The sequence below is a fragment of the Neopsephotus bourkii genome, unplaced genomic scaffold (assembly GCF_033783945.1).
Source record: "Neopsephotus bourkii isolate Nb327-2 ecotype Australia unplaced genomic scaffold, CSIRO-AGI_Nbou_v1 NB_168, whole genome shotgun sequence".
Classification (NCBI taxonomy): domain Eukaryota; kingdom Metazoa; phylum Chordata; class Aves; order Psittaciformes; family Psittacidae; genus Neopsephotus; species Neopsephotus bourkii.
In genome coordinates this window covers 9,419,225-9,491,313 of record NW_026900684.1, presented here as the reverse complement: position 1 = coordinate 9,491,313, position 72,089 = coordinate 9,419,225, and the positions used below count along the sequence as shown (strand labels likewise).

The window sequence follows — 72,089 nt, the reverse complement described above, 5'->3', positions numbered from 1 at the left end:
CACAGCAATTTAATTCATTCTGAACAGAAGGAAAGCATTAAAGATGTCCTGAAGTAGTTTTGAAAGTAGAAAAAAGGAAGACCTATCATAACTGGTAGCATTAATCTTGAATATTCATTCTTGATTTGAATGTCTTTGGAAGAAGGGCAATGTAGTAACCTAGATAGAACTGGTAATATTTAAATTTTTTGTTTAAGAGTAGATTGCTTCCATGGAAAACCCACCATGTTGTTTTCTCTGCATGAATGAATGAGGAATAAAAAAGATGGCATGAGGGTAGGGAAACAGTCTTTTAATTGGAAGTGGTTTAGTCAAAATCTTGGGGGATACCATTTGGTTTTACTTTCTGGCTTGTTGGATTTTTTTTCTTGTTTTCCTTCCAAAACCTCAAGAAACAGGAAGACTTTAGAAGGACAGAGTCTTCACCTTGCTTTCATTACAGAATCTCAGCATTCCAATTTATAGTTTGAAAAAAATATTTGAAAATTAAAGTGGGGACATGAAACTTTTCAGCTACTTTTTAACATTAAATACATTTTTGCAGGCAACTACAGAAAAGTGCATTCTCTGAAAAAAAAACGATAAAGTTTTATTCTCCAAAGCCAAGCAAGCTTTGATAGACTTGAAGAGAGTCTCAGAGCATAGCAGAGTCCTTGGAGATGTTCTACGAATGGGTTAGGACCCAGATATATTCCAATTCATGCAGTATGTTACCTGAGTAGAAAGTATGATAGAACCAAGAGTTAGTTACTTGTTGCTAAATATTTCTTTGGTTCTAATTCTCTACAGTCAAACTGACATAAAGTCAACAAATCTAAGTTGAAGCCAGAAAGTATGGTACCTGCTCTTCAATGCATCGCCTTTAATTTGATATTTGAACACTCAGAAACTATTGGGAACTGGCAGTAGAGTCATTTTTGCTGAATTTGTCCTGTTGCTTTAGTTTTTGAGGTTGATTTTCTTTTAGAGCCTGGGTGCTCCAAATCAAAACCTCTAAGATGTTTGGCATTAGTATGTATAGAACAATTTTACCTATATTCTCTGTCAAGTAAGAGGCAAGTCTACTCATATCAGCAAATGAGTGATAATAGGTTGCACTAAACAGAATGAAGAACTTGCACCTGCAGTTAAATAGGTAATTTAACATTTAAGAAATGCAGTCGTATTTACGTGTAATATATAGTCATCTACAGATCAGATTACCTTTTCCCTAATAAATGCTGGTGATTTGTGTTAAATTACTCTATCTCCCCGTGTGATACTTGCATACTGGTTTCTGCAGTATTCTGTAGAATTATGCATACTCATTGAGATAAGGAGATCTAACAATAAAACCAGTTATTGTACTGGACAAAACAGGTATTAATTAATTACATTATCTCTAAGGAGGAAGATTCTGTCTTCATTTAAAATCAGATTTTAAGAGAAGTGATTAAGTATAGCTGTCGAGGACTTCATCTATAATTAGACACGTAGAAATTTTTTCTCACTGTGTTGTGCTGCGTTGTGATTTTTAACTGCAGGATCTGCAGAATTTGCATAATAACAGAGCAGTGTGGTTTGGTGGAGTTTCTGGTTTTGTGTGGTTTTTGTTTTGTTTTGTTTTGGTTTTTGTTGTTTATTTGGTTGGGGTTTTTTTGTTGTTAGGCATGTGAAGTACCCCTGATATTTCATTCATGGATTTAAGCTTATGTCTGTGCCTAAGCTTTGAAAGACTCCAGTCATATGCTTCTTAAGAAATATGTTAAGAAACACCCTATGTATTTATACATACAGCATATGACGAATTCTGAAGGTCTTCTAACTTGTCTGAGCTTAATTCAAGGTAGAATTCCTCTGAGTTTAACTGAATTCTGAGAACAGGTTTCATTTTGAGTTCTTTTCATTTCAACACATTTCACAGTAGCATTACATAGTTCTAATTTACTTTCAGCCCAGTTAGTGAGGTACAGTTGATATTTGGTCTGCTGTCAGGATAAGCCAGCAGGATAAGGTCATTTGTCCTTAGATTTCACCTGAGAGGATCTTAACTTTCTGGGAAATTTAATCCAGACCTTCCTCCTGTGGTAGATACTGATTTTTCTAAAAATACTGTGACAAAAATATTATCATAATGCTTTATGATTTCCTTATTCCAATCTCTGGAACAGACTTAATGTCATTTTATTTTTGATAACGCAATGAGAAAATACCACATGTGACAACATATATTTATAGAATTTATGGCATAGAAATAAAATTAGCTCATGACAACATTTTGCATGAGTATTTTTACAGGCATGTTGTGCTTGCTAGTTGTTTTACAGGCAAGTATCCAATATATATTATATCACATCCAGGAAACAGCAGCTCTTTGCCAGCCTTACTTCTGTCATGCCAAGTTCTGTGTTTGAAGTGGAAATTATTTGCTAAACTCTGATTTGTGTAGGCTATTAAAGCATGTTATACATTGGCAAAGACAGATACAGAGATAGCTGATCTTATATTTGCAGGATAAAAATACGGCATATTTTTGATAGAATGGCATTTCTTGTTAATGCAGGCTCCAGCTCAGTCCACGAGCTGTGAAAGAAATTAACACACTGAAGTTCCCTATCCATCTAGCCACCAGGAGAACTACCTGGGGTTTGGCAGGATGGGGTGGGGGAGTTCGTTTTTGTTTTTTAAAAGCATGACTGCAGTAAAAAAACAGCTGGGGTTTGTGTTTGGGAATTGAACCCCTTTCCAGGCATGTGGTCCTATATGTTATAAGGATGATGATAACTTTATTCTTACATTCAGCTCTGACTGTAAAGCCCTTGACAGTCTGTGTTCTACTTTCGGTCAGAAAACTTGCTGCTGTTTGTCTAGTTCTGAAGTGTACCGTGCTGAGGTGAACAGAATTTTATGGAAGTTTCAAGGTATCTTTGTAGAATCGTAGAATCACAGAATGGTTAGGGTTGGAAAGGACCTTAAGATCATCAAGTTCCAAGCCCCCTGCTATGGGCAGGGACTCCTCACACTAGACCATGTCGCCCAAGATTCTGTCCGGCCTGGCTTTGAACACTGCCAAGGATGGAGCTTTTACCAGTTCTTTGGACAACCTGTTCCACTGCCTCACCACCCTCTCTGATAATACCTCTATAAATGTATTTTGTAAAATACTGTACCATGGAAGTTAATTGTTATGATACATACTTGAATTATCAGATTACCAGCATCTACTTTCTCTTTGCTCTTCCAGTAGTAACTGGTATTTATGGTCTGAACGGGGCATAGTAGTGGTCTCTCGGTAGTCCCATCATAACTGAGGTGGGCCTCATTGTTTGTTGCAGTTTTCACTAAAGTAAAACGTATTTCATCCTACTGTTGGTCTCCCAACCCCCTTTGCCCAGTAATCTCCTCTGCCCCATACGTGATGGACAAAGGTTGGCTTGTTTGTGTTTTGGGGGCAGACAATCCCCAAATAGCCTCTCTTGTGGCATTCAGGATCTTGGAATTCAGTAGTCTTTCTGCCGGGGAAAATAAAGTAATAGCGTATTAAGAAAATGCTGTAGAATCTTCGTCACCTTAAAAATGTTAGAGTATTTTCTTAGAGCTATTTGGGGGATGTAGTGTAAGGGAAAAGTATTAGGGAAATTAACTTGAAGATAGAGTAGGTCCAGGTGAAAGTGTGGAAGACTTCACATGTTTGTTAAATATATCAAACTGACAGCTCAGAAGAGGCATCAGAGCATATTTACAAAACTTTGGGCTTGATCCCAGCTGTAGTTTTGCTGCAGTTACAGTTCATGCTGCAAAGTTTTGTCCCTGTGTTGTGATATTTCGCTTTTTTAACTTCTATGGGTGGTTCCTTCAACATCATCAATCTTGGTATCGTGAAATTCTGATAGACAATTACACAAGGTTTTCTCCTTTTGATGACTTCCTGATATAACCCTAATTGTAAATGAATAATGGTTACTTATAAGACCTGAGTGAAAAATACATATGTTGTGGTTCTTACAAGCTGCAGGTGGGAGGAAGCACGTTTTAAACTGTGACAGGTGATGGAGAACTTACACAGGTGCTTTCTTCATATTCCCAGCAAAAGCTGGTCCCAGTATGGCCATGAATTCTGCTCAGTGATACTGGCCTTTTTAAACAACTTTTACATGTCTGATAAGTAAGAACAGCGTACTAAAAGAAAAGGAAATTTCCTTTTGATATGGTGCTTGCTCCAGCAAAGTTCAATCAATGCAAAACTTTACCACGAGATGGCGGTGTAGGTGCACTTTTTAGCTTTTCTAAGCTAAACGAAACTGTCCTGCAAAAACCCCAAAGTAGTGTTGGAATAATCTAGCCATGTAAAAATCTAGGAATTCCAAATCAGGGCTTTTATAATGCAGATAAGTATGTTTTAAGTAGAGCCGAGAGGCATCCAAAGACCTTATTTTTCAGACCCATGTGCCATTTTTGATATCATAAAATGTTCATCAGGGATTGTAGTGATAGGACAAGGGCAAATGGGTTTAAACTTAAGCAGGGAAGTTCAGGTTAGGTATAAGGAAGAAGTTCTTTACTGTAAGGGTGCTGAGGCACTGGAACAGGTTGCCCAAAGAACTGATAAATGCTCCATCCTTGGCAGTGTTCAAGGCTAGGTTGGACAGAGCCTTGGGTGACGTGGTTTAGTGCAAGGTGTCCCTGCCCATAGCAGGGGGTGTTGGAATTAGATGATCTTAAGGTCCTTTCCAACCCAAACCATACTGCAGTTCTATGTTAATGTATGTTCTGCCAGACTTTTTTTTTTTCTTTTTTTTTTTTAGGCTGTCCAGTAGGAAAAATAAGGAACAGCCATGTTTTCTTGTGGCCAAAGGATGATAGTTTTTTGTGCTTGTTACTTTGTTCATGACATCCGAGTGTTTTAATTTCTACAAAACCAGTGCAACCGTTCAAAAGAAAATGAAGGACTCTGAAAACATTTGTATTTAGAATATTTTGCATTATCATCCTTAAGTGCTTGAAAGAAATTTTCTAGCTTACTTTCTGCATCATATAGTAATAAATTACTGTAATACAATGTGTATTTGATACTAATAACATGGTTATTTATCTTAGAGTGGAGAAGAGAAATTACTTTTCCAGTGAAAAGGACAATTTATGAAAATATAAGGCTTCAAATTAAATGTGATTGTGTTATCTCAGTTCTTTGGAAAATGTTAAGGGGAAATCTGCTTATCGTAAGCAGTCAGCAACTGTGTTGTCATGTCTTACAAATGTAGAAAATGGGCAATATATTTTGAAAATATCACTGTTGGACTGATAAAATAGATTTTTTCAAACGGGATAGTTAATGGTACTTTTTGTTTGAATTTAACTCACTCAATATTTGAAAATAGATTTCTGTGCATTATTGTACAGTCAGGATTTTGGTGTTTATACACCTGTGGTCCTTTCTTTAGATACCTCTTAATCTGTGCAATTCTTAGAGGCCTGATAATGCATTCAATCTGGTTATTTGCTACTGTCTGTGTTACAAGTTTAGAAGCAAGGCAGAATTATGCTCTTAAATAATATAAACTGTAATATACAAATATTCCTTGCATGTTGTTCAAGTTTTTTACTGTGCTTGTGGAATTGAGTTGTTTTTGCCTATACTAATGGTGTCATGGTAAGAGTTAGAAGTGAAAGCCCTTTAAAACAAGGAAGGTGGAGAGGCAGAGAGACTGGAGGTTTGTCAAGCAATAATTGTGACTGTAGAATGTGTTTTGGAAATTGAACTATAAATGCTCTTCTGTACATGTCAGTGATCGATAAATGGCAGGAAAGGTTTCTAAAGTTAAACTAGATTTCCTGATTTATTTTTTTGCCTTTCTCTCAAAAAGGAGAAAAACTCTATTACCTTACATTAGTCTTACATAAAATAATCTTACATAAACCTTCTGACATCTAAGAATTTCTACATACCACATTCAGTGATATGTCTCTCTAATCAGTATAAATAATCACTATAATAAAAATTGTCCAATAATATGTGCTCCAGCTGGCTTTTGCACACAGTGCTTGAAACTTTTCAGTTAAGTGAGCTCAGTTGTAATATGTGAGTTATTTAATTTTCTTGACTTGGATTAACTCCCATCTGTGTTCCCAAGGACCTGAAAAGGCAAACATACAGCTACAGAACAATAAAGGTCAAAACATGGTCAGTGTGCCTTGCCCAAATAGGGCATTAAGAGCATATTGAATCTCTAGTGTATTATTTCTCTTGATTTCAATTATTTCTCTTGATTTCAATTTGTAGAATTGTCATTGAAGAAGAAGTGATAGAAAGTTCCTTGGGGTTTGGTTTGGTTGGTTTTGGTTGGTTGGTTGGTTGTTTGTTGGGGGGCGGGGGGGTTAAGAGTGAATGGGAACCAGATGATTTCTACAGAATACAATTTGACAGTGTAACAAATGCAGCTGGGCTTTTAAATCCCATTAGTTCATTGGTAATCTGTTTTGCTGTAAATTTAGTGTAGCAGTAATGAAAAGCCAGAATGTGAAAATGTTTCCTACAACTTGATTTGACTGCAGCCATGGGAAAGTGGGGAAAAAATAAGGGGGAGCTTCAGTAAGAAGGAGCTATCTGTCATCACCATTTAAAATGTAATGCTGTTTATCTGTATCAAATACCTTGCTGTGTTGTAGCAGAGCACAATACCTGTGCTACAGGCTTGGAGGACTAACCAGTTTAGCTTTGTTCTTCTGGCCTATTTATTATCTGGTTGGCAGAGCTAAATCTGTATGGTTTTCAGGGAAATGTTGAGGCTTTTAGTGCTTTACACAGGTAAGTTACTGAATGTTGCAGCTGTTGTGTGCATTATGTGTCTCCATAAGTGCATTAAACATACGATAGAAAGAATATCTTGTTGGTATATGGAAGATAGCTAACAAAGAATGTTTGGTTAATCCCAACAACCAGGATTTGGTGCAAATATGTTTACTATTTTGGTGCCCGGTAGGATTTGTGTTATGTTACCCAGATTATTGAACAGCTTCCATATACTGCTTAAATTTATGCTGGCTTCTGAAGCTGATAGGATGTTCAGGAATTTCCCTAGGTGGCTGGCAATTATTGTAGTGAAAAGTGTTTGGCAATCAGTGAAGTCATGGAAACTTACTGTACAGGTTAACTACTGATGTTTGTTTAGGAGATTTTAGTACCTTGTTGAGGTCTCAGTCACTGCCCTGAGGAAATTTACAATCAAAGATACTTAGAGATAACAAACCTACATTGCGTTTAATTGGTTGAAAATTGTTAGCCAAGCCAAGCATGACACATCAGGCATGGCAGATATCATATACCTTGCATTCCAGTGTTAGTTAAGCCAGTGAAAACAATTTGCCTATTTAAATTGAATACAGGAGGAATTAAATTGGAATTGGGACTGGACAAATACAGTGGAAAATGAGGTAACTCACACTGCTCAGTAAAAACTTTTAAAAGGGGTAGATTTTTATATTCAAAAAGCAAATGGAAGTCGGAGATAGGATTATTTTATTCTTCAGAGCAAACTGTTTACACACACAAGTGGCCCAGAGAAGTTTGACCTTCATTATTGTATATAAAAATTAATCCTGGAAGATTTTCAATTATTCATCAGCATTTTGAAGATGAAAAAATAGATATCAGCTTTTTGTGGGAAATGACTTAATCTGACTGCCTTCAGGATAGATTTTTTTTTTTCTTTTTTTTCTTGAAGGCAATTTGCCTCATTTGGTTTATTGGGTCAGTGACAGCCCAGACTTGAAGCTGAGTCACAGTGTGTCAATTACTTAGCGACCTCAATGCAAGCCTGCTCTGTGCTCAGTTTGCTCTGCTGAACTCACTACTTCATCACATTGGTGTCAGTACTTCATGGAGCGTTCAAGTGCAAGTCTTGCATAGTTGTGTGCTAAAATAGGCTATTGAATTTTAATGAAATTTAAAGCTGTCCTTTCTTATCTGACAGTGGTAGTGATGTGTTTTGTCACTTACAAGAGAGTCACATAAAGTGAATGTCTTGTCAGTAAAACCATAACTATCTCTATAAAACAATTGTTACAGATCCATCATCAAGGTCACCCAATTCTTGCTTGGTTTTACTGAACAGATTTATCTTGGCTTAGTACACTTAGATGCAAAAGGTAAAAGTTGAAAAATAGTTTTTCTTTAATATTAAATTTGAAGGTTGGTAAGCAAATACTGATTTGCTTTCTTCAAATTCTGCATGGTCTGCAAGAAGAGGTGGAGGGAGGATCTGAGGAGCTACAGGCCTGTCAGTCTGTCCTCGATGACAGGAAAGGTTATAGAGCAGATCAGCTTGAGTGTCATTATGTGGCATGTACAGGACAACCAGGTGATCAGGCCCAGTCAACCTGGGTTTAGGAAAGACAGGTCCTGCTTGACTAACCTGATCTCCTTCTATGACTAGGTGACCTGTTTAGGGGATGAAGGAAAGGCTGTCGATCTTTTCTACATAAAGTTTAGTAAAGTCTTTGACAGTATTTCCAACAACATTCTCTTGGAGAAACTGGTTGCTCATGGCTTGCATGTGTATACCCTTCCCTGGGTAAAGATCTGGCTGGATGGCCAAGCCCAAAGAGTGGTAGTGAATGGAGTTAAATACAATTGGTGGGCAGTCACAAGTGGTGTTCCCCAGGGCTCAGTACTGGGGCCCGTTCTGTTTAATATCTTTATCAATGATCCAGATGAGGGGATCAAGTGCACCCTCAGTAAGTTTGCAGATGGCACTGAGTTGATTGGGAGTGTTGATCTGTTTGAGGGTAGGACGCCTCTGCAGAGGGAATGGGACATGCTGAGACCAATTGTAACTCAACAAGGCTAAGTGCCAGGTCCTGCACTTGGGTCATAACACCCCATGCAATGCTACAGGCTTGGGGAAGAGTGGCTGGAAAGCTGCCCAGTGGAAAAGGACCCAGGTTTGTTGGTCAGCAGCCAGCTGAATGTGAGCCAGCTTGTGCCCAGATGGCAAAGAAGGCCAAAGGCATCCTGGCTTGTATTGGAAATAGTGTGGCCATCAGAACTAAGGAAGTGATAATTTCCCTGTACTTGGCACTGATGAGGCTGCACCTCAAATACTGTGTTCAGTTCTGGGTCCTTCACTACAAGAAAGACATTGAGATGTGGAGCAAGTCCAAAGACGGGCAGTGAAGCTGGTGAAGGGTCTGGAGCACAAGTCTTATGAGGAATGGCTGAGGGAAATGGGGTTGTTTAGCCTGAAGAAAAGGAGGCTTAGGGGGGACCTTACTGCTCTTTAGAACTACTTGAAAGGAGGTTGTATTGAGGTGGGTGTTGGGTCTCTTTTCCCAAGTAACAAGTGATACATGAGGTAAAGGCCTGAAGTTTTGCCAGGGGGAGGTCTAGATTGGATCCTAGGAATTTTTATTTTTTTCACCAAAATGGTTCTTAATGGTTCTTGGAAGAGGCTGCCCAGGGAATTGGTTGCATCACCATCCGTTGAGGTATTTAAAGGATGTGTAGTGAGGGACATGGTTTTGTGGTAGACTTGGCAGTGCTAGGTTAACAGCTGGATTCGATGACCTTAAGGGAACATGCCATCAGACTCAATGAAGGTCATTTCTTAGAATAAAATAAAGTAAAATTAAATCTGGTTTTGACTGTGAAGGAAGAAGGCTGATTAGTAGTAATTAGGTTTATCCTCTATGGTAACTACATTTGTGAATATTGGGTGTAATAATGTAGGTGAACCATCCTGTCTGGTAATCACACTTTATGTTAAATTCAGTAAGCAAAGTTTTTTGATATTTCATTTACTAAAGGGAGGTATGAGAAGAAGGAAAAAGTATATTTTTATAATGAGAAGTATTTGTTTCTTCTGTCTTATCCTTCTCAACTCCATGTACAATAAAAATAGAATGAGATTTTTTTATTATTTTATTGCTTTTTACATTCATATTATTCAGTTAGAATAACACTCCCAAGGGGTCTGTATATTACAGACTAAGCAAGCTCAGGAGTATGCTTACTTAAGATTACCTCCCCATCTTGGGTATTGATGTACCTGTGGGTTATTCTCCTATTGAGTTTCCTAGTGGCAAAAGCTAATGGGAAGAACAGGAAAGGGAAACATCACTTGAAAGACAAACCAAAAAAACTGCTTCACAGGAGTGGGAGGCTGATTTAGTGTAGAGGCAGTGACCATATAATTGATTTGCTATAGAGCTTGGTAGGAGTTGCGGCTGTATTACCTGTGAGCCGGATACAGACTTTGTACTGATGGGAGTTACAGCAGGATTATTTGTAACCTGAAGCTAAATAGTCCATTAAGGGATCATGCTACTGCATTGTTACTTGTACTGTCTCCAAAATCCTTAGCAAGGGGTATTTAACAAATAGACCTAAGAAACAGCATCTTTTATTTGATGTGTTTCTGGTAAGGTAGTTCTGGGTTTGTAAAGACATGGAGCCCTGACAATCCTGACTTGCTCTGGATCTTACTGTAAGCACCTATCATATGTAATTGGTGGGATTATAGCAACACCCTTTAATGGAGAGTTTACCAGGTATACACACATTTATAATAGGTTCTTCAAGATTCTGAAGAAACCTGAATGAAAATGGTCCCTAGGAGTCAGAGTGCACTTCCCCTTTTTTTTTTCTTGAGGCAAGAGTACAAAAGGGGAAGCTTACAGTCGGTGATGCCCTGCCTGCAAGTGAATGATTTCCTTCTCTATTTCCTTGGGACTTTGTAGGGCTCTTTTACCTTCTAATTCAATCTGCATCACTCGAGCAGCAATATGTTGCTGAGAGTTGTCAATTGCCTTGTCTAGTTGCTAATCCTTTAAAAAAAAACATTTCAGATTTCTGATTTTGTTTTTCCATTGTCCCATACATTCTGGGCTCACACTGTGCTCGTTGGCAATATGTTGTTTGGGATGAATCAGATACGTGTTATGGCACTAGTAATATGGACTGGAGTATCTTACTGGAGTCCCCATAATAATAATAATAGTGACTATGAGTCAGTGCAGGAGTGGCTAAGATTAACTCAGAGTTTTGAAGAGCCAAGAGATGATTCATCCTTTGAAATAAAGAGAAGCTGCTAATAAACATTAATAGACATTTTCAGGGTTGTTTGCAGTGTATCAGTACTTGCTGTAGTCAACGGGGAACTAACACGAGGAACTGAGAATGTCATACCAGCAGCAGCTCAGTAAGCAACGACTTGGTAGATGTACACTGAGTTGTCGCTGCTCTTGGTATCAGCACTCTCTAGTACCAGGATGCAGCAACAAACTTTACTGGTTTTGCTACTGTAGCAGCTGACTTTTTTTCCCAGTCCTTACTGCTGTTGTTTTACACTTGAGATTTGCTGGGTATTTCCTTGAATTACTGTATGTTAGGTGCATTTTGTCAGTAGAATATATGTTTAATTTTATACAATCATAGAATGGTGAGGGTTGGAAAGGATCTGAAGTTCCAAACCCGGGCAGGGACATCTCGTGCTAACCCATGTCACTCGAGACGCTGTCCAACCTGGCCTAAAACATTGCCAGGGATGGAGCATTTACCACCTATTTGGGCAACCCATTCCAGTGCCTCAACACCCTCACAGTAAGGAACTTCTTCCTTATATCTAACCTAAACTTCCCCTGTTTAAGTGTAGACCCATTATCCCTTTTCTTGTGCTACAACCCCTAATGAAGAGTCCCTCCCTGTTATCCTTGTAGGCCCCCTTCAGACACTGGAAGCCTGCTAAGAGGTCTTCATGCAGCCTTCTCATCTCTAGTCTGAACACCCCCAACTTTCTCAGCCTATCTTCATATGGGAGGTGCTCCAGTCCCCTGATCATCCTTGTGGTCCTCCTCTGGACTTGTTCCAACACTTCCATGTCCTTTTTATGTTGAGGACACCAGAACTGCACACAATACTCCAAGTGAGGTCTCACAAGAGCAGAGTAGAGGGGGCAGGATCACCTTCTTCAACCTGCTGGTCATGCTTCTTTTGATGCAGCCCAGAATACAGTTGGCTTTCTGGGCTGCAAGTGCACACTGAAGCAGGCTCACTTTCAGTTTCTTATCAACCCCCAAGTCCTTCTCCACCCAACCCGTAAGTGTGCCTGGGATTGCTCCAACCCAGGTGTAGGACCTTGCACTTCAGTTTATTGAACTTCATGATGCTGGCATTGGCCCACCTCACAAGCGTGTCAAGGCCCCTCTGGATGGCAACCCTTCCTTCCAGCAATGTCAACTGAACTACACAGCTTGGTGTCACCGGGGAACTTGCTGAGGGTACACTCAATCCCACTCTCCATGTCTCTGACAAAGATGTTGAATAAGACTGGTCCCAACACTGGCCCCTGAGGGACACCAGTTGGAGTTTGAGCCATTGACAACAACTCTTTGTGTGTGGCCATCCAGCCAGTTCTTTACCCACCGAGTGGTCCACCTATCAAATTGATGTATCTCCAGTTTAGAGACAAGGATGTCGTGTGGGACAGTGTCGAATGCTTTGCACAAGTCCAGGTAGATGACATCAGCTGCTCTACCCCTGTCCATCAGTTCCGTAGCCCCATCTTAGAAGGCCACCAAATTGGTCAGGCAGGATTTCCCCTTAGTGAAGCCATGCTGGCTGTCACCAATCACCTTGGTGTTTTTCATGTGCCTTAGCATGCCTTCCAGGAGAATATACTCCATGATCCTGCCAGGCACAGAGGTGAGACTGACTGGTCTGTACTTCTCTGCATCTCACATTTTCCCCTTCTTGAAAATGGGAGTTATATTACCCTTTTTCCAGTCATCAGGAACTTCACCTGACTGCTGTGTTTTTCAAATGTGATGGTCAGTGGCTTAACAACTTCATTCGCCAGCTCTTTCCAGACCTGTGGATAGATTTCATCAGGTCCCATGGACTTATAAACATTTTATGCATAATTTATAGTGTTTAAAGTGGAAAATGACTCAGATAACAGGAAAGAAACTTTGAAGGATTCACTGGTCAGGAAAATTAACCTACTCTCCATAGAGTAGATGTGTTTGTTCCTCCAAATTGCAGTAGTTTTTGCATATCTGCCAAATCATTTTAACTGGGATCTCATGCTACTTTGCCTGCTGTGACAGTCATTCTGAACCCCTACTGCCTCAAGTCATCTTCACAATTCAATACTGAACTGTACCTAGCTGTTTTCCCGTGTGCTTCCAGCTCACAAACTCATGTACTTTAGACGGACAATGGTGTGCCACTTATTTTGCCCAGCCATCAGGCAATGTCTTGGACTTCCTTGGTGGTGTGTCCACCTGTAAGAGAGCTTTTATACTTTTTAGTTGTTGTAGATGTTTTCATTTTATCTGGTCAATGGAAAGAGAGAGGTCAGACCGGACTTGAGAGTATCATGATACACTCCAATTGGTATCCAGTGTGATACATCTGCCTGCAGGGATTTTGTGCCTCCCTGCATGTTGCTCAAAGTAGAAGCTAGCTTGATGTGTCATAAACTGTCATTCTTTTCCTGGTATATTTAATGCACATACAACTGCTACTTGTGTTGTCTCTGCCATGTCTCAGATTGTGGTGGCCAGTGTTCTTCCTTTGTCCAGACAAAATAGATTAATTGTATAAACTAATAACTTATGTTACTTTTAGAGGCAGAGACAGGACAGAAAGCACCAAGGACACTTTTACCGGCTGCGTTTGTGTCCTTGATTTTTTTAAATTATGTATTCATTTTCTTTTCCAGTATCAGGTGTTAAGTGAGCCAAGACAAAACATTTCCAGAAAAAAGTCAGGCACTTTTCTTAATGCTCACACACTCCTCCTATCTCTGTTACTATAAAATTGATGGTTTTGAGACATGCTTTTAAGATGTGTTTTTCATTCTTTTTTTATCAAGAAAAAATTATGTAATTTTCATTGCAATTCATCTTCTGCATTAAAGGCTTTTCACTGACTGTGTAGATGTTTTGAGGTCATCATTCACACAAACAACTGTCAAACATTTTACTCAGCTTCCCTATTTGTTTTTTTGAACAGAATTCTCATATACCATGGGAAAAACACCTTTGTCTCTGTAAACTCAGGAGTACTTTTGCAATTTGTCATCTCTTTCAACGCTCAGCTATCTCAAATTCAATGTGTGCACTATTGAATGTTTACTAAATTCCTCCTTTTTGAGAAATGATTGGCTTAAAACCTTAGTTGGCTTAAAACCAAACAAGTGTTGTTTGGTTTGTTTCTGTATACCCCTGCTTTCACAGGAAAAATTCCTTTCAAAAGAAAGACTATTAAGTACACATCTGCCTGTAGCATTTTATAATGTTTTACTTAAGGGGAAAATGTGGAGTAGATAGTGTTTTTAGAGGGACTTCCTCCACCCTTCCTTTTAAAGTTTTTTCTCTTCTCACGTTCTCTAACAGGCTGGTTTATAAATCGGGCTGAGCTGACTCCAATTACATATTTGACCTGTATCTTGTTAAAATATTTTGTTTGTTCTGATTACTTTTGTGTGTGTGAGCATACTGGTTTTGGCTGTGATAGGGTTAATTTTCTTCACACTAGTTTGTATGGTGCTACATTTTGTACCTGTGACCAAAACCAGTTTTGAGGCAGGGGTGTTTTTATTGTTGCTGAGCAGTGCTTACACAGTGTTAAGGCCTTTTCTATTTTTCTCACTGCCCTGCCAGGTCACAAAAATGGCTGGGACAGCTGACCCTAACTGACCAAAGGGATATTGCACACCATATGAAGCTTGTGCTCATTAATAAAAGCTGGGGGAAGGAGGAAGAAGAGGGGACATTTGGAGTGATGATGTTTATCTTCTTAAGTAACCATTACACACGATGGAGCCCTGCTTTCCTGGAGATGGCTGAATGCCTGCCTGCCAACAGGAAATAATAAATTCCTTATTTTTTCTTTGCTTGTGCCTGCAGCTTTCATTTTATCTATTAAACTGTCTTTATGTCAACCTAGGAGTTTTCACACTTTTACCCTACTTATTCTCTCCCCTAATCCACTGTAGAGGGAGTGAGCAAGAGGCTGGGTGCAGCTTGGCTGCCTGCAAGGAGTAACCCATGACAGTAAGTTGCCTTGCTCCAAAATTTTTTTATCAACTCTCGCTTAACGAACTCAGGAGTACTGTGCTGCATGTGGAGAGTTTATTGATCCATCCTTCTTACATATTCAAAAGTGGATTGTCCTTGGCTTCAAGTGAGGAATCTGCTTGCAAGGGAAACATTCAGGTGACACTGTATGGGTAGCTACTACAAGATTGTACAATGGAATTCTCTGAGAAAGAGATGGAGTTAAGAGCATGTAAGCATTATTTTGTTTCACAAAAATGTAAAACATACTTTTGTGATCAGGGAAGTGATTACTATATTTCTTTAATGCTTTTGTGTTGCAGGTTTTGTTAAATCAATAAGGCACCTGACTAGTTATGTCCCATCTGGCAATTCTTCTCTAAAAGAGATTTGTATTGTTGTAATAATGTATGTAATCTTGGTGAGTTTCTATCCACCACAGGCACTAGGGATCTTTCTACTTTGGAAACTGAATTACTTTGCGCAAGTACTTTGGTTTCTTTTTCTCACACTACTCATTTAGTAAATGCTACTGCTGCAGCATTCAGGTAGATTAGCTTTCCATTCACATATAAGTATATACACACATTATTTTTCTCTTTCCCTGGTAGAACTGGTAAGCATTATATAAATCACATACTTCCTAAAACTCAGTGTTACTTAAGAAAACTATGCAAGTTTTCCCAAGTTGAGACATCTTTCTTCATACCTTCTTACAAAAGTTGTGTCAACTTTATTTAATTAGCATTGACGTGATATCAACGAACAACTGTACAGGCTGTTCAGAGACCTTTGTGTTGCAATGTGGTGTTCTTTTTTGTTGTGGGATGACTAGATTGCTCTGCAGTACCAGCCTCCCTCATAACACATTCAAATTTAACCCATTCATGTTCTGGAAATAACAGGGTTTGCCAGATAGCATTACACTTCTGTGCAATAGTAGAAACTTTACTTTGTGGAAAGGTTGCAGCTTGAATAATTTAGTGGGAAAAATGTAATTAGTTTAGGATTCCTGAATATTTCTTAGACAACAGCTAGCAATACACACATGCACAAAGCAGTCCATATTGTTGAACATGGAGTGAGAAGAGAAGGGAAAGAAAGAAGGAAAGTTGTCTTTATGCTGAAGCTATTTCAAGTTCTTAGTAAGGTAGAGAAATAATAAAAAAGTACAGAACAGTTCAGTATTAAGCTCTCAAGCAGGTGGAGTTTATTGCATTTTTGTTCTACTCTAAGCAGTTGTTAAGTCCTTCAAATGTACGTTTTGAAGTAGGAACATTCCTGTGGCCTTGCGAAAGCCAGCCAAACTCAAGGTGATTCATAGCAAGCCTCTCCTTTGCAGGGATACTGGATTAATCAGAATAATGCAGATATCCAACATCCAGAAAGACTTTACAGTTTTGTTCAATTTCTTTTGATATGGTCTATTTTTATCAATCTAACTGCATGCACACTGGACATAAAATGGTATTGCTACATGAAAAGAATGTAAACATACTTCCCCTCTTTCTGTTGTGTAATAAGTCTTCACATTGCTTTTTATTTGGAAATTTAAAATAGATTAGTCAGTTACTAATTATTTATTGAACAGAATAGTTGGCAGTGCAAGACATTTTGGAAGTTTGCATCTCTGTGCTGGCTCCCAGTGTATCTCATAATAACTGTGAGCTATTTCTCTTTACTCTGTAAACATTTGGTGGCTTCTGTCTTCGCTGTCCCTCTTCTTTCACACTCAGCTGCGACATGGCCTTCGTTTCTGTCCTGATATTGATTATTAGGTCAGAAAAGTGAAAGAAAAATAACAGATAAAAAAGAAAGCAAACATCAGCTTGTACTTGCTTATGTTTTTCATGTGCAGGTACAAAGGATAAGAGGAATTATTTAGTATAATCCACTGAACTAGTAGGCAATACAACAGGATGAAATCTGTAAAATAAGGAATTGAACATGTGAAAGCTTCTTAAGAGTGAAATTATGAAGAAAGAGACATTTGATAGAAACTGTGGAATTTCCAGCACGGTGAATTTTATAAAACAAACTACCTCAAGTTCTTTCTGTAAAGAGCAGCCTGCATTGAGGTATGCTGGATGATCTAATCCAGCAGGTCTGTCTAGGTGTTTTGAGTTTTTTTGAATGTCATAGAAGGGCTGGATGCCAAAGATTAAAAAAAAAAGTTAACTTTGAAATCCTAAACTAGTGCTCTAATTATCTGATGTGATAATACCTGGCAGCAAGAGGAACAGAAGCTGGTATTAAGGTGAACTGCAAAACGAAAAGTCACTCCCAAGTTTCATCTAAATCCTTCTACTAGGTCACTTAATTCCTACTCAATACAAAACCATCTTTTCATTGTAACTTTTCATTGTCTTTAGAAGCTATGTATTTTTTCACAAGAAATTTTAGTTTTGTGACCTCAGTTGTCAGAGAATAACATTTTTTAAGCTTTTGATGGAGAAATTTAAATGAGTTTACAAAGGGTGATATTATTATAAAGCTTATTTAAACTTATTTTATGCGGAATTTTCTTTGCAGTTTGCCCAGTGGGAACATTCAACATTCATATTGAAAAAGGTCCTTTTTCCATCTTGTTTTTCAATTCACATTTAAAATTACTTTGAAGAAGGTGTGTCTTCTTAAAGGTAAAGAGACTATCAGAGCTGTGGAAAAAAAAGTGAAATCATTCTTTAGACTGGTTTCATAGGATGCCTTAAAGATTAGAGGCATTTTAGGAAGGTCAGGATGACTTTACCAAATTATGATGCTGTCCTGAAAAGCAGGATAGGTTCACTGAAGTCCTGTAGACAGTTACTGTTAAAGTAGGTAATATAAGGGAAACTACTTTAGTATTGCTAATACATTTCTGTAGAAAGTTGTGTGATACTTTATCCTGAATTTTAATGGTGACCAAACACACTGCATAATTCAAACCTCATTGACAGATCTTGAGGGTGGTTGTAGAGTAGAAACTTTGTACAATTTGTTTCTGTTTGCTACCACTGGCAATCTTGCATTAGAAGTGTGTGTGTCTTGGCTGGGAAAAAGAATGGTCTTCTATTATTAGGCAATAGAATTGAGCAAGAGATGGGATCTTGGGCTGTGATGTAGAAATAAGATGATTTTTTGGAAATAAACCAAAAGGTCAAGAATTTTTATGTAGCATCAAAGCCAAAGGAGTAAAGAACAGGCTGATCCTTTGTAGAAGTAGCAAGATTATTCTTGGTTTTTACAATTATTTTCAGGATGGGTATCTTCTACGCAGGAATGAGTGTCAGATAGCGGGAACAGCTTTCCAGGATAGGGATATCTTGTTACTGCTGCCTGCCTTCTTCTGACAGTGGTAGGGACTACTATCAGTTTGACAGTTTCTGTGTACTCTAATACATTAACTGTTTACACAAAGCAGAGGGAAATATTTTCACTCTACACTGCTTTTACTTTAAATGGAGAAAAGGAACTCCAAAAGACTAAATGAAAAGTCTGTGCCAGAGAAGTACTTTGTAAAACATGCAAGAGCAGCTGCATGCATTTCAGATATGAACTTTTTAACTGAGTTTTCTTTTCTTACCCTGTAGGCAGAAGGAACAAAAAAGACTGTGCTGTCCCAATTGTTGGGATTTCATAACAGTTTTGATCCTTTTCTCCTGTTTAAAAAAAAACCCAAAGACTGTAAGCAGCTACAGAATGTTTCCACGTATGTCATCTGCCTGACTGTAGTCAGTTCTGGGGTTCAGGATCTGCTCTGTTTACAGTGACTGAAATTAATAGATTTTCTTAGTTTATTTGGTTTGCTTCTCACAGAGTAAATTAATTATTCTTACTCTTTTTTTTTTTTCAATGTGGAAGCAAAAAAGAACAAAATTAGAATAATTATTATACAAAGTGTTCCCAGAAAGCACAGCAAACAAAAGAAAGCCAAGATTGCGACAGATAAAATATGTCATTAGGAATATAGCTCAGAGCTATTTTGACTTGTGGCCATAAACGCAGGAAGTGATTTTCCTCCTGGATCCTTTTTAACTATAGGTACAAAAAAAAAAAAGGAAGTCTGGTGATTGCAGGTGTGGTGTGTGGGAGATACTGAAAGGCCATATACATGTCTGACCAAAAGGACAGAGGTACCCCTGTGTTTGAGCATGCAAAAGCTTTTGAAAGGATGAATGATTTTTGTTTGTATATGAATTAATAACTCTTAATTGTTAAATTATTTTTTAGGATGCTACCACGAATAGACCAGCATCTGAGATGGAATTACTTAACTTCTTAATAGAACTTCCTCTCTTAACAGTCAAATAACATGGTGTGCTGTTCTTAAGCCCTGAACAATATGTTCACAGAATTGCTTAGAAAAACTCTTTGTGTTTCCATTAGGTCAACATCCAGAAGTACATGCACAAGCTGTAGGCATTTTAATAATGAACTGTCTAGACTGATTAAAAACTGGAGACAAACACCATGTATATGAAACAAATTAACCCTGCTGAGATAATGAATCTAAACAATTTAATCTCCAGAACTTTACCTTCTTCTTCAATACAGATCAAATGGTGTATATGCTTATCTTTATATGCATAGTGTATGTGTTTATCTCTACATGTGTTATTTTCTATGATTAATAGGTAATTTTCAGCTTTTATTTAGAGTTCAACCAACAGAACTTTCACTGCTTTCTCAGGAGACTTTATTAACATTTATGTTTGTATACTATATGCATGCTCTTTAATCCCTCTGTAAATATATTCCCTATAATGACTGATTTTTTGGTGCTAAAATTTAGCTAAGTATCTTGCTAGTGGGTTTTTGACTCAACTCCATGTTTTTCATGTCGTATTTCACAGTTAATTTGTGCAAATTCAAACTGGCATAATGTTCAGCAAAAAATACATATTTATCACTTACTGGCCATCTCACTTTCCAGTTGCATCTTTCTTGCAGTTCACTGATTTTTCCTGAATTTTTTGAAAAAACTAAATTTTATCTGGAAATATTCTCTCATTACTATTTACTCTGCATTTAAATTAATTTCTCCAAATCTTTGTTTGTACTACACCCTGAGGGAAAACCAACTGCTTTCATTTTAGATTCATACAAGCAGCTTCCGGAACAAACAGAAATGAAGTTTTGGTGAGATAAGCAGAGTTTGCACATTATAGGAACTCTTTCAATCTCGAAATCAAAGCTCCTAGTAAAAGAAATTACCACACTTGGAGTGAAATAACTGTCTGTGTGGTATCTGGGAAAGGCGTTGGGGTTGGTGGTAGTCTTGCAGGTTGTTTGGCTTTTTTTTTTAGTGTTTCCCAGAGAAAAGGTTGTTTTTCTTTCCTCCACTAATTAAATGCTTGCTATGGTTAAAGAGCTACCCAGAAGTTTATTTCAGTGCCCCATAGATATCAAGAGCCCATATGAATCTTGTCATACAAAATATCTCCATTCAAGAAAATAGTAAAAGCTCATAGGCTTCTTGAAGGTAGGACTTTAATGTCTCCCTGTTTCAGGTCCTACCCTATATATTGCAATCATTCTTTACAGCACAATCAGGCATGTAAAATAAAGAATATGCTTCAGTAATGTGAGGATGGTAATTGTAGTAAAACATAAGATAGCAGTGCAGAATGTGATGATTGCAAGAGTGAGCTTTCTATAATTTATTCAATTTTACTTATTTATCTCTTTCTGGATTCCCAGCAGGATTATTGATAGTGCAAAGAAAAAGTCTGAAGTAATCAGCATTCCAGAAATCATACAGTGGACTCTGGAGGAAACCATGCAAGCAAATTAAATAATGCATATTTAATTTCATTACTGGTTAGACATTATGTTGATCAGAATATAAACAAAAGTTGGCAAATTTTCTCTCAAGGGAAGCAATACTGAAGCTGAAGCATTTAAATTAAAAACAATATACTTGGACTTGTTGAAAGGAAAAGTTTTAAAAGTTACATTTGTGATATTTCATGCCAATTTTTTCATAATTATAAATAATTTTTCAAAGAAAAAAGTGGCAAATTTTATGCATATTTTTCATTAATTTTTAGTGACAGTATACTGGAACTTTAACCCTATCAGATTCTATGGGGAAAATGTAATTGAGGTCTTGATGTTAAAAGAAGATAAAAGTAGCTTACAACACAGCCTTAAGTCAAGACTGACTATTACTAGCTCTTATAATGTAAATTTAAAGTTATTGAAGGTCTTCTTGGAAACAGTGGGGAGTCTTCTAAACTAGTGGACGATGCTACCTTTGAGAAACTTGCCAAAGGAGTATAAAATCATCATTGCAAGTTTCATCATGATTCTTGTGAAAAACCTTGGTTTTTTTCCTTTAGGCTGTTTTTCCTAGAAAAGGCTCATCTACGTAACCCCTATTCAGCAGAAGCTGTATTTTTGAGGGAGAGGTTCTTGGTAAGTGTTTTGAGAAAGATTTTTTGGTTTTGCTGCAGTATTAGTCATGTAAATGTTTAGGGGCTATGTCCAAACAAGAGCTGAGTAAGAGATGAAAACAGAAAACATTGTGTAATATTTCAATTGTATTTTTTTTTCCTGTTATTTGGAATTTCAGGTTTATTTCTTGAGATCTTTGTTATTCAGTGTGTTTTCTGGTTTGATGTCTAAATCCCTTTGCTAATCCCAGTCAGAAGCTGCTGCATACTGTTAGCTTTTGAGAGTTCCTTTTCTTCAGTTTGTGAAAAAGATTTAGGATCAAGGTCAGCGGTTTGGTAGACCAAGGACAGGGTAAAGGACTCCAACAGACTCCTGAACTAAAGATGCACTTGCGTGTGGTCTAGCAAAGAGGAGGTGTGTGATTCAAAATTACCTGCCCCATTTTTCATGTTTTTGTTCTGTCTCTTGCTGAGAAGAGCTTGTTGGGAGAAGACAAAAGAAAAGGCAGCCTGCGTATGCCTATCAGCCACTTAGTACTTCATCAGTTTTCCCTATCTTTAAACACACACACACACACACACACACACACACACACACACACAGGCTCTAGGAAGGCAGTGACTGCAAACCTTGTAGCAGGAAGTCAGGCCTTGCAATGAATGTATTTTTTTCTGCCTCAATCTTTTTTACTTAAATTAAGGCTACTGATTTTATGCTGTACTATTTCTGCTGAGAATAAACTTCACATGAAAATGCCCCAGGAAGCAGGAATTTCACAAGACATTTTACTTGCAATGATTTTCTCTTGGTGTTTGGTCCATAGACCTTTCCTATTCTTCTGTAGCATTGGCTAGTGCAAAGTTTCTAGTAAGAAACAGAATGGTCACATTTATAAAATATATAAAAATATATAAAATAATATATATAAAATATAAAATAAAATATATAAAATGGTTTTATAGCATGCCAGAAATCACAAATTGTTTGGAAACCAAGGATACATGGAATCCTATGATTCAAAGCATACAAGTGCAGAGAAATTGAAGAATTTTTATAACAAACGAGCAGCAGACAGCTAAGTCAGAGGAAAAACCTGAAGGCAAATAAACTATAAACGTATCATTTAATTCCCCCCAAATTCCAGCAGCTCTACATTGGCAAGCACCCTTTGTGGTTTGGAAATTAAATATTATTAAAAGTTAATCCAGTAAGCTTTTCTTCTCAGGCCAAGTGTAAGAAAGAAAAGCCGAACATGCAAGCCTGGTCATATACTTCTAAATATCTTCCTGCATGGTCAGGATGTGGGCTCCTCGTGGCTCCATGATCCCGTTCAAGTGCAGATGCTGGTGCTCCCTAGTTGTACGAACTGGCTCAGCCTTCTGAAAGCTGAGTCACACGTATTGTGAGGTACAAAAGACTGTGGAGAAGCGCTTGGATTATTTGTGCCACTTTGTCAGCAGCTGGCTTGCTTACAGGAACAGCTCATTGAGAAAGCCTGTAATGTGAGCATGGTGAACATCTGGCAGTGAAGGAACAGGGACAATATGGTTATAGTCAGGTTCTTGATTCACTTTTGCCTTTTTACCTGCCATCCCAAATTTCAGCCCTGTCTGTGCGTTTAACCATGACCACCAAAGCTGTAGCTTTTCAGTAACCTTAGTTGTGTTACTCCTGTTTTACACAAGGAACAGAAGGCAGAATATATCTGTTCCATTTTTTGCTCATGGAGCCTGTATAGTTAAAAGTTATTAGATGTAAGCTGGAAAAAAGAAAACCCAAACCAATAAACAAACACATGGAGCTATCTAAAGTATGTTTCTTTTTTCAAAACCTTATGAATTACACAATCTGTGGTACAGGTCACGTTGTTACTATGTATTTGCACATATAATAGCAGAAACATTGCAATTCAGCCTTTTTTTTCTGAATAATAATACAATGTGACCTTCAAAAACCTGCCTGGCTACTTTAACTGTTTACAAGAGAGTAAGGAAGATAAGGTGTGTTCTGTTACATAGCTGTTTTTAAATATTAATAGAATGAAATATTTTTCAACTCTTTCCCCAACCTTCTTTGCTTCTAAAATATATTTCCTTTCCTTCTAAAATATGTTGTACCTTGAATCCTAATCTGTTTGCAATGCAGTATGATAAATGTATGACAACTAGTGCTCATGAGAAAATAGAAATCATATTTGAGTATCAGTTAAAAAATAGAATTGCTACACCTACACAACAGGGTAGTCACAGCACTTAGTTATGCAGGTCAAAGTGAGTTTCAGTTCCAAACAGGTCACGGATTCTTAAGAATAAATGATATGAGCTGAGGCAAGTAATGCTGGAAATGATGTAACAGCACAAATTATCTCTGAAATAGAAGTTTTTTCCTTGAGCTTCCCTACATGCCAAGAAAAATAATGTAAGTTCTTCTAGTATCCCTAGTCTCAAATAGAACCCCCCCCCAAAAAAAAATAAAAAAAATCAGGATTGTGTTTATCACTGAAAATAAAATTCCACATATGAAGCATTTTTTATTTATTATTTGGATAAAATGGATTTGGATTTTATTTATTATTTGGATAAAATGGAACTCCTACTTTTCCCTTTAATGCTTAAAAATTTTAAAAGCCTTTTGAACATGATGCTAGCACAGCCAACAGCATCTTCTGAGAAATAAAAGATTAAAGAGAAATCAGAGATATAAAAATATTTTACTAATAAAGAATTTGATCTTTTTATGGGAGGAAGCCCGCCTCACTAAAGTAATCCTATTTAATTTGACTTCCATCTCAAAAACTGTCTGCTTTGGCAAAGCCAAAAAATATTGTCTCAGAAAATGCTGCAGCATTTCAGTCCATTTTCCCTGCTTGCCTTCTAAGCTTGCAGCTCTGTTTTTGCCATGATTTGCACGCCATAGAATTAAGACCAGCCAAGGATGTACTTGTTGCATACTCCAGATTAGCTGATCGATTCCTGCCAGTACATAGGCCAAGAAAGGGAAAGGCAGGCAGGTAAATAATGTCCCCAGATCTCCTGGGCAAAGTTGATATTGGAGAGTATAAAGGCATTCAGGTTATACTACTTCATTCAAGTCTGTCAAGTCTGCAGTTTCCTAATGTAGGAGTGTATTGCTGCTTAGGAAGCACTTTGAAATGTTAGATACCTCCTTAAAGACTACTACCCCTTCTCATCTTTGACCACTGGACACCTTACCTCAAAGTGTAAAGGCATGAATTTGCAGGTGTGGAGGGCTCAGATATATTAAGAATAATATAATTTTTATTTTTAAAATAAAATATTTTAGAAATCTTTTTAAAATATCTTTAAAATATTTCAAAAGTTCAGTCTCGCACTAACAGCACATTAAATTAAAAACAATGCTTTACTAGATAAGGAAGAACTGATTGTACATAGAGAGGCCCCAGTCCTCAACTATCAAATGTTCTATCTGACTCTAACCCACACCATTTAGAACAGGAAACCCAGAAAAATCTGTTTCCTCCAGATCATGTAGACATAATGGTATACAAGCTAATTAATATTCTGGGTTTCAAACCGGCCTACTGGAATTCTCAAAGGCAAAATAAGACAAGAAAGCAAACAAAGCATTTCCTTTCTTTTCCAGAGAAAGATAAATAGGAACAGCTAAGCAAGCTCTGACAAGCTTTAAAATCTGATATGAAAATGGATTGTATTATACCACCTAAGGAGGATGCCAAAGTCATCAAATTGATAAGAATTGGTTGTTCCACTTAATAAACCCCTGTTTTATGAGGGAAAAAGTAATGGTGACTAGAAACTCTTTTAATCCAGAACTGATATGCTGTCTATGAAACTATAAGGTGATGGTTTAAAAAGCCTAACAACCATTTGCTAGATATTAAAGGAAGCAAAGCAAATCAACTCCCAAAGCTTTTTTCTTTTTTGATCTTGAGCCATTTGATTAGGAAACAACTCCCCGAGGTATGAAATCTGCAGGAAAATAGTGGAACAGGTCTCTGAAAGTTGGAGACCAAGTACTTTGGTATTACTTCCAACTTTGGCTTAAAAAGCAAACAAACTTGCTTGAAGTTTAGCATCCTTTCCCCTGTCTTTTTCCTAATTCAGCTGAGTACTTGGAAAGAATGCGCAAGACAGGTAGAATATGTTTTCTGTCTCTACAGAGGTGACTGTTGGTATGCAGCTTGCTAAAGCCAATGATACTTGTGATAAATTGATTTTGTTATTTTAGTATATCTACCAACTTCTGCTATCAGACAAGATGCAGTGTCCTGGTGGATTTTAATGCTTTTCTTTTAATCAAAAGAGTGATATATGGCAAAAGTTTGCTTTTTACCAGCTCCAGGTTTTTACCCTTTCATTGGCCACTAAGTAAAAGGGTGGTGCAGGATGTAAAAAAACTACACTGATCTCTGCTCGATTTAATGAGTAGAGTTTTAAAACTAATTTTACACAAATGTATCACTCCATTTCATTTTTGTGATATGTGAGTAGAGTTATGTATCAAACAACAGATATTAAAACCCTCGAATACTGCCAAAGAATACAAGTTATACAAGCGGGCATGTCACAGGCTGACTTTGTGACTCAAATCTTGGCAGCTGCCCTATAAACAAAGCTACTGAATTGGTTTGAATCTGTCTCATCTTAGCTTCTTATGCAGCTCACTTTCAATGATATGCTTTAAAGAATTACTAGAGAGTGAAAACTTGATCAAAATGCATGAATTACTAATCAGTTGAAAAATTAGAGTAGGCTTTAGAAATCCATTCACATTGGTCGTATTTCAGTCTCTGAGTTTCAATCAGACAAGAATGCATGCTAAATCAAAATGTATTCTTTCTGTATCTCTGTAATTTGCATTTCTGCTTTGGGACTCAGGCTGCAATTCCTGTACCACTGTTAGAATTTCTGATCAGCTACAAAAACTGATTTTGAATATCAAGCGAAAATTGAGGATCCAGGATCCAATGGAGTAAGCTGCTTTGTGGATGATTAGAGGCATGTTCACACATTCTGAGTCTTAAATTTACAAAAAATAATAGTGTGCAAGGGAAAAGGGTAAATAATTAGAAACCAATCACTGTGAATTTTCAGGTTAGACCTTTCATCAAAGTTATAGTGTTATACAGGTAGCTGAGTTCCAAGAAAGGGTAGTCATGCCGATTATTGTTATTTGCCAGCTTATAGAAGTTTATACTCCAGAGTGTATGGAGTGTATACTCCATTTATACTCCAGAGTGCAATACCACTGAGTATTAAGTATTCATATTTGTTGAGGATACCTCGGCTAGCATAAAATTTCCTACTTGATTGATAGCAAGCCACCTTAAGCAGATACCTGTAAATATTACAAATTTAGAATGATTGGTATACTATAGTGCTGGAGTCTTTTTAGGCAGATTTGTTCTAAACTGCACTTGTGACTATAGTCTCATTTTATGACAGTTTTTACTTTCTCTTTTCATTTCTTCTAGAATGTTGTTTGTTGGCTTCCAGAACTGGGGATTCAGTCACCTCTCCCTGGAGACAAGGGAAAGGGTATATTTGTGGTACATTTGGCATTTCATTTAGAAGTTGAATATGAGATCTCAGTTTATGTGTATTTTCAACTGCCATTGGTGAAACTTGGTGGTTTGTCACATGCTCTGGAGCAGGATTTACTGTTTGTTAGTGCCCAAGTCCATGCAAGTTAACACTTTTACCTTTTTTTTAAAGTTGTGCCGATCAGAAGCTGTGGCCCGATGCATTTGGAGATGAACTTCAGTTTTCTGGGATACACCAAAAATTACTTTTAACTGAATGTTTCTCTGGATATCCAGAATTTAAGGGAAGCTGGAGGTGAAGATCTAAGACTAAGAGAGCTAACAAAGCTGCTTTTCTCTAGAAGGCAGAGAGCCATGTCATGCAGTGGAGTTGGAGGCAGTGAGAAAATTGCAGCTTGTTTCTCTGGGGATTCTTATGTAGTTCTCGCCTTCCCTGACTACAAGTTCTGTCCAAAATGCTTAGTCCTCACAGGAAGATCTGGCAAAGTAGGAAAGCTCCACACCTTTAGGACCTGTATGCAGTTAATGCCTCACTGCTATATGCTGTCTCACAACTTTTTGTCTATGACACAGAGGTAGGATCTGATTCTGTTGACTTGTACACTGATTTCAGTCTCACTGAAGTTGATAGGTTCTAAGAATTTCCATGAAGCTGAGTGTGCATTTTCAAATATTATTTTACATACAGACATTTCTGCAAAATGACTAATGCTTCAGTGCTGAAGTTCCATTTAATTTTAGAACACAAATATTTTGGTGTAAATGTAGCACCAGTTCTTGAAATTTACAGAAATTAAACACGTTTAGTTTATTTAAACAACTGTGATTGCTTTTCAAATTATTATTAATTGAAAATTCAGTTTAAAAAGTCCAATATGTTTTTAGTCCCTGTGTCTGTCAAACAGGCCCCACAGATCTTTGTTGGCACCCTGTAATATTTTAATTTATACTCCTAGCATATTTTCATGGTAAAATGTTCTAAGAAACTCTCCTTGGAAGCAAACTCTCCTAAATCAAAACAACAGCAATAGTTTTGATAAGTGTCAGCTAATTTGTAAGCATTGCTGAGGGCAGTGTATTTAAAAAGCCTTACAAATGCAAAGCAGAAAAAAAGCTCCATAAAGGAACACTATATCTGTTTGAAGTGAAATTGCCAGAAGGATTTTGTACAAGGAAGCTGATTCACGTTTGTAAGAGCTGTTCCAGAATAAGTTGCAGAGATTTCAGTATTCTCTGCCCATCTGTGGGTCTTTCTTGAGAACTGCAGCATTCATGTGTATATGAGGTTAATTTTTTGTGGTCTTAATTGCAGAAATATGTCTTCAAGGTCAAACACTGTACAGGATTCTGAAATGTTAGTCATTTTTGTAAATAGGAATGGCTAGATGAGCTGAAATGCAACTATTTTTCTGAAGAGTGTTACATTCCTATGTTCCAAAAATATCTTTATTTCCTCTTCTCTTCTGTGGGTTTTGTTTGCAGCTGTGGGAAAGTGCGCTCAAAGTTCTCTTTGTGCTTTTCTTTTTGAAAGCAAGCAGAAGTGTGCTTAGTCTCATGTCCTCTAGTGGAGGGTTCAAACTGAGTAACTGAGAGCCTTATTTCCTATTCTTCTTTCTTTAGTTTCTCATGGTTGTGGCTGCTAGGAAAAGCTCTCACTGAAAAGATAAAAATGCTACTGAGATACCTGGAGCCACTTCTGCAGAGTGGAGCATCATGTGAGCTAATAGACTGGCCTTACAGTTTGTCTGAAGTCAGTGAAATGGGTAATGTCTTAAGTGAATGTGTTATTGGTGACTGCTGAAGAGGTACAGTTGTGTTTTCGTGCAGCTGGAGTGTAGTTCACTGCCGAAATGCCTGTGTTTAAGGTGGTCCAAAGGAAAGATGCAGAGAAGGCAGTGTCAAGATCAGAGTGATATGTAAGAGATTCAGAAGATATTTTGCATTCTTCTGGGCTGTCACTAAATAATTATCTCCTTCATGAGGCTAAATCTAGAGCCTTAAACCATCCAGAAAGCCTGGGCTAGATATCAGAGCAGTCACCAGATGATCATCGTGTCCTGTGTGGCTTCTCTTCTGTGTGAAAGCAAAAGGGCTGGGAATGCTGTGATGAACGTGAAAGCTGAAAAAGTGCTGTTCAGCAGCAAGAAATTAATTGTGCCTCTGTAGTGGTAATAGTCTGTAAGGTTTGCCCAGCAGATGCCAGCAGTGAATTAGCACAGAGCTTGTGGAAGAATAAAAAGAGCTGAATAAATAACTGCTTAAAGGATGCCTGCTTGAAATAAATTAAATATTTTTCATTAAGATTAATTTTTGCTCTGAAGATCCTTTTTTTTTTATCTTCTGAATTTTCGAGACTGTCTGTATACGAGTCAGGGAGCATTCAAGTTTAAGTTTCATCCAGTTCATAATAATGGCCTTCCACACAAACCATGGGGTTAAGTTACTTATTTTAAAGATGTTTTAGGTTTTACCTTTTTGCATCTTATATATTTTTACTTGACCTGTTCTCTTCCTGTTTACTGTCTCCTTCAGAGCATGAGCATAATTTTCTTATTTACTGTCCCTCTCAGTTTGAATTATAAATTTGACCTGACATTAAGCTGTTGCTTTTTGTACTGGAGGGATAAAAATTAATAATCTAAGTCATGTGGTATTATCCTTCACTTTCATTGAACCATCTGGACTTCTGGAGCTGAAAACTGTCAACATCTCTTGACACAAAGCAAATAGACTTAGCTAAAAGGGAAGTTCAAGCTGGAGAATCATCCTGTAGAAAGTTTCAACACTGGAGGAAGGAAATCATTATCTGTCAGAAGAGCCCCATCCTGCCCAAATGCCATTGCATTAGATAAATAATGCTGTTCCTTTAAAGATTAGGCTCACATTCAAGATTTCAGTGGAAGCCAGATTTTGGTTTCATTAAAGTTTATTTTTGGTTTGCTGCTTGAAAAGCTTGTGTTCCAAGCAAGAACAAGAAATCTAGGCTTTCATATCAGGACTTTCTTAATTTAAGGAAACTACAAGAAGGACTTGTTATGGCATGGATCTCCCCCTCAATAATTAAATTGATACACGTATGATTTTATAATACACATAATACAAGTCAATTCCAGATCCTTCCGAACTGTACAGGATATAGTGTGTTATCCACATAATTATGTTGATGACTATGGTTATGTACTTTTTTAAAAAGATTTCCTTAAATCAAGGGGTTAAATAATACAAATAAAGTAACAGTCATGTCTCAAAGTGGTTGAAATGCCTTATGATTTGGGCCCTATGACTTTATGTAGGATCATAAGCACGAAAAAATGGACGTCACTGGTAATATTTATTCTTTACTTATAAGAGTCCTATTTGAAACTGTAAGAATCCAGTGAAAAGTAAACTTGTATCACGAGATTGAATGTTCATTACAAATAATGATCATTATATAAGTCTAGATTATTACTTGTCATTTTATGTTCTTGGCAACAAGTGTATCTCATTTAAAATATTTATTTTTTCCTTTTGGCTGAGTTTCTTTACAAAACTGGAACAGTCCTCTTAAAAGCAATGATCTCCCAGGCAAAATAAATTACATCTTGGAAATATGTCAAGACTTTTAACTGAAGACAAAATTTCAGAACAATCTTTGCACAAAAGTGAAACTCGCTCTCTCCCTTTAACTCATCTTTTTACTTACTGCTTGTCTGGGTGTTTCTGTCTGTAAGTCAAACATATGCTCTTCTCTTGCTGTCTGGAAGACTTCCAAAGGTTGGGGGGAAGTCTTACAGGAAACCTTTCCAAAACATATTTAGGACTTGTTCTTCCTGTGAAGATAAAACCCTCAGATGTGTTTTAGTACAGACTAAATGAGACTGAAAAACTGTGATACTTGGTTTGGGGCTTTTTTTTTTTTTTTTTTTTTAATTAAAAGGTAGAAATTTGTTAGCTATTTTTCCTATTACAATTTGCTACTTTCTTGTTTCTTTCAGTGAGTTCCACATGTGCTAATAATTTGAGATTTATCTTAGTAAAAATGCTTATTTGATCAAACAAGCATGTATTGCATTCTAAGACTTCGTTATCGGATTATCATATGGAAGAGAATGCAGTATCTGCTGTTCATGAAGTTTTCTGTAATGCTTTGATTTGAAAATGAGGCTTTGAGTTGCAAAACTAATTCAGAAGACCTATATATACAAGAAAGATATGGATTTAATTCTTTCCCAGTAGGCTTAGATTTTTCCAGGTGTCCCGGAGTCTAATTACGTATTTTATTAATTTGATTTTGTCTTGTGTAATTATCAATATACCACATAAATGGAATCCATTCTTAGAATACTGCCAATTCAAGAATTAGATTTTTGTACTGGTGCAACACCATGAGTTATTTGTGCAATGTCTAAAGTGATTGGCTGTAATTAACTCTAAATGTATTTGTTTTTCTTCCTTCAGAGAGCATACACCAGACAGGTCTGTTATTACTGACATTATTATGTATTTTTTCATTGATCCCTTGGAAAACTCAACCCTCCCTGTTTAACAGATATTTCTTTTGGGGCAGCAAGGAGTAACAAACAACAAGCATTCAAGGCAACAATGTATCATCAACATACATACTGACATTTACATTCTCATTGTTATTTGAAGTATGTTAAGAGAAGCTTCAGAGTTACTAATTTAGTGTGGTGTTTGCTAGTTACCATGGTTTGCGTATATTGTCGTCATTATAAAACCTTTCCTTGTTTATAAACTACATTGAAATGCTGCCTAACAAAGAGAAGAGGTAGATAATTATCAATGCTAGAACCTAACTAAAGCAGCATGCTGACTTTAAGTTTACATCATTTTTTCTGTCATGTATTAGGAAAAGCTCTGATTTTAATGAGACGAAAGTAGAAATTGATACAATCAAATTACAGAGTAGTTTTTAGTCCACAGGGATATACAGATGCTTTCAGGGATACCAGTGGTGTAGCTAGCATCTTGTATACATTCAAGATAGGCATTAAAAATAGTGTTAACATCATGAGAAATAGAGGTGGGGGAGAATGATGAGTAATTAATGGTATGTTTGTCTGCTTCTTTTCTTTTCTCCACAGTCTTACTACTCCCTGACTTCCATAGCAGGTAAATATGAGTGACTCCTCTTTTTCAGTTACAATGCTGAAAAAAACAGTGCTCCTGTGAGTGAAATTGAAGTTAGTACTCTTAAGGAGGATAAATATTAAACGTTGACAGCTTTCCCAGGAATTATTAAATCTTGTTATGCTATAAGGCTAAATAAATTACCATGTAAATTTATTTTTCCCAAGCACGTAACCCATAGAGTATCAAGGTTTATTTCATAAATGTAGCTGGGGATTGACCGGGATTCAGAAGGTCCAGTGATGTTCAGGAGGTAGAAGCTCATTTTTTATTTTCATTGCCACTATATGACGTGTTGCATCTAAGAATATGTATCATGATACAAAAATGGGCATATGGTGAATATGAAAAAATCAGATAATTCAGCATTTAATTGAGGTTTTAATCAATCAAGGCAAGAAATTAGATTTAAAGTTTTATAAAATCAGATTTAATGAGTAAGTAGACATTTCAGTCAATGCCAAAGTATTCATCCTTGTATATACAGAAAGAGAAAATTCATATGTGTATATCTATAAAAGAAAACAAAAACATTACTGAACTGTTTTATAAATAGCTAAAATCTAAGAAGATAAAAATCTGTAATATTTTTGCGTCATGCAACACAGTCAGTTGCATATATAAAGGAGGAAAGAAAATTTTGCCCTGTGTTCTGTTTTAGATTTCATAAGAAAAAGTAAATTCTTAACTCATAGGTATATTTGTGTTCTAGATTCCTGAACTGAATCCCAGTTTGAAGAATTAGGGAAGAGATTCAGAGCAGGCCTGTGGAGAAGGACTTGGGGGTGCTGGTTGATGAGAAAATGAACGTGAGCTGGCAGTGTGCGCTTGCAGCCCAGAAAGCCAACCGTATCCTGGGCTGCATCAAAAGGAGTGTGACCAACAGGTTGAAGGAGGTGATCCTCCCCCTTTACTCTGCTCTTGTGAGACCTCACTTGGAGTATTGTGTGCAGTTCTGCTGTCCTCAACGTAAAAAGGACATGGAACTGTTGGAGCAAGTCCAGAGGGGGGCCACGAGAATGATCAGGGGACTGGAGCACCTCCCATATGAAGAAAGGCTGAGAAAGTTGGAGCTGTTCAGCCTGGAGAAGAGAAGGCTGCGTGGAGACCTCATAGCAGCCTTCCAGTACCTGAAGGGGGCCTATAGGGATGCTGGGAAGGGACTCTTCATTAGGGACTGTAGTGACAGGACAAGGGGTAATGGGTTAAAACTTAAACAGGGGAAGTTTAGATTGGATATAAGGAGGAAATTCTTTCCTGTTAGGATGGTGAGGCACTGGAATAGGTTGCCCAGGGAGGTTGTGAATGCTCCATCCCTCGCAGTGTTCAAGGCCAGGTTGAACGAGGCCTTGGGTGATATGGTTTAGAGTGAGGTGTCCCTGCCCATGGCAGGCGGGGTTGGAACTTGATGATCTTCAGGTCCTTTCCAACCCTAACTATTCTATGATTCTGTGAATTCAATCCATAAATAAGTAGACACTTAAGAGAGTGAAAAGAATTATATGAAGTAAGTCAAGTCCACCAAAATATGCTTGGAGTATGTAGATCAGAACTACCAGAGGGAAAAAAACTGGCCCCTATTATTATATAATAAAAAAATCTTCAGAGCAGTGTGTTTATTCTACTGAATAAATACTATTATTAGTGCTTATGGTATTAAAATAAGATGTTAACATCTGCCCACACCAGATTTTATTGTCCATCTCTTTGTTATTAGGATGTGAACATTTGAACAGTCACTGCTCTAGATACAGCACTAACCATTTTTTCCCAAAAATTACTCTTCAAAATTTTTTGTATTTAAGAAAAGACCAAAATAATCAGCGTGAACCAATTATTTATCTCTTTGATGTAAAAGGTGTTTGGCTGTATTGTTGAAAATGAATCCCTTGGGATGCTGTAATCTTCATAACTTCTCCATTTAGAGTATCATCTTCAATAATTGTTATCAGTCCCTCAGCTATTCTTGATGGGCTGAAAAAAAAAAAGTAAATCATTATTTGAGAATAGAACATGTAATAGAACATATGAAAAGGACAAGTATAGAAACTCAATGTAAATCTCTATGTCCTGAAAATTAAATAAACTTGTATTTGAACAAATTTATTTTCAAGTCAAGCAGAGGTGGTGAATTTCAGGAGATAAATTCAATCTTATCAATCAGGACTTAAAGTTTAAAACAGCAGCAGCTTTGCAAATTGTCGTTTGCTCTAGTTACTGCTAAATCCCTGTGGACATCCAGCTGCCTTTTGAATCCTATTAAAGTTTTCTCTTTCAGGGCAGTGGACAGAAGTAATCCTCACACAATCCTCTGCAGCTCTTTGATGTTGATTTATCCTGTTCCTGTACTGGGACTGACATGCAAATTAGCATAAGGAGAATTTCCTCACATGCTGTTTGCTGTGATTAATAGGTGCAATATACTTCACATATGAAAAAAGCGTGGGTGAAATAACACAACCGTACAATTTCCTTTGTGCAGAAGTATCTGAGCACCTAATTGTTAGAGACTGAGAAAGTGTTTAAAAAAATACTCCTTTATACTACTGTTCTTGTTCTCACACGTTTTCCTGGCTGTCTGGTTTTGGCCTTTGTTTGCAGTACCATAATGGGCTGGGTAACTCTGATCCAATTCATCATTGTTGCTACTATCCTCTTGTGAGCCTAGTCCAGCTTTCTAAGTTCTTGGTCAGATTTCTATCTTGGGTCACTTTTTTTCATTTAAATTTTGTGGAAATTCAATAGAAATTATATACCCTGTATCTCACAACAAGTTTGGTTAAATGAAATTCTGGAAGTACACCAAGGGCTATTAAAAACTAAACCCACCACCTTTAACTTTTGAATTTGATCTGCACTTTGCTGAGAAATAGGAATGCGTAAATGGAAGCATCGCTATGTAGACAGTACTCTTAAAATAGCCTTAGATATCTATAATTTGTATAGAGAACATTTGTGTAGAGAACACATTTGATAGGCTTTTTTCTGAAGCAGTGTTTCCTTTTATTTTCAGTTTGCTGAAATTGTAATTTTGTCTGCTTGTTCTTCATTAACAAAGGGCAAAAAAACCACTGTATCTGACTTGACTTACTCCATCACACCATAGAATCGCATCATATTTTTGATCTCATCCTTATATGAATAATATTGTCCCATATTCTCTTCTTTATCTATTGACTGAAGAATTGGTGTGTTGACGAATCCTGGACAAATTGTGTTGAGTCTTACACCGTAGTTTTCCATATTAGCAGCTAACTAGGAAAAAAAAAACCCAACAAGTTAAGCATTTGTCATCAACATTTTAAACCAGCATCGTGTAAGGAATTTTTCAAAGAATGATACTTACCACTAAGTACTTTCAGCCCTTGCCTAGTAAGCAAATCTTGTTTCAACAACAAAGTTTGAAGCATGTTTTCTCTAGTAATGTACTAGATTACTAGGAAAAAGAAAACCTGTTTTGCTTGGAATTTTGGAAGAAATCAACACTCTTCTTCCTATGCAGCTGTTTTGGGTTTGTTTTGGTTTTGTTTTTTTTTTTGGCTTGGGTGTTTTGAGTTTTTCTGTTGTTGTTGTTTGGGTTTTTTTTGCCCTAATATTTTTGTTATTATTTTGTTATTAGTGCTATTGGCATGTCATTAACAGTATTCTGTGGCGATGATATAAATCTGTTAAGCAAAACGAAGTAAAAAAAACAATAAAAATCTTCAGAATGTATGCTTCCACTCTTATAAAAACTTTCTTATTGGAAGAAAACTATCTGAAATCAAATTAAAAAAAGACTATCAAAAAACCAAACTAAAAAAACAAATCACTTAAACAGAAATAGCATTTGGCCTGTAACCCAAGAACTGTGATGATGAACCTTTCTGGCTGCTCTATTGTCCATGCGAAGGGACAAATCTATCACTGAGCATCTCCACAGGAAAGTCCCTGTAAACTCCAGGAAAGAGGCAGCAGGATTGTTTTTTTCAGGAAGCACTTCAGGAACATGATGAAAGCAAGCAGCACAAATTGTTCTAGGAATGGTGGAACACTTCATTTGTGGTGCTACCAATGCATGTGTATTGCAAAGAAGTCTGATCAGCATCCAGGCATATGTTGAATGCTGGATGAACAGCGATGGCACAGAACTTACAAATTAGACATGATACATCCAAGATAAATCATAACAAGTGTTCAGCACTGAGTTCTATTTATTTTAACACTTAACAGGAATCTTTTCTGGTATTGCATAAATCACATCATTTTCATTATATTGTAGCCTGCCCTTTTGGTCTGGAGGAGAAAAGAAACTGAAGTTCTAGATGTTTTCTATCATACCTGCCCAGCGTTAGGCTGTACTGCCTTTCCTGGTAAATACAGTGATTTGCTATGTTTATTATTCTTTTTCTCATCGACATTATCATGTTCCATAGAGACAGCAATTACTCTAATTTTCTAGCAGACCCTTTATTTTTGAACTTAGATGGTGGTGTTTATTTTATAATGAGAAAACAAAAATAGAAAACTAAGTTCTGGGTTCATGATCTGGCTAATGTATTGTATGCAACACTTATCCATTCTAATGTGTTTAGGTTAAACTAAAAAAGAATCTATTAGGATGGGGGTAGGGGCATAAAATATGGCTAAACCATCCAAATGATCATTTTGGTTAGTTTATTCTTTAAATTAGATTGGAAATCTTATATAAGTAGGCTATTTTTAAGCTTAGTCTGTGAAAGTGTAGTCATATTTGCTCCCTCCAGGTTATTTTATCATCCTGCTTGTTTAAATTAACTAGAAAGTTATGGAGTCAGAGGCTAAGGCTTACTGTATGATCATATAACATTAAACATGTCCCATCCTGAATATGTCATGTTGCATTTTCACTGCTTTAAGAGTTGGTATGAATAAATAATGGTAAACATTTTTGATTTCAAGTTATTTTCTCTACGTTCTAGCACCTATTTCTCATTAAAAAGTCATTGACCTGACTTAGAAATACGGAAGCCAAAATGTTAGATGACCGGCATAGAGTTATGAAAAAATATTTTTAAAACTTGGATTAGACTTTGACTTTTGGGCTCCTCCCATTGTCCTTAAATTACTTTGCAACATCTTTTCTCCATGTTCTCAGAATCTCAGATCAGTCATAAACACATAGGACTGACTTATTTTATCTTTGTGAAAGGAAGGAACCTCCTCTGCTTCAGATATTTAATTTTCTTTAAGTAAATTAGTTCCAGTTGTGTGACAATAGAGAGGGAACATGAGAAGCTTAGCAAGGCTGCTGGTACTGTTTCCAAAAACACATACTTACTGCTATTGACCGTGTGAATCCAATTACACCATGCTTTGTAGCACAATACACAGGTTGAAATGCAGCAGGCATGAGTCCTTTAAAATAAAAAGGTAGCTGAATAAAGATGCTGGGTACTCCTACATATGATTACCTTAAACACACATATAGGTCTATACTGTACAAAATAAGTGATGGATTTAGAGATGCAACAAAATAGATTAGTTGCAATTTTCAAATTATATTTTGTAATCTGAGGTAGGCTGAGAAAAGATATGAGAAGGATAAAAATGTGAAGAGGCCAAAGAAGTGTAATAAAAAAGTAACGTTTTAGAGGAAAAGTTATATCTATAAAGTATGACTTAAAATTGAGGACAGAATCTGGAAGAAATCTCAAGGATGAGATTTTTGAACCTTCTTTGAATCTGTAAAGCACTTAAAGTATGTTAAGTTTTTTATATAAACTTTGATTGCTGACACCCTAGGTGCTGCTATGTAAACTAAACACCTGCAGTCATTTACAGTGAATTCAGGGAGGAAGTGTGGAAAAAGGTAAGGGAAATAGCAAAATCCATTTTAAGTACTGTAACTGCTTTAATTTTATCTTTGCAATATATCAAAACATAATGTCTGACTTAAAGCCCTTTCTTATATTGGTTTTGCGGAATAGTTACAAAACTCAGCCTCAGATAAACCTTTTCCCCTCACTCTAATGCGAGAGATGAGAATAAGTATGCTGCACAGCTGACTGAAGCACAGTCAGCTGGTAATCTACCCATGCAGTACTGTTACTGCTTATTTATTTGATCATGTCCTTAATACTGTAACAAATACACCACACTTCTGCATAGTGGGTTTTGCACTAGGGAGCAACTATAAATAAAAGTAATTCAGACTTGATGCACTACCCGAGGCATTGTAAATGTTATTTTACTTACAAGAATACTCTGATAATCTTTCGTAAGTGATAGTTTTTTCGGTTTTGTTTTGTTTTGTTTTAACGAGAGTAATATTAAATAGGAAAGTTGTTTTGCAATAAACAAATGGAAAAAGCACTGAGAAGTGAATGTGGAACCTCAATGCAGGGAGAGTATAGATATAAGTAAGTAAACACTGAATGGAATGGCAAGATGAAGGCTTCAGGTAGCGAGCATAAAGAAATGAAAGCAGAGATGTGGATAGAAAAGCTTTTTGAAGCATTATCTAGATTGAATTAGGTTGGCTTAAAAAGATTTCATGTTATGGTACTTCCTACAATGGGCTCTGTTCAATGAAAAAACAAGATGAAGATTTTTCAGGGGGGAACAGGAAAAAGGTAACAATGCTGGGTAATATCATTGCCATCTTTTATAAGGAAAAGGAAAAACAAAATAAAGAAATGACTGCTAATATTTTGAACCTTTATGGTGGGAGTGGGACAGCATAAAATTGTTATTTGTAGTGGAGAAAGGAGAAAAAACAGAGGTATTGGAGGAAAATTAAGACCTTAATTCCAGTAAGACGGAGTTTGATGTCAAAAAGCTGGTCAAGAGCAGATGACAGACCATGAGGAGAAGACAGACCATGAGTGTATATAAACTTCTGCCCATTATGCCAACAATTTCCATGACAGAGTGACAGCTGAACTGGACTACATGAATACTGTAGTTACACCTGAAATCTAAGGTATTGTGAATAGGAAATCACAACCTGTCATAAAATTAGAGGATAAAATTTGTCTGCATTCCTGAATGCGGCATTGTAAAACTGGATACCAGTTTTGATGCATTAATGTTTGATTCTAATGGTAGTCATCCCAATTAATATCTCAGATATGTTTTTTCATTCTTCATGTTTAATATCTTTAAGTGATATAATGAAGAAGGAGTGTGCCTTACCTCAGTGGAGATGAAGAATATATTACCCATCTTTAAAACTGGATTTGCCAGAAAAGTTATGGATGCCAGACACCTGCATGGGCTCTTTGCTCTGGAATACATTTTGTCTGAAGGAAAAAACTTTCTAAGACAGCACAAAGCCCTAATTACAACCCTGACAGCTTCAAGATTTTATCTTGGTTTAAATGCTATACTGGTGATCCAGTGACAGCAACACTGTTATTAGCACTGTTAAATGCTAAGTAACTTAATTTAATGGCTGGTTGGTCTCTTAAACTTGTGTTTACCTGCTTAGCTGGATTAATGTGTTATGTTTCTGCTTGAGAACTTGCTTTGTGAAAGTGGCTTTGTGTTGTCTTCTGTAGGTTGTCATGGCAATATAGGCTTAATATTCCACTATTTGGTGACTTTTGGTAATCATCACCGTTCTTCAAATAACTGAAAACCTTGGAATATTAGCACATTAGAAGTATTATGATAGTAATTTTTAAAACTCCTGAATAGTTTTACATGTTTTAAATAAATAAACCAAACAATCCCAATGAGGCTGCTGCTGACAGACGTCCAGAAGACAAACTACTGGGGAACACAGGGGAGGAATTTAGAGGTTTTGTTTTGTTTTGTTTTAAACACAGACAAATTACTTGTTACTTGAGAGGAAAGAGAAACAAAGTCAAGGAATAAACAAAGGAAGGGTACAGCTCACAATGATGAAGTGGAATAAAGTTCAAAGACTTACACTTAAATGTCAAAAGACAGCAGGAATAACTAAGCAGGAAGGGAGGAACAAGTAATTTATATATTTTTTAATCAAAGCATTAAAACCAGTTACTTTTTGACACTTACTTTTGCTAAAGTGGAGAACCAAGAAAAAAAACACTAATTGACTCACTTTGAGCCAAAGCAGTGACAATGAAGACTAGTCCTAACATTCCTCACCCAAAACAATGACAGTCCTGTCTCACTTTTGTTCCTGAGTTCAGTACACAAAGCCATGGCGCGGGATTTCCAGCTCTGAGCCTTTTCGCATCCCTGGGAAGAGCTGAACCTCTCTCTCTGTTAGTGGTGTGTCCTAGGGATTCTGCTAGCAAGTATTTTGGGATGAATCTTGTGACATGGAGCCTGCTCTGCCTATGCATTTATTCAACCGGTGAGCAAGGATGAGTTCATAGCATATTAATTAGGGCTTTCATTTGTTAAAAAAATTTGGATTCTGTTTGCTTCTCCATGAAGATTCAATTATCTTACACAAAGTGGAACAGCAATAAAACAGACTGGAGAGCATTGTGCACAAAATAACAGTGGGGGGAGGGGGATGGTGTTCATATGGACGGTCATGAAGCTGTATGTCCCTGGAAAGTGGTAGTGTGCTTCTCAATCTCCCATAGTAAGTAGAGGCAACAATGCTGCATCACTGAACGTGAAAGGGGACAGGGAGGTTCCTTCTCCCTTGACATGATCTTCATTGAGAACTAATTGGTGAACTGCAAATAATTTCATGATGACTGGAGGTACTGAAGGTGCTCTTCGGTTTATGAAAATAAGGTAAACGTGGGCCAGTGTCAGCTGTGCTCTTTTCTATTTTTGTCAGTTCCTGGCAGGCTCACAGAGACTAGCCCCTGGTTATACTCTGGTCCTCTTATCAAGACCACCGTACCATTTAAGACGTCGTGTCAGGCTTCTCACTACAGGTTCTTCTTTATCATGGTCAATAATTTCAAATCCACAGCTTGAGAAATTAGTATTGGAGGTGGAGAATGGTATCAATAAGCTCGTTTTTATCAGTAAGCTTTGTTGAAACCAGAATATTCTTTCAGTCCACTGAAGAGCTTTGATAAATACAGAATTAATAATTTTTCCCCAGGCATGGTGTCCCACATGTTGCCCTCAGAGATTTGAATAAGTCTCTTTCTTTAAATAAGATTTATTAGGTTTTAGATGATGACCTTTCTACCCTGTATATGCTCCATGGTTGCACTGTTAGGCAGCTTGAGACAAATGTAATGTCTGTAAACAGAAATAGTATATTTAAATTTCATTAATTGTTGGAAGAGTGTACTTCATGTTGCATGAGTATGGCACACAGAATGAAGAACCATAGTCTGTTTTCTAACTTGGCTGTTGATTTCCTGGAGGCTTTGGATTCATCAGAAAACACTGCTTCTACACTATGATTTTGCAGTGATTAGGCTCTATTCCCAGTTATACTTTAGAAAAATATATTCACTGTAAAAACATTTAAATATTCCATTAAATATTTAAATGTTCTCTCACTAATGTGATGAATATCAGTGCCAAATAGCATCCTAAAATTCTAAATTTTTCCTTGTTTATGAAAGAGATATATGAAAATGCTGGAAAGGTTTGGTTAACTGATGGAACTTATTTAAAAGCAAACCAAAACTGTGCTTTCCTCTGTCCTGAAAAATATTGCCAAATTAATTTGTTTTCTGTATTAGATTTGGTTTATAAAATATACTTATCAAAGCCTATTGCAAAACATAGAATACTTATAAGGAACATCACAAGATTTAACTGTATTTATTTAAATAAAATGTGTTTCCAAACCACATTACAGAAATCTCCTCTGTTGCCCTTAAGCAAAAGCCTGGATACAGAGTATGGAATATGCTTACAATGTTCTTTAAAGGAGAAACCTGCTTTTGAAGAAGCGGATATGTAACTAGAGAAAGCAGCTCGGAGCATGATAGTCCTACAGAGCGATGACAGAATTGATTAAAGGGGTTTGTATATCATACTCTATTCTTAAGAACAGGGAGGCGTACAAGATCATGTTCACTGTGTCAGTTTTATACTGCTGTGATCTGTGTCAAAACAAAGGAGACACAGAAATCCTTGCAAAAATTTTAAGCTGTGTCATTTCTAGGAATTTATTTTTAACATGAACTGAAGTCTCAAGGGAATAATTTCTACATTTCCTAACCTCATTTCTGTGGATACTGCTCGGGATCCTCCTTTTTACGAAGGTTGGGAGGTGGGGGAATGGACACCAGAAGCTTTCACATGATGCTGAGCTAAAGGCCCCAGCTATATAGCCATTTATACCTTTACTCCACTGTATCACTGTGATAAGGTCTTGCCTTTACTCAATGATGTTAACCACATGCTTAGCTCTGTTCTTGTAATATATATAGAACCAGGTCCTAAAGAAGACTGCTTGCTGTGAGGGGTACATTAAGTATTTCTTTTGCCTGAAGCTTTCCATAGGAGGAGGACAAATGGCTGCTTGTGAAGCCCGAGTACTTGAAACTGAGTGCAATCAAACTGCAGATATGGCTCTACAACAGGAAGTTATCCAGATACACTACACATGGAACAACCTCTCAAAAAACCTAGTGTGATCTTATATTAAGAGTTGTTCCAATTTTTAAGACACCTATGAATACTTCGATTTGATTTTACCTGCTAGAATCCAGACAGATACAAATTCAGTTTTACAGAATACCTTCTTGAAAACATGAAAGCTATCAAAAGCACATGCATACACGAGTTCTTTTCCCCTTTACTTACTAGAAGTATACAGGTACCAGCCACCAAAAGGTAAGAGACTAAGTTAAACTTAATCATGTAAATAATCTCATTTAGTTTTATGTGCTTTTTTCTGCTGGTTGTAAGTATTCTGTTAAAAGTAAAATTAATGTGCAGCTTCCTACTGGAGAAATTTTAAGTCATTTTACTCTTTGAATTTGAAATGGAGTTTACTACAATGCAAAAACCTGTGGTCATTGGCATTATCTTTTATGAGGAAAAGTTGGCAGTAATGTACATTTCCCATTATCTCAGCTGTTTAGCAGCATGACTTCCTCTTGAAATGAATGCACAAATTTCCATAAAATAAAGACATTTTTATAGCTTTGAGATGCAGTGGGTTAGGAGTTGGGTGCTTGCTGCATGTGCTCGCATATTTCTCTCCCTTTCTTGATTAGTCCTGTCTTGTGGAGACACTGAAGGGGGGAAAATTCAGTACTGGAAAGGGTTGACGCTCTGGCCTCCATCCAGCTGAATGAACAATTTAAGCATCCACTTCATAGGAAGTATTTAAGTAATTCTGTGGCAGTTTGGAAATAATACAAACCAGTAAGGCATAATTCTGTCCCCAGTTGAAATCATTGGCAAAATTCCCATGGTGAAGAACTGGAAACTAATTAATGTGTAAAGCAAATATACTGAATGTTATGTAAGCACTAAATATAACTCTTCTTGCGCTTCTGCAGGACACTAGAATATTTGCTGTCTGCAAACTGTATCTCATAAAAATCTTATAGAGAACTTGGAATGGGGGAATCAAAACCACTCAAAAGTTTAATGATCAACAGAAGCTAGCTCTGAGAAAACACTCAAAAGTAACGTTAAGCAAGCTAATGGCAGGTTTTATTTTATATATAGAATAAAATGCAAGACTTATACCTTCAGATTGAAAAGAAGAATTAGAGTCACAAAGCACAAACTGTAGCAAATAAATAAACTATTCAAAATAGTGTATGTCAGCTTTTATAATGTGCTTTTCTTTATGACCTTGGAAACAATTGCTAAATACAAGCCATGTGAAAAGAAACATAGCAGAGAACACTTTGTTTTTGACAGATAACCACAATCATTATGGCACAATGTTAATGTTAAAAAAAGGGAAGCAAATAAATGCAAATTTTAATCAAATAATTAAAACAGCACTTTCTTAACAAACTGAAAACAGCCTTAAAATCATTTTGTGTTCATTTGAGACTAGTTAGAAAAGGAGTCAAACTGTTTGCTACCTCTGACCTTTCTTAGGCACAGCATGGGCATCTGCACTTCTGTGAAAACGTTTAATCTTTTACTTGTGCTGATGAACTCTTGTACTGCAATAGCAGTTTCCTTCGGGTTAATTTGGTTCCAATACAATGTCTACTTGAATCAACAGAGATGAACTTACTGGCATCAGTAAGTAGTGTGTTAGGCAGTATTGCAAGTGCTGGCTTAAAGGTATATGGAGGCTTTATAAAGACCCCCTTGTCCATATGAGATATGTGCATGTATTAAGTCAGATCCTCAAGATCGACATGCATAATATCAATAGGGTTTACTGGACTTCTCATTGCAAAAGCAAAAGCTAAGGTTTACAGAAGAATTTAATACTACTTGGAACATTCACATCTATCCACAATCAGGAACTATGTCCGCTTCTGTTTTACTGGTTTTTTCATTGTTAAAACACACAGGAATACCTAGAATAAGGTTACTATCATTTGGTATTCTGCATGTATATCAAAGAGAACACTGACAGTCCATGTGTAAGCTAACATATGTATTGTTTTTTTCCAGACAGTATGACAGGAGCAAGAGAAAACAAACTCTTCAAACAAAGAAGAGAATATACAGGTTTTACCCTACACATTTTTTGAGGAAGGGTGTCAGGTGCATCCTTCTCCATTCATTTGCCCTTCAGGTGTGCTTTTTTGCTATGAGCCCAGCCACTGCAATGTTGAGCATACCTACAGGAAAGGATGCAGAATTCTGCCTCATGACTAAGCAGCAATAATCCTGACTGACTTAAAAAGCATGTATTCTATTTTTATTCCAATAAAATGAAATACAGTTCTAACATAGATAAGTAGTGAGAAAAGAATGTTCTTGCTTAAGCTTGATGAAATATGACAATCTTCACTAATAAAGTAGACACAGTCTAATCTTAAGTATTCCTACAGTTGTGCTCCTATGGAGTTGAATGGAGGACGTCCTATTGCTTTCTCCCTTTCTGTGAAAAAAAAGATTATCTGATTTTTCACGTTTGATAATTTCATAATAGAAAAAAATCAGATTTAAAGTAACCCTGTATTTAATTAGGTCTATACATTAGAGTTCATTTTTTATACACGGTGTGGTGTACATTATCTTTTGATTCAGCAGTGTTATTTAGTAGTGTTGAATAAGCATGGTGAATTGAGGCCAGTTAGGTTTTCCTCAATGTGTGGCAGTATTGAATCCTGAAAAACCCTCTCTTTATATCATGCTTTAGATTTTTAAGTATGAGACTGATAGGTTTGGAAAAATCCTGAATTTTTCATTGAACAGAGTTTAAATAAAAGCAAATGAAGGAGTGGTCCTTTGGTATTATTTCTGTTGCTATGATGAAAACCAAATCAAAATGGGAATAAACAGAGAAGAGCCATAAAAGAGAAGTATAACTGATGCTTCAGTATGATGCACTTATTTTAGAAACAAACCAGTGAGTAGAAAGTGTTTACATAGAAAATATGCTCACCTGCCAAAGATGAGATATTAATGATTACTCCTCCATCACCTCCATTTCCTTTTCTCATGTATTCTAGGCCGAGGTAGGTTCCTCTAATCACAGATGTCTGAAATAGGGGGAAAAGGGGATAATTATATTCAAAATGTTTATCTTCTGTACTCCTAAGAAATGAAACTTGCTTTAATTTTGGTGCCTAGAACCTGTATTGCTTTTGCAGTGATCTTATTTATAATTTGCAGATTATAAATGCAGCAGACTCCACAGTAATACAACTCAATAACTTCAGAAGCACGCTAACGATAGAGAGAAATAATATCAGCTTTATTATTTATAAGATACCAATCAAACTAAAATGCTACAGTGTGAAATGAGTGGCAGATGAACTGATCCACATTACAGCATTTTTGTTGGGACACACTGCTCTACATTATAAAAAAATGTATGGACTGAATCTAAAGATTCACACTAACACTAATAACTTTATTTGACTCAAGGCATGAGAAATTTACACTTTTTAGGATCATGTTATATATTACTGTTACAATATTTTAACATTACACTATTAAAAATTTGAATTCTTTTCTGACTGCCAGAGTTTTACCATTCCTCTCAAATGAAAGTTAGCCTAAACAGAGAAATACAGAGAAGGTTAAAAAAGTGTTCTAATAGATGCAAAATGTTATTAGCATAATATTTGCTGCACCATGTGATTTTTAAATAACTTTTTTTACTTTATTTCTTTTTTAAAGTAAAGACTTTGAGGAAGGCAATTTTATTGAGACCTGTATAATTATGATTCCTTAAGATCTGTTTCTGAACCGTGTTGCAATGAGAAATTCTGCTGGGATTCCTCTCACTGAAATTCAGATGTTAAACTGAGATGCCTAAAGATACACCAATCCTGGGGTTATCAGCCTCCTGAACGAATCAAGAGAGTCTCTCCCAGAAAGTAAGCTGCTTGATCTGAGATTTTATCAAGTTATAATAGAAAGTGATCTGATGGTGCTCCTAGTGGAAGATACGAACTTTTGTGAAATGTTGCAATGTTACTGCATTAATGATGTGTTTTAGAATTATTTGCTGAGACTTTTAGATCTCCTTGTAATCAGTTTACAACTTCAACTTAAAATGAACAAATTTTTGGAACATTTCTATTGTTATTGAAATATTATTTCAGCTTTTAAACACCATTTATATCTTATTACTATTTAGTTCTGTTTCCTTCACCTAATTAAAGATGATAGAAAGATGAAGTGATGATGAACTCAGATGAACTGAGGCTTTTGACTGGAGAAGGCCTACAGAACTGTGAATTGTGGAGAGGAAAATTTCTCAAAGTAATAAAAAAACAGTGAAAAATCTGTATATGCCTAAGACCTAATGGAAAGCGGCTAGTTGTACTGGGAAAAAAAAGCTTTTAAAATCAGAATATTAAGAACATTTATGTTGTTGTCTAAATTCCCAATTCAAAATTGGAATAATTTTAAGATAGGTTTTACATTTGGATATTACCTTTCATTTTTACTACCTGATATTTTTAGACATACATGTTATAAAACATGAAGTATAACTTCTAATTTAATTTCATGCTTGTTGGTTTTAACACAAATCAGATCGGGAAGACTGCATGTCCTGCTTTATTATTATTACTTGTTCATTTTCAGCCTAACAAATAGTTAAACTGTCCATTGATAGAGATAAAAGAACCTGGGACCTCATCACCAAGTTCGCTTTGAAATTTTGATAATGAATGAGCTTTTTTCTTTTTCTGTAGTTACAGCATTTTATGTGATATACAGATTTTTTTGTGATATTTTCCTTATTAATATATTTCCTTTTTAATATATTTTCTAGGAAACCAAGTATATTACTTGTTTCCTAGGATAGTGTAAAAAAACCACAAAATATTAATATTTCAAAATTCTGAAATATCATTTTAAATTTGTCTTAAATAAAAAGTTCCCATGAAAACATCTTTCTGGTTCTCTCCTGGAAAGTTTTGCTTCAGGTAACATGCTTTTAAAAAATGTTTTCATTAATACGAAAAGACTGTTACTGATTAAATGTTTTAACAGAAACTTTCCAAAGAACTAGTTTCCGTGGTTTGAAAAATACTAAACTAAATCTGATTTCTCTTGCATGACCTGGAAAGTAGCAGAGCCCTTATAGTGCAGTGCTGTTTAATGTTAACATATAAATTTTAAAGGATTAATTGAAAACCAGGATCACTAGTGCCTGGTAGTGTTGCTGTAGTGGATGCTTATTCTGAACCTAAATTCATCAGCAGCTCAACTGAAATTAGATTTGGATTTAAGGGTGGGTGATGTTTTTTTAATATAATAGGCTCTGCACAAGACATTTTAGAATGTTTATGAAGAGTAGGTGCAGGTCCTGTCATGCCCTGGAGCAGTGGCTCAGCCTGCAAAACAGACAAAGAAAATTCCACTTAGGATGATTAGAGGATATAAATCAGTTGCAGAACAAAGTAGCTTGGGGCTCCTTGAGGATTTTCCTATTCCTCCAGCCTACTAATCCAAAGAGATAAGACAGCTAGATGAGTCCTCAACCAAACCACAGTTATAAGACAAGAAAAAAGTGAGTACCTTGACTCTGCTATCAAACTCACTGTACTGGTCTTTTTTCTGTCTGGAATCCACTAACTTAGCATTTCTTCAAGTCTCTGGATAAGCCTTCACTTTTGTGTAGGTATTATGAGAGGCTGTCTTCAGAATAATTGCAGACTTTCATTTGGATATTGCCCTTATGCTTGCTGTCATACTTGCATCATCAACTCTGGCTGGTCTAAGATGACATGGCTATTTCTGATGTTTGGGCTGATAACATAAAGGATTACTCTGGAGATAAACTCTGAACCAAATATACAGGTAGAGAATCACCTAGCTGTCTGTGCAGTCAGCAGATGACACTTCAGATGAAAGGCACTATGTGATAGCTCTCCCATTCTTTTGCCAGAATTACCATCTCTCCAGGAGAGAAAGTCCTCTCAATAGTCCTCCAAGGAATAATAGCAGTGGCTGAAGTTACTATAGTATAAAAGTCGTACACTGTGTGCTTAGAAGTCTTAGTGCCACTTTCTATTTGAGCTTGTTGATCCAGCTGAGCTAATCAAGTGAAGCTGGCAGGGTGCCAAACACTCAAATGGGAAAGATGTTTTCCAAAGAACAATAAACTTTGAACTATTGTTTTTCAAAGAAAAGCAGCATATTGGGTTTTTATTTTGACTATTTTAAGATGAAAATATGTTGGGAGACTTAAGCTTGTACAAGAAAGTGTGATGCATTTTGCAGTTAATTTTTTTACAGTTCCTTTGTTTACAACTGCATTTAGCTGCGTGGATGTTGTCCATAAGCATGTCAACAACAAAGAGTAGGAAAATACTCAAATTTGCCAGTAAATGCAGGTAAAAGTAAAATTGGGACATCTGACTCTTACCTATTTGTTTTGTTCCTGGCTACTGAAAAACTATTATGATTAAATTAGGAGAATAATATAGATGGTTCTCCTCCAGGCTTCTGAAAAACCTGCAATCTTAGTGTTACTGCTGTTTTCTTACCAAAGTGTATTGTTTTATTACAACGCATAATGAAGATGGACCATCAAGGTGCACTGCAGTCTGAGTGTGCTCCTGAGAGGCAATTTTACTCTTTAACTGCCAGAGTAAAAAAATTGTTTTGTTTTTTTTTTTTTTTTTTTATTTATTGGATTCTTTACAATGAAGTTACAATAGTGAATGTGGGACTATCTCCTTGTATTAGCTTCCATAAATTACAGGTTTAAATTAGAGGATAACAGACACTCTGAAATACCATACAGTAATTAATCCAAAACTTAGTGCCTGACAGCATGGTAAACATTGCAGTTGCTTTTGTAAGTATCATCAGTAATTGGTAACTTATTTAACAAATGGTTAAATAGCAATTTAGGCACAAGTGTCAAAATCAGAAACAAAACTTACAAAATCTGTGATTCTTGACGTTTCTAAATCCCATGGCTGTATAGATTTAACTGTATTGTTCTAAAAATAATTAAAAATCCTTCAGTGCTGAAGATAAGTACTGTATTGTTACGATGGTCGTAAAGCAATATAATTGCTTTGAGGAACAAAATTGTAACCAGTCCTAACACTTTGTGTAGTTTTCTGAGCTAATCTAGTTCAGTGCTAGGAATACCAAACAATAAACAAATGAAAGAGCCATTGACTTGTGGTTTCATAAAGCAGGTTATCACAGAGCTGGCATTTGACCCAAGATCGTTTCACTTCCATACTGTGATGTTGTAAATTAATGGCTATCTATAAAGGAACATTTCAAAGTACTTTATGAACTCCGTAAGATGAACTTCAAAAGTCCGAAACTAAGTGCTCCTGGTGATATACAAAATTTTAGCATTTTCCTTTGGACAGGAAGGTGGGTCTGCTATTGTCGTTAATGTAGATTTTCTAGGAAGCAGACAGGTTGTAGCAAGCATGAAAGTCCCTTGGCATTCCTAGGTATAGGTTAGTTTACCTGCTATATGTAATGAAATTTCAGGCTCTTGAATTCTAATTTTCTGCTCAAAGTGTGGAAAACAAAAAGCTTAGGGAGGGAGAGGGAAAAAGGAATAGGAATGTGCAGTAGGATTTGATCATTTGCTGGAAATCATTAGCTTTTGTACTATGTTTTAGTTTTTTTACTGTTCAGTTTTCTTTATTTTCCTGTCCTTACCCCTCCAACACACATCCCGGAAAAATTTAGGAATACTGTTGCAATTTGAGTAGCTGGGCTTAAGTAGTTCTTAGCTCAAATAAATTTGCCTTTCATTGTACTTCTACATTGGTTACTGTAAACATATGTTAAAACTGTAAGCTAAGACATACAGTGACTTACTGTGCAATTAAGGGAATTCTGTTTCCTTCCTAGTGCAGTATGAACAACAGAAATAATTATACTAACAGGCTTCTTTATCCACTTAAGAGGACTGAACCTCATGCCACTGATTTCAAGGTAAGTGGTACTTTTCACTTTTTGGTGGACATGTGTCTCTCACTAGACACTTAGGTCCTCTTTCTGACATCAAATTATGCTGAAGAATAAGCAACTAAGCCATTGAACAAGAGAGTAAGGTGTGTGGACCAGAAAGTTGCAGCATACTCCCAATGGATTCCTTTTATAGCTTGCACAATAGAGCAGTCTTATGATGATCATGAAGTCTTTGTCCCAAAAATAAATAAAATTAATTGCTTCTGAAGTTTGCCTAGTTACCCTTATGGTTGCTACCAAGGTATTAATTGGCCTTTTGAGCAATAATTCCTCACTAACAAACAAATGAGCTGGTTTTGGAAGGTTTACTAGTTGCTGATACCTTTATTTCACCATGAGCTGTATTGAAAAGAGACACACATATGTAGATACAGTGTTGTGTTCTATTCTCTGTAGTACCCATCTATTTTGCAGGGACAAAGCCTGAATTAGGTAGACTTAGTTTTAGGAAAGGACTTTCCTAAATTCACAGAAATTTGTTACCTTTGCCATTTATAGAAGCTAATTATGCAATGCCATGAAAAATGTAAAAATTTGGAATTGTTGGGTATTACCACATTTTGCCTAGTAATGTAGGATGAGACTGTCACGCACCTGAACAAATCTTACATGTGTGTTTGAATTCTACTTGTGTTTGGCCATCACTTTAATACTCGAATCTCATATGACTGTTTTTTGACATGACCAAGTTATGGCCTGCAATTTAAAGTTTTACCAGAATAATCTGTTAAAATGTGCAAAATCACCACATAAACAGGAGTTAATTATGATTTTGCTGTCAAATCCTTTCATGAGTCTAATTTCATTTGGGAACTGGTTTGAATATATCTGCAAAATAATTAATATGTCAGCATAAAAAAACAATAAGATAGTTAAAATGATATGTAAAGTGCTTTGGTACTTTTGATTCAGGTAATTAGAATGTAAGCATATTGTGATACCAGTACTGCTACATTTAACTGCATTTAGCAACCTATGTCAGTTTTCAGAAACCTCTGATAAAAGCATGAAGAAGGAACCTGAAAGTAATTTTGGGGATTGTCTTAGTGTAAAATGTGCTAAGTGCATTTGTAAAGGGAAAAGATGCTGTAATTATAGCATCTACTTTAATTACAGTGGTTCCAGAAAGCCTACATCATCAACACAAGATAAAATTAGGGAAGCTTATTTGAACACCAGATTGTATTTAACCAACATATATGTGCAAGGCCCAGAAAGATGTGGATATTTTTTTTAGAGACTTAAGGGGAAAAAAAAAAAAAAATCAGATTATAAAATTTCTGGATTCCTTAGGCATAAGTTCTTATAAAGCTGAATGCAAGAAACACTGTTCTTATCATGCTGGAGGACTGCAGGTAGGACTCTTGATAAGACTGTATGTGTCACATGTCCTTGCCCTAGTCTGTACATGGGTGTGTTTGTGATGGACTTTTGAAATGATATTAGTAATATACATTTAAAATTAAATTCTTGTATGTTTGCCAAGATCTTGTCTTCTATACTATAATAACAATAATGTACATTTGTAAGGGAATGAGTAGTTGAAGCTGCCATTGATCAAGTTGATATCGATCAAGTCAACACTTATCAGCTTTGGAATTTTGAGATGAGGAATAGATGGCATTGCTGGAATATGAACTAAAAAGGTTATTAGAAATATTAGTAAAGTAATGAAAAGGTGATGTTGTTTAGCACAAAATACAGCAAAATGGTAAAAAGCACTGCAACAGAAATTCTTTTTAGTGGTTGATACTTCTCTCTGACTCCCCCCACTTTATCATGACGTCTTTTCTTGCACTTAGAAAACTGTAATGAATACAGGTAGGAATTGTTTATTATATCCCTTTTTCCTTCTGAATTAAGTCCCACTTTTTGAACCTTCTTCTTAGTTTCTGCTTTTCAAGTTTTCTCAAGCAGTAGTACCAGGGAACTTCCTTACACTCCTTTTAAAATATTCCCGAAGACCAACCGGTTCTGTGAACTGTTTTAGCCATAAAGAACACACCCCACACGTGTTTATTCCAATTTATCTTGCTCTGTACTACTCTAGTTTTGTACTTTGTACTTTAAACTGAGGCAGGGAATATTTGTTGTATTGATATATAAATTATATCACTAAGACGAAGACTGGCATGGTAAGAATTTCCCCCTCCCCCTTTGTTCAAATAAAAAATATATGCATAATGTGCATCAAAATGTGTGGCCATAGAAGTTATGCCTGTTCTTGGTGATAATGCAAAGGATATGATATCAGGGAAATAGAGGCATTTTAAGATAATGTTTTTTTCTATATGTTTTGCTCCTTTCTTTACAATAAGAAAAAAATATTTCTGGAACCAACCAATATAACATATTACATGCAGCAGCTGTTATTCTTTTATTGTTATCGTTAAAAAGCAAAAAGTACAACATGTTATGTATTAGTTTATGGAAGCTACAGCAACTAAATAGAAATAAATGACTTAGTCAACTCAAGTTTAGACTTTCTTAGAGGAAAGAAAATTAAAGAGAAATGATCTTCGTGTCCTTGATTTAACCTACACGGGTGTACTTTTCTTGATCATTTTAGACATTCTTAATCCAGTCACTGGCATGTATTGATAAAATCTTTCAACTCTTACCCATGGATTAAGTCAGGAGGACATTTATGGGGAATTTATCTATACAATAATGTATAAACACCATGACTTTGTTTTTTTTTTTTTTACCCACCTATGGTTGGCTTCAGCCCAGTCACTGGTAATAAGACACACAAAAAAGAGTAGAAACAGAATCACTTAGATTGGAAATGACCCTTAAGGCCATTGAGTCCAGCTGTTAACCCAGCATTGCCAAGTCCACCTCTAAACATGTCCCTAAGCACCACATCTACCTGTATTTTAAATACCATCAGGGACAGTGGCTCAACCATTTTCCTGGGCAGCCTCTTCCAGTGCTTCACAATCCTTTTGGTGAAGAAATTTTTCCTAATATCCAACCTAAACCTCCCCTGGCACAACTTGAGGCCTTTACCTCATGTCCAATCCCTTGTGACTTGGGAGAAAAGACCAACACCCACCTCACTACAACCTCTTTTCAGATAGCTGTAGAGTGACAAGATCTCCCCTGAGCCTCTTTTTCTCCTGGCTAAACAACCCCACTTCCCTCCGCCCTTCCTCATCAGACTTGTGCTCCAGACCCTTCACCAGCTTTGTTGCCCTTCTCTGGACCTGCTCCAGCACCTATCTCTCTTGTAGTGAGGAGCCAGAACTCAACTCAGTATTCTAGGTGCAGCCTCACCAGTATCCAGTACAAGGGGACAACCACTTCCCTAGTCCTGGCTAGGAAACCAGGCTATGCTATTCCTGATACAGGCCAGGATGCTGTTGACTGCCTTGGCTACCTGGGCAGAAGCTGACTCATGTTCAGCTGCTGTTGACCAACACCCCCAGGTCCTTTTCTGCTGAGCAGCTTCCCAGCCACAATTCCCAAAGCCTGGAACATTATATGGGGCTGTTGTGACCCAAGCACAGGACCTGACACTGAGCTTTGCGGAACTTCAGACAATTGGCTTCAGCCCATCAATCCAACCTGTCCAGGTCCCTCTGCATAGCCTTCCTACCCTCCAGCAGACCAACAGTCCCACCCAACTTGGTGGTGTCTGCAAAATAGCAAAAGAGGTTCTCAATGCCTTCTGTTTGAAGGTCTTGGAATTTGAAAAATTACTTGGTCATCACTCTAAATTAGGAAATCTACCTGGACATTAAATATCTTCAAGAGATGCTGCACAAATACGCCTTCATTTTTTGAGCTAGATTTAATTTGAATCACAGACAAATGTGTTTCCCATGGACTTCAGTTTTTCTGCTAATGACTATCTGTGCTTGAAATTTTGACAGGTAGATGGCTGCCTACAGTAACTTATATCCTGTATTAAACCAGGCATTAAAATAGAGAAATAATTCACCCTGAACACAGCTAAATTATTCTTTCAAATTCAAGGGATCTGTACTAATAGATATTGATATTGCATAGCACTGAGGATGCCACATTCCTGCTACTTCACAGTGTAAATTTTACTGATGTTTAATTTGTCAGAATATTTTAGAAATGAAAGAGGAAGAAATGTATTCAGTTAAGTCTTAAAGAAAATGTAAAGAAAAGACAAAGGAAATTGAACAAATGTATTTCTCCTATCACAAAAATTTTAATCTGTGGTCTAAGTTCAGTCCCTTCCAAGATAAGGAAACCTGACCTTGGATAGATACTAAAGATCAGAAAAAAAAATATTAAATTCTAACTTTTTTCCCATTATTTTTTTCTGTAACTTGTCTCATATACAGCTTGTGCTGCTTTTCCTGGTTTTGGTTTTGTTTGGTTGGTTTTTTTATTTTGCTGGGGTTTTTTAGTTAGTTCATTTTCATAGAGTCATTAGGATTCAAAGACTTGGGTATCTTTGTCCTTAAAACTTTCCTCAAAAACAAACTCTTAATTTTCTTATTATGAGCTTTTATTTTGCATTGACAAATTCCAAATGATTAATTGGAGAAAACTCCACTCTTACAAGCTTCCTTTTGCTACTTTCTTTGCAGATCATGATGGTAACGCACTGTGAGGATGGTCAGAGGTGACTTGTTGAATTGCCATCAAATTAGAACTTCACATGTGGCAAAATACAAGCTAGTCAGAATTTTACTAACCTGGAAAGCTAACCTTTCCTTTGGAGCTTAGCTCTCCTAGCAGCGTAGTCTAAATTAATGTTTTTCTGCCTGAGAAACAGATATTGTGGTCTCACCTGAGGAGATACCAGATAATATCAAAGAACTGGTAATAGTCTGAAAATAAATTTTACAGGCTTATTGAAAGTACTGGATTTAGTAAGTGCTCTTAAGTCGTGTGCTTCTGTCAGGAACGATGGTGAAATGGCCTATATTAAAAGCTCAGATTGCATGCTTGCTTCATTGGTGAAGCAAATGAAGATCTCTTGGTTTAAGTTTTCTTGTAATACCAACAAATGGCAATTTACTCTCTAATGCAGGCCAGCTGAGTCTCACAGGAACTAAATGTTCTAAAGCATTCATATAAACAGACTGGCCTCCTTTAGGTGCGGCTCTTCTGCTTTTGGCACCAAATTGTTACACCAACCTGGGATTCCGTTGGGATTTACAGAAAGAGAATGTTTGGTATTAGCCTGAGTATCTCTACACAGTTCTGTATGTCTTGGATAGGAAACTTAAAGGACCCACCACACACACACATATTAGTACATATGTAGTTATGTGGTTATTGTTTCAATAGCTGTGCTTACTAATCCAGTAAACATTGTTCTGTGATATGGCACAGCCTGTACCAGCCAAGGGCTGTTAAGTGTATTCCAGCATTAAATACTGAAGTATGAACATGTGAAAGGAGATAATGCTTACCAAGTTAATTTGTATAGTGCTTTCCCAGTCCTTCTCATTGTTCACTCCAGCATTATTAACCACAATATCCAGCCTTCCAAAATGTTCAATTACCTTTCTGAAAGCACCTATAGTAAGATCCAAGGGTGAAATTTCTTAGCACTTATGGAAAGTAAGACCTAAAAATACAATGCATGCATACAAATTTATGTTCTTTTAGTCTACCAAAATGTCTTCACTGTTTTCTTAACAACTAATGAGCAATATGAAATGAAGTTCTTTGTCTAACATATGTTAAACATATTCAGGAAAAAATAAAGAATCAAGATACCATAGTTGCCTTTTCATTCAGTTTTATAATGCCTGATAACAGGAGTTTATGAAATTTCCTAGCACCCATACATTTTATATTAGGATATTTGACACCCTAATATATAAATTAAACATTTATAGCTTGATTTGTAATAGCTTGATATATCTGGTGAATTCAAGATTTGGCATCATCTATTTTAAATGCAAAATAAAAGGCCTTGCGTTTGGAACTGTTTTCTTGGTTGAGTCTGAATTCAACCTAAGAACCCAATTCTTATTCAGTGATGCAACTAGTATGACTCTTTCAATTACAAATAATTCAGCATAAATGGATAAATTCCTATACCTCTTACTTGTTAGGTAACTTTAATAATGTGTTTCTCAAATTCAAATCTTCTTCCTCTTGTGGGTGAAAATAGTGACCCCTCTTCCAAAGAATTTCAAAATAAAGAACTGGGAAACTTCCACAATCACATTGTGTTCTCCCAGGTGACAGTGTTTGAACTAAGATAAAAGATGTGTATGGAAAAACATGATGATGTCATAATGATGAGCAAACTCATCTAGGCTGGCTCCTGCTTTGACAGGATAGTTGGAAGAGATGACCTCCAGATGTTCATTCCAGACTAAGATTTTCCACTACTGCAGACATTATCTACACGCATATACAGCTCAGGGTTTTTTTTTCTTTTTTCCCTCTAAATACTGTTCCTCCTCACTAAATATTTATTATGTAAACAAGATGTCCCGCTCTCTCATATTATTTTAAAAAATATCATTTGGTGACTGAAACACACCCCCCCCCCCCCCCCACCTTAGGATATTTCAGGTATGCTGAAATTATGCGTGACAGGACTTAATTAAACCACTTCATTAACAGGTAATCCCAGGACCATCTTAATTCTCTGACCTTTACTCTTTGGCTATTAGTGTCAACCATGAGCATAGCAACAGCTTTGAGACATGTACCTTTTTGCAGCAGTTGCAGGGGCTTACAAAGTTTTTTTCCTTGCACCAGATGGTCGGTACTGCTACAGCCTTTTCTTTGCCTGAATGCTGCAGGTCCATCTCAGTCATCATCTTGTCATCAGAACAAGAAGAGCTGGGCAGCTGATGGGAGAGGTTTTATTTGTTCAACTGCCTTTATTGTACAGCTTTTTCTAATATTCTTATTCTGTACTAGAATACTTTAATATTACTAAAACTCTATTTTTGGCTGTCCGCCTTTTTGGCTTCTGCTATGTTTGTTGCTAATTCATTCTCTGGTTTCTCTACTTAACTCTGCAATCACTTCTCATCTTTTCAATCCTACATCAGTATGGTCACATGAAAACCTTTGGCTTTATCAGGAACAGAACTGATAATTTAATATAGGTTCAGTGAGTAAAATAAGTACAAAAGAACTTCCAGATTTTGCATAGCAAAGAAATAGCATCTTTTATCAACCTCATTCTTAACAGAATATTTTGTCTTCAAAGCCCCCTATGGATAATTGCACTTTGCCTATTTGCTAAATCTATGCAGTCTTAACTAATTGTGGTTTTCTAGTTTACACACCGAGAAATGATCCAAATGCTTTTCAAGTGTTTTCATATCCAAATAAAGAACGATTACCAAATTTGGAATTTTTCTCATGAAAGTTTACCTTCCTACAGTAATCCCATATGTTCCCTATAAACAAAAAGAATCTCTTTATAAATCCTTTATAAAGTTATCACCTGCACATCAGTTTAAACTGACTTGTTCTTCCCCTTTTGAATGTAGAATAATCCTGTGTTTACATTGCACGCTAGTTAGTGCTTATCGAATCATAAAAATTAAAAGCAGGTGGTCATATAAAATACTTTATGAAGAAAAATGAAAAATTAAGAGGAATATCCATTTTAGAGGAGAGGTAAGAAAGAGTGGAAAGTAGGTACAGACACCAGTGAGCTTCTTAAACATTCATAGAGAGCAAAAGTACACGTATGGTGGTTTTTCAAAAGTAGGACAAGTCAGATTTTTGTGGGTGACTGTGTGAAAAACCCACTAAAGAAAAAAGCAGAGGCAAGACTTGAAAGTAGATGAAGCAGCTAATTTCCTACCCATAAGCCTTACAGATACTAGTTCTAGTACTGCGACTTGTATCATACCAAAAGGGCTAAAGTTAAAATAAGAGGAACTTCTTTCATACACATGACCTTTCACATAAAGGACAAGTACAGGACTTAATGCATCCACTAAGAACTTTAAACACTAGAATGAAATTAATCTAAGTTTATTAAGTAGTGGCTTGTAATTGCAAGTGCAAAATTAGGAAAATAAAGCAATAAGAGTAATCATAACAAACAAAATCACTAAAAAATGCCCCAGAAACCCCAAAGGATTGTAAAACAGGATTGCAAATTTGTGCTTCCTGCATCAGGATTAATGCAGTATCAGAGAAGCATAAGTTCTTGCTCTCATTCTTTGCGAGAGCCCATTTTTATCCTATTCTGATTGCTCTTCTCCTACTAACATAGTTCCAAAACCTCCCCTGCAGACCTGTCCTGCTCCCTCCAGTTCCCCACATGCACCCCTGTTGGTCTTGCACCAGCCAGCTGGCACTAAAGGAAGGAGTGATCGTGGGGGAGAAAGCACACTGAGGTAACACCCAACCTGCAGCACATGCTATTCCTACCTCTTGGATGCTTTTTCTTGCTCCTGGTTTGCTCCTCCCACTTGCAGAAAAAGTCAATAATCAGCCTACCTGATAAAAACTTTGCTTGTCGATTAGAGCAGAGCTCAGATTTAAAGTCCAACACCTCTCTTATGGACAGACAATGTAAAGATTTGGAATTAAGCATAATCATATTAGGCTGGAGTGGTGAAGACTATTGCCGAATACTGAACTGGTTGCAATGATTTGTGAAAGAGTAATGGATATGCTCAATCGCTGCTGCTGTTGAGAAAGCGGCCAGTTAAGTGTAGTGAACAAAAGCAGAACTAAAAATGTTCACATCTAGCCTAGCAAAAAATTACTCTGTGGAACGGGCACTGACAAAAGCGATGTCAAAATCTGAATCTGAGTCACTACCTATGAATTCATCATTTAATAATGAAACTTTGAGAAGTGATGTGCCCGATATGAAATACTGTAAATAGCACATCGATGTTACATGATACTCTAAGAGCTCAGTAGGGAGCACGACATATTCACTAAGTGAAAACAAATGCAGATTACGCCTGAGGGAAACTCTATGCCATTCTCTGCATCTGCAAAATGTGTGTGAAATGTTATCAACCCATACTTAACACTGTGTAAAGCAGCGTGCCATCTTTTGCCAGCCCAGCTTTCAGCTACAGCAGCACACGTTGAAAGTAATTGTGCTGCATGGAAAGAGCAGTGCAACCCAGAGCAGAATTTATTACTCCTGTGACGAGGGAATGCAGCTTGGAGTCGGTACTGAAGCCTCATAAAAAGCCAGTCCGTGCTTTAAAGTTTATATATATATTACTCATAAAATAACAATTATCTCCTGTAGAGGCTTTCATGCAAAAATATCACACAGAGCGCTCAATGAAAATGGTTTCTTTGGCTTTTCTTTACGATGTGCCAAGTAACACAGTGAAATACATGCATGCTGGTAGCAATATTTCACATCTGCAGGTTCAGAAACAAACCCTTTTTGAGTCACTGTCAGAAGAGATTGGGAGTAGGCTGTCCTCCAGAAACCTTAATTGCACACTTATTGGTACAGCAGCCCAGGCTCCTTCAGGTTGCTGCATGTTAAGCCGGAGCCCAGCGCTGACAGTTTCCTTCTTACCTTTCAGCTGCTCCTGGTCCGTAACGTCGCACTGGATGAACATCGTCCTCTGCGCTTCAAACTGCTCGTCCAGGGCCGCCTTGCTCTCCTGCCCAGCCTCGGAGTTGCGATCCAGCAGGGCCACCTGAGCGGGGAACGAGCGGCGGGTGAGCAGACGGACAGACTGACGGGTCCCCCACCGAGGAGAGCTCGGGGGCTGCCGCCGCCGCCCCCCGCTAGCGGGTGCCGGGAGGAGAGGCAAGGCGGGAGACGGAGGGGAGAGCAGGGGCTCCTCCCGGAGCTTACCTTGGCGCCCTTGCCCAGTAGCGCCTGGACGAAAGCCCGGCCGATGCCCTGCGCCCCGCCGGTGACAAGAGCCACCTTCCCATTGACGTGCATGGCCTCCGCTGCCGGCTCCGCTCCCGCCGAGCCGGAGCCAACCTAGCGCGGTGTCACCTGCCCGGTTTCCTCCCTCCTTCGCTCGCTCGCTCGCTCACTCGCTCTCTCCCTCCCTCCCTCCTGCCCTCCCTTTTTCCCTCCTCCTCCTGCCGCCGCCGCGGAGCTCATTCCCCCTCGCTCCCCTCTCGTGTGACCGAGGGCAGCCCGGAGCAGCCTGGGCGGAGGGAGCAAGGGTGGAGTAGGTCATTAGATCGTTCTCCCGAGTGCCTAGATTACCCCCAAAGCTGAAGGGCCAGAGAGGGGATCAACTTCAGCCCCTCTTCAGTCCCCAGGCTGCCAGCGACGACTGGATCCCCTCCGGCGGCCCCAGGGCAGGGGTCTGGGGCACCCGCCGCTCCTCTTGGCGTGGGAGAAAAGCCTTTGCACCTCCATAAATCGCGTGAGAATCGGCTACCAGCTGTGATAAGGGTTGTTGGCAGCTCTTAAGGCCGTGTACGTTTTGGTTGGCCCAAGTTGTGTGAGCAGCGGGGTGAGGAATTAAAAGAAAGTTCAGCTTCGGAAAAAAAACAAACACAGTACCTTTTATTCACACTTCACAATACCCTACCAGCCTTCTCCCTTTCAGTCTGTCAATGAGTAGAATTACTGTGTATGATAAAAACCCAGCCATTAGAAGTTACTGATATCAGACTTATTGATATAAGTACTTTGTAGACATTTTCAGCTCTATGGCTAACCTGATTGTACCTTAAAATATGTTTAACCACTATTACAGTTTATAAGCCAAATTCTGTTACATGATGTGATTTATATGCAACTAAAATTTATCAATGCAGTAGAAATAAGAGCAACCTTAATGGTTTAAAAGATTAAATAAATTTTCTTGTTTGTTAGCTTGTTATGAGATTCACAATGGCATCTCGTAGAAAATAACAATGTTGTGGAGTGTTGGGTAGATGCGAAAAGTCCATTGCTCCAGTCTTCATCTGTATGAACATATGTACATCATGTGCGCATGTGTGTGTATGAACACATGGCTGTCTTTTGGGTTCTCTGTTTTCTTTTGCCTGGTATACCAGTTTTAAACTTTTTGCTTGTGTTTTCAGCCCTGAAGTACTCTGACTCAGACTTCACCTCTATCATTAATGCTTGTTGCCATTTTAACTTCCTTCTCAGCAACAGTGTGCCTATTTTGTCCATCTCTAGTTCCAGCTGCCTATTTTCTACCAGGTTGCCTTCATGTATGGAATGTCTTTCTTTTGTACTACCTAGAAGAAACAAATTATATTGTTTCTAACACCAGCAAACTGTTAGAGAACCATTAAGGTAACTATGTTACCTAATTGAGTAAATTGAGTAACACAAGATCTTGTTATTATAACCTTTGTCCTTAAAAATGTGAACTAATACAATCCAGCTGCTAAATTGGACTGCAGCCATTTAGTTTTCCTAAAGATCATGATTCACTTCATAAAAGCAGTTGGAGCTGGCCTCTGGGGTTAGTGATTTGTTTGAATATGATACCTGTGTTTCTGTGAGGCCTCCAGATTGCTTTGGAGCTGTGAAACTTGTGCCACCTAAAGTGCCATGCCTAATGAGCTCTTTCCCAACCAGCTGAGCCAGCTTCCCTGATTTGTTGAGAGACAAGTATAATGTCAGGTCAAAGGCGCATCATGACAAAAATATTACCACATTAGAGACCTAACAAAAGCCTTACAGTGGAGTCTTTCACTCTCAACCCAACCCCCAAAAGCCCCCTCCCCACCCCCTTTGGGCAAGTCATGATCAACATCGGTCATAGTCTTTATTTCTAGGACATACTAGTATTTTTTCAAGTGCTAAGCAAAGGAAAAGATCAATAAACCCCCTCTGTGTTTCCAAACAGCTGTAGCTGGAATGACCTTTGGCAACTGCACTTTCTAAGTTGTTGGTAACTTGGCATGAATGTTAAAAACAATCCGGAATCTTCTGAGATGCTGGAATGCTTTAAGAGCTGAGTGCACACAGTGTTTCTGTAAAACAAATCTTACAAGCTTGTGTCCCAAAGATCAGTTTGGTTGAATGTAATGCTGGGTATCGTATGTTGAAATAGTTTAAAAGTATTGTGATAAACTAACCCAGGGCTTCTAACTCTGGTTTTATTGCCTGAATGGGCTCTTTCCATGGTTTCATTCAAGGACCTATCTTCCTAAGTGGCCAGCTGACAGAAGACAGGGCATATGCTTTGAGTAACTTATTCTGTGTGTGAAAGAAGCTGCTAAGCTCATTTAAGAAAATGTGGGATAGTTAAAACTAATGTTGCAGTATTCGATGGTAGAGTTGAACCAAATCATATCACATTTAAGATTTTTTTTTTTTTTTTTCACTGAAAGATGCTCTAACAGTTGTCCAAGGGATTTATTATCCAACCTTGGCAAAATACATTTGAATTTAGAGGCAGTGATGCTAGCTAGACTCAAAAATATGACAACGATTATCTGAATTCACAGGCATGAAGAGATCTTAAATGACTCTGTGAATGTTTGATTTGGGTGCTTTGGGAGACAAATAATGCACTTTCTGTTCAAAGTTAAGAAATAACAATAACACTAAATAATGTCTTATATTCCAAAGCTGTTCAGATGTTGAATACATGTTAACACTTGCATGTTATTTGTGTGCAGAATATGATTTAATTTACTGTTTTCTACTAGGCCCTTTGTCTAGCAATACAACGTCTTTTTCATTTTCCTTTTATGGCTGTGGTGCATCCTATTCCATTTCACTCCGTTTACTTACAATTATTCTTTTCCATGGCCCATGGCTTATGTTCCACTGTTCCACATGAACTACAGTGGCATCAAAGCATGAAGAGGTTCCAGGTGGTTTTAATCTGTTTTTGAAAAGGAGGCTGGAATATGACCTCTTACAGACATGTGCCACCCTATTAATTCAAAAATAGTTTTGCAAATGCCTCAGTTTTTTTACCATTGTGCAAGGTGCTACTCAAGTTGCTATGAAAACTAAGTGATACCACACCTGCAAATGGACCAACAGGCACTGCTTTTAGGAGAGTGTTCAAATACAGTTATGCAGCATGTGCACTTTGATACATAGTTTTGGTATGTAGTACATTTCCACAACTTCTACTGAAAAGAATGGTTGGAAAACAAAGCTAGAGAAATGCCCCAAATGTCTAGCATTGTGTGGGGTAGTTGAAAGATGTTTCAGGTCACATACTGAATATGGTATCAAACCTTTCTTAACAAGAAACTTAATTGTTCAGCAAATATAAGACAGGTTTCCATGTCCAAGACTTGTTTTTTTTTGTTTTTATAATGTGATTTCTGTGTGATCTTTCTGTATGCAATAAGGTGAAAAGGCAGCAATTACTGCATAAGAAAATGAGGTTATATAGCTATGCTTTATTTCAGATATTCTACCTAGACATTAAAGCAAAATAATTCAAGACAGACTGTCTGCCAGAAATGTCAAACTAACTTAGAGGGCAAGAAACTAAATGAACGCCAGGCTTAGAGATATGCCAGAATGCATTTTTGCAGCATATCATATTATCTCATACTAAGTCAGTGGCTAGATTATTTTACTCATTCAGGACAACAGAGTTCAGGTACTTCAGGAAAACGAGAACCCAAGATGCATCAAAGCAGAGTATAAGAAAATAGTTATGGAAAATCTATTACCAGAGCTCATATTGTATGAGTTCTTCAAGACGTCAAGAATTCCATGGCGACATTTGGAGGAAGACACAAAACCAAACAGCCCTGTGATTGTCTGTCTTTTCAAAAATAGCAGGCAGGATAGGAGAAAATAGAATGTGTTTTTTGAAAATATGAGAAATAGCAATAGTAGTATCATCAGAATACAGATAGAAGTTAATGCCTAGGTATATATGAATATAAAGGGGCTTGCTTGGACTAGGAGTTTACAAAGGATCATAAAGTGAAGACTAGATCACTTTGCTTTATAAAGTAGAAAAGGGAAGTCACTGGAGACATTAAAAAACAGAGTGAGAAACTTTTACACTGCATTTCCTGATTTGCAAGAATGCTTAGAAAGTATGCAATTTTTGTGAAAAGATTTGTCAGAGCACGTGGGAGGTTGTTAGAGTAAATGAGGTGAGAGAGGTGATGACTGGTTTTTAGATTACATTTAACCAGTATTAAAGAAGGAATGCTAAGAGAGCTCCCTGCTACTTTGGAAACACCTATTACAACTGAAAGAGAGGCTTTGGAGTGAAGAAAATTATCTAGTGGAAAATATCTAGTGAAGAGGGGTAGGAATTAGCTGCCTAGGAAGCTAAGGACAAGGGAATTTAGGAATTCGGTCTCAGATACCTATTCAGAGAGGCTTTTTTAGCTCTCCAGCATGCCTTTCCCTGATCAAATTCCTACTGTCATGCTCAACACTACTATAGCCTGTATCTTAGGCATGATAGTACATTTTTCAATTGGTTGTCCTGCATATAGGTCAAATAACTGGGGAATGATAAGGTGCTAGTGTTTCACTTTAAATGCTTAATGCTTTTAAAGAAAAACCCTTAAAGCAATTAAGGTAACAGTGGTCAATGAGGATACAAGTATTATTATATAAAACCCTTTAAAAGTCACTAGATAACTTAGGGAGTTTGAAGTTAATTCCATGCCACATTTAAGAAATAATTATAGTCCACTAGAAGAATGTGAACATGATCACAAATGTGTATGGCCGGGGCAATACAAGCCTTGCTAGGAAGGCAATTCTGCAAGGTGTTAAAACTTCTCAAGTCTCGAGCCAGGCCGTAAATGCATAAGGAAGGATTCAGTGTTAAAGCATGCCCTGCCCTTTCTCTATCTGATATAATTATAGGAGAACCTTTAAAACCCTGTATTTGGCACTGTCTTTAAACACCACAGCAGTATAGCAGCTGGCAGTAAAAACAAAACAAAAATATGTGAACCCCTCCCATGCCTCTTGCAACTTTGGCAACACGCTATGTGAAGGGCTGACTGTCTACACTGTTCATCTGATTATCAACTCATCAAGTACTGCCAACGTCTATACATTTGGAAATTGTTCTGTGCTTAGACTCAAACTGTAAAAGGCTTCTTAAAAAGCTAGTGTGAGCAAGTTAAATCAGACCAGCCACCCCATAAAGTAACTTCTATTAGAACCATGTAATTCTGATGCAAGTAAATTGTTGTCTATTTCCCTAAAAGATTACAACCACATGCATAAAAATCATGCCTTTTTATATTTGTTGAAATACTACTACACATTCTTTGACTAATATCCGTTTGAAGAGAGAAGGAATGCATTTTTGATTAGGATTTAACTTCTAAAAAGCAAGAAACACCCCCCGCTACCTCTTCCCCCCGCCCCCCCCCAAAAAAAAAAAAAAAAAAAGAAGGAGAAGTCCCACAAAACCTTCATTCCAACTTTGAAAAATGAATTTGCAGGGAGCCTGGAATCCCATGAGTCCTCCTTATTCTGCACTTCAAATTTCTGCAGGGGCTGACAGTGATAGTTGTCTTTCTAAGCAATGTTTTGGCTCCCTCTTTTATTTTCTTTCTTTTTTCTTCACACACAATCACTGTCTAGGTACATCAATTTCTGGGTGGTCTGTTTCAAGGAAAAAAAATATCACATACAGGACTTTTTTTGACGTCGTGCAGAGTATTTTGTGCTGCAGAGTTGTTGTTACGTGTACGTTTTAGGGAAGTCAGAGAACTTCCACAATTATCTTGTGCATGAAAACCTGGAAGAGCTACAGAATACTTGTAATGTACTACATTTTATAATGATGGGGTGACATTCAGAAATAATACAGAAACATGGACCAGAACTCAAAGAAAAGGTGTGAAAAAAGAAAGCAAAACAACTGATGAGTAATGTACTTAATAGAAATGACACTTTTCACTTAAGATGAAATTGAGAAATTAGTTGAAAATCTCATATGTCAACACCATGGCACTTTTTTTTATAAGAATTTTATGATTTGAAATCATTTTTTATGCTTAGTGTTATGAAACACAGGAAATTGAATCAAGAGCTGAGTAACAACAACAAAAAAATCATACAAAACTACCAGAATCAAGTTATTAAATTCACAAGGAAATGTAACTATGATATGATTTGGTGAAAATAAAAAAACACAGTATAAGTCTTTATTTCAGGCATGGTCAATGTAACCCTAAATGTAGATTTTAAAAATAACAGCAGTTATTTTAAGAAATTATGTATATTAAAATGTGAAATAAATTAGTTCTATGTCAAAATAAAGCCCATAGCTAATACTTAAAATTTAAGCCAGTAGGTTGTTTGCAAAGTATTTTAACTATTAGACGTTTACAGTCAATTACTGGATATTATTTCTGATAATTTAAAATGTTTACAGCTACAAAATAAACTGCATTTGCCAGTCAATACTGAGATCCTCAGATGAATCTTGACTTACAAAACTCAGAACATTCTGGGCTTTAGGGAAGTGAGCTGTGCAGCTTCGTGAAAGGAGCATGTTATGTTGGTATAAGCACCTTTACTTTTAATAAATGCAGTCACATTCATCCTCCATCCATGTTAAAAGATCTAACCAAAATATTTAGGTCAAATTTATGCTGCATCTGTACATGCTGAATTCATTTGATGATACCTAGTAATTACTTCCTAATATCATTAGGAAGAAACCGAAATCCTCAATGTAATCATTAAGCTAAGTGCAAATTGGCTGTTACAATCTTGGATATCTGGAAATCTTACTAATAGGTATATTCCTCAGTCATAAATATCTAGATCTCTGTCTTCCATTTTATATTTCTACTATTCAAACATTCAAATAAGCTTATCAATTTTGAGAATTAAACACATCTGAAAGCCTTTTTTGCTACTGGAAAAAAATACATCTTTGACTGTTATAAAACTTGAAACCTTCTAACATAGTTGTTGAATTGCAAAAATTTTTATGTGAAGCCATATAAATAAGTCTTCCAAGATATTTCAGAAATCATATAAAAGCAGAATCCACAGCCACATCAAATATGGTAACATACTTAGGTATTCAGTAAGGTCACCAGTATGTCATTTTAAATGACAACACAGAAAACTTAATGGAGAGTTATTGTAAAATAAATTAGGATCTGGAATTTTTCTCTACAACCCATTAATGTAACATTTTGCATTTGCATTTGCAGAGCAACCTGGGAACAGTTTGTAGAAACAAAGAAGAAAAGCAGATCACTGCCATGTTTTCCAGAAAATTACTTTTACTGAATACAAATGTACAAAGAACTTTTGAACATGCATCACAGCAACTAAAAGATGCTCAACAAAGCAATGCACTTACTTCAAACTAGAAAAGTAATTGATTACAATGGTGAAGAAATCCCACTAATATCGAGGTATGATGGATTACATAAAAACCCCATATGAGGCTTCCTCACTTAGGAAGCTGCTTTGGTTTGCAATGTGTGTATTGTCCAGAGATGTCTCTGATGCATACTGTGCACTTCTCTGGAAGCTTAGTCAGACAGTTTCCGACAGAAAAGTAACTGATGCACTCTTCTTAATGTTTCCATGTTTTTCAATTAGTAGCTACAGTACAGAATTAATCAAAACTCAACAATTATTGGATTAAATCCATCTTGAGGTGAATCAGACAGAAGCTGGCAGCAAAAATAGTTTAACCTTACTTCATCTCATATATGCACATTCATAAAAAGAATAGTATAAAAAGATTAAGGTCTTGTATATCTATAAACCGGGGACAATAAGTTCTTCAGAAAACACTTTATTTTGTTCATGCACTGAAATCACAGCAGTGTATAAACTGCTTTTTTTTCCAAATACAGTGGGTTTTTTTTTTAAGTTTCACAAGTATAAATCTTAATTAAAGAGAACATAAAATATTTGCTTAGAAATTATTATGTTGGTAAATATAAACAAGATTGGTAGCATATTCTAAGAAGCAGTCTCACCTTTCTTATTACAATTAGTCCACTTAAAATACTTCATAATTCTATCATGTCAAAAGTAAGAAATTTTCATATCATGTTTTCCTTAAATTGGAAAACTGCATGTAAAGACAAGTTAAATAAAAATTGCGACTACAAAGATTTGTCTGGTTAAGTCTCTTGAATGGTAATCAGAAATTTGAATTAGCTCTGGTCTGCCATGGAGTTCTACAAGAAAGGAAGGGAAGCCTTGGAAGCTTCATAGTCTACATTGTTCCATTGTTTTGGGACAATTAAAAAGTCTTTACCTTTTTCTGCTCCACTTTGGTGTTCATTCGTCCCTCTGATTCCCAACACTAGGTATGTCCTTCCATGCTTAAGCAGCTGTGCAAAAAGACAGTTATAAATATATCTGTCAATAATAATATCTTGTCATGTGCTTTACAACAGCTAACTCAATTTTCATATTTATTAAATTTGATAAAAATGTTTAATTTTCAAATATATCATTGATAATTATTTTTTACTTTCCAGTTCGGTTTTGTTTCGTTTAACATTTCACTGCAGCATTGAGAAACCTGAATGAGTACATTCAGGTTTGAGAACAAAACTGAGGTATGATACAAATAAATTGGGAAACTGTCTTTTGGGGATAAAATGCATGAGGCAATAGTATTTAATTTCCTAAACCATTCCTTTAATTTAACATTTTGAAGATGATGTTTAGAGCTAAAACTGTGTGTGTAAGAGCGTACTAGAACATTGAGGATTAAAATAAAAAAAAAAAAAAGGAATTTTATATATATACATAAAGACACTGGAATAAAAATTAGTTTAACACAGGGATATTCCATTTAAACCCAACCACTTTTCTTTTGATGGTGGGATTAAGTAAGGAATATATCAACACTGACAATATGAAGCAGTGATTGCCTTGGAGAAGGTGAAGATATGTGAACAGGTAAGGACATTGCTAGTTGTGTTTATATGGATTAAATATAATATCTCATATAATCAAAGTTAGTGTACATAGGATGTGATTGAAAAGAATTCCTCATTTTTGTGGCCTTTTATATATTGAAACACAGAGAGTTATTGTATTTCTCCCTCGGCATCATGCCTCATGTACTTTGGCCATGACATGCAGAGCAACATCTGCAAAAGGACTTCAGTAGTTTTCAGACAAGTGCTCAGCCACTGCGCCCTTTGGGTATTTTAGTTTTTACCAGAAAAACTGTCTCACCAACAGTATTAATGTGTAAAGTGTAAAGTGTGTGTTAATCTTTGTTTAGTACATGCATAAAATCTTCTGGTCTTCTGACCCGTCCTATATGCTGCGACGCAAACAGTGGGCACAGATTGTATTTGGCCTTTGTACGTAATACTGTGATGGTGCCTCTCTCACTAGATTATGTTGTGCAACTCCGACTCTTCAAAATAATTCCATGGCAAAATATTTGCCTAGTCTGTGGTTCTTTTCTTTTTCCTGTCAGGGAGTGGGGAAGGTTCAAATGCACAGCTCTTTTGAGAGGTGTTGTTTACTCAACTAAATTTAAGCTGCTTTAGGGCTTAAATGCTTCTGGCATTCTTGTGATACATGGCAGGCAACAGTGAAATTTCATTAGACCAGGTAAAAAGTGAAATATAAAGGCAGGGACAAAGTAAATACCTTCCACTTCTTGTTTCTTACTTACTGGCTTTGACCATAATTAGGTGTGTAAAATTAATGAGCTGAACAATATTGTATTAAGGTAGGCAGACTTTTTATTGGGATACCTAATTTCCCTCCTGTATTTTATATGTACCACTGTTGATGGACTTAACAGGTCTATTGAAATGAAATATTTCTATGTTTCATAGATACTACTAAGTAGGTATGGATCTAGACCTTCATCCTTGATTGAATTTTATTTCTTGGAATGGTGATTGTCAACACCTTAGTGTTATTCTATTAAATAAAAATATCTATTTTTCATAGAATCATACAATAGTTAAGGTTGGAAAGAACCTTAAGATCACCTACTTCCATCCCCCCTGCCATGGACAGGGACACCTCATAGTAGACCATGCCACCCAAGGCTCTGTCCAACATGGCCTTGAACACTGCCAGGGATGGAATGTTAACCAATTCTCTGGGGAAGCTGTTCCAGTGCCTCACCACCCTCACAGTAAAGAACTTCTTCCTTATATCTAACCTGAACTCTCCCTGTTTAAGTTTAAACCCATTCCCCCTTGTTTTATCACTACAGTCCCTGATGAAAAGTCCCTCTCCAGCATCCTTGTAGGCCCCCTTGAGATACTGGAAGGCTGCTATGAGCTCTCCAAGCAGCCTTCTCTTCTCCAGGCTGAATAGCCCCAACATTCTCATCCTGTCCTTATATGGAAGGTGCTCCAGCACTCCGATCATCCTCGTGGCCCTCCTCTGGACAATGAAAGCAAGCATTTTGTGAAATGCTTTATTAGTTAAGAGGGAAATATTGCTGCGGTTTGAATTATTTATGCCCTGTAACATTACTGAACAGCAGCATAATGTTTGAGACATTAAGGATCACTTATTAGTTTTTTCAAAAGACAAGTGAAAAAAGAATAATCTGAAAACTGAGAATTAAAAAGCCAGAATAAGAATATGAGAATGAACATAAGTAAACACCCTATCAAAACACTGCGAACCATGTAAGACCAGATTGAGTCCTGGTGACAGCTTAAGAATTTTTGTAAAGGTGAAGTGAATCAGAGTGAATCATTTCACCTCCCTGGCACCCTGTACCACTCCATATTTCAAGTCGCTGTTCTCTGTTCAGTGTTTCAGTATTAAGAAAGCCCAAATCTCTTATGGAACCACAATTATCTTGACAAGTTTCAAAGAAAAAACAATTAGAACAAGATTGCTTTTATTTCACTAGTAAGGCTAAGATTTATTTCAGCAAAATGGATGTGTTTAATTCTGATTTTTTCTGTTATTTTTTATTTGGACTTTTATAGTCTATTAGTTGTGTTATGCTTTAATGTAGTTTCCATTATAGATAATATTTCTTGTTATATTTCAATTTTCTAGCATTTTTTCCCAGAATTTTCCCTTTCATATTCCATGAATAAGTGTGGAATTTCCTGAAATTCCTTTGCAGTGATAAAAGGAATTGTGAAATTCATAAAATTGAACTTCAAATTTTTATCCATTCTAGTCAAGGGTTTTTAAGACTTATTAGACAGATTTTCTGCCTCTAGAACAAATAAAGATAATGCTACTAAACTGCATTACCATGAATGAAACCATTGATTCACTCACCCCATGATTTTTAGTGTCTTCCAATTATTGCCTTTTCTTTTTCTTTAGTCATGAAGATCCCACAAGATAGAGTGACTACTGTACAAAAATTTATTAGATATACCAGGTTACTATGATAAAAACATCATCCTCTCAGTTTTGGAGGGAAATTTTTGTTGGCTTGTAAATCACAGCCCAGGTGTAAAGAACTACGTAATCCATTTCTGAGCAGCTGAGACAGCAAAATCTATAAGGTAATTTACAGTATTGCAGCAGAAGTCTTCAACAGAGTTTAATTAAAGTGTTCTGGTGATCTGAAGATATTCATAATCCAGCAATGGAATTAAAGAAGTCCACGTCAACAGAGCTTTTTCTCAGGCTGAGGATGCCAGTTAGCATTGTTATGCATATATATATATATATGTATATACACACATTATATATATATAGTTTGTATAAATCCACAGTTAATGACCAAAATAGAGAATGGCTGTCTAATCA

At 36.8% G+C, this 72,089-nt stretch overlaps 1 protein-coding gene across 3 annotated transcripts; it reads right to left on the bottom strand.

Annotated features, from left to right (window-relative positions):
- Positions 1 to 32,445: 32,445 nt before the first annotated feature.
- HPGD (15-hydroxyprostaglandin dehydrogenase) lies at positions 32,446 to 60,493 on the bottom strand. 3 transcript variants are annotated; one of them, XM_061372450.1, is made up of 8 exons: positions 60,303 to 60,493; positions 60,018 to 60,141; positions 55,942 to 56,048; positions 45,510 to 45,606; positions 37,392 to 37,468; positions 35,184 to 35,347; positions 33,573 to 34,066; positions 32,446 to 32,857 (listed from the first exon to the last, which is right to left on the bottom strand). In XM_061372450.1, the coding sequence occupies exons 1-7, from the start codon at positions 60,393 to 60,395 to the stop codon at positions 33,931 to 33,933; spliced, it is 798 nt and encodes a 265-aa protein (XP_061228434.1). In that variant the 5' UTR covers positions 60,396 to 60,493; the 3' UTR covers positions 32,446 to 32,857; positions 33,573 to 33,930. The 3 variants fall into 3 exon arrangements, with proteins under 3 accessions (XP_061228434.1, XP_061228443.1, XP_061228452.1); XM_061372459.1 differs by lacking the exons at positions 55,942 to 56,048; positions 60,303 to 60,493; XM_061372468.1 differs by lacking the exons at positions 32,446 to 32,857; positions 33,573 to 34,066; positions 37,392 to 37,468 and having other exon boundaries at positions 35,210 to 35,347.
- Positions 60,494 to 72,089: the final 11,596 nt, after the last annotated feature.

Bases quoted from the DNA above. Each gene is read 5' to 3' on its own strand.
- HPGD (XM_061372450.1), bottom strand. From the start codon at position 60,395: ATGCACGTCAATGGGAAGGTGGCTCTTGTCACCGGCGGGGCGCAGGGC. The intron at 37,469-45,509 runs GTGAGCATATTT...TTTATTTTAAAG, and splicing joins TAATATCTCATCTTTGGCAG to GACTCATGCCTGCTGCATTT. The intron at 34,067-35,183 runs GTAAGTCAAGTC...TTTTTTTTTCAG, and splicing joins CGATTCTATGGTGTGATGGA to CCCATCAAGAATAGCTGAGG.